The sequence below is a fragment of the Cygnus olor genome, chromosome 3, assembly GCF_009769625.2.
Source record: "Cygnus olor isolate bCygOlo1 chromosome 3, bCygOlo1.pri.v2, whole genome shotgun sequence".
In the NCBI taxonomy this organism is placed as follows: domain Eukaryota; kingdom Metazoa; phylum Chordata; class Aves; order Anseriformes; family Anatidae; genus Cygnus; species Cygnus olor.
This window is the reverse complement of record NC_049171.1, coordinates 50,884,746-50,942,437: the sequence shown is the minus strand read 5'-3', so window position 1 is coordinate 50,942,437 and position 57,692 is coordinate 50,884,746. Positions and strand designations below refer to the sequence as shown.

Below are 57,692 nucleotides of genomic sequence, written 5' to 3'. Positions count from 1 at the left end.
ACTTCACTGAAACCTTTCAGACACTGATGGATGGGGTCTTCTCACCAGCAGAGGAGAGCTGCAAAGTCTAGTAAGGGCTGCAGAGAAATCTTGCTGCTTGAATGACTACATTAGGCACCTCTCCTGCTAAATCAGCACTTGAGGTGCCTTAACTTGTCATGGTTTCCCAGCAGAGAAGGGATTTCAGAGGTACTTGTTTCACCACAGACTTGTCTGTCATATATTGCATCTTCTCACGAGCCTGTAAGGGCTGGCATAATCCAGAGTTAAATTGATCTTGTAGTTGGCAAAATGCATTGGGAGACTTCTGGATGAAAGTCATTCTCTGACACCAGCTCTAGCTACTGTACATAATTGAATTCACTTATTTATAAAAAATTATCTAGTTGGAAGTATAGATGGAATGAATTTAGGTCATTTAGAATATAATTACACAGGCTGGTGTTTGGTCAGGAGACAGTAGTTAGCAGCACCAAACTTGAGAAAAATATTTGTGATGTTCAGGTATTTCTTCTCATTGTGATACAGAAATTGCTGCTTCTCTAGTGAGTGCTTCAGGTGACTACACATCTGACATTCCCCTTATGATGCATTATAGCTGTGTTTGTATTTTTACATTGCTAGCGAAAAGATGGGTCAATCTACTTTTTATCACTGAGGGAAAAAAATGAAATTGTGAATAGGTTGTGGCTAAAGGTGGGAAAGGAGAGGTAACTGGAATATAAGCTCCTGCTGCAATGATTGAGAGATATGCCAAATGATGCATAGGTACTCCATGTATGGATGGACTTGTTCTGGAGTGGCAGGACACAGCCATTTATCTGCACATAGAATATTTTTAGAGGCTAGGATCTGGAAGACCTCAATCCAGTCTTTCACCAGAAGCTGCTTGTACGACTACAGGCAAAGCAAATACTAACATCAAGATTTAGATTTTGCACAGAAGCCAGGCATGTAAAAGTGAGGTGCTGTGTCATGGCGCTATTGCAGTTCTCAAGTCTGTTTTGTAGACCTGAACCTTAATCTCTCTGTTCTATAGTATCTGACAGAATATAAGTACCCGTCCTGCCCTCCCAAGAAGGTGCTATGGGAGCAAGTGCCACAGGACACTTAAGGTGCTCAGGTGCCTCTATAAATATGGTGTTTAAGATGAGTGGATAAAAACAATGCTTCATACAGGAAATCTGTTTAGTGTTCTGGACATTCCTTAATAACAGCTAACTATACTCTGTGCTTTCTGGTAGTTGATCCGTATACAGGATGAAAGCCTGGTCCGGCTGCCAGAAAACAGGATGGCATACATCTCATTTGACTCAGCTGACAAAACATGAGGTGTCTTGTCTAGACTGAAGATTCTGTGTATAGTCAGGGAAGTGGGCGAGCACTTCCAGAAAGCAGCTTGTACCATCCTAAAATGGGTGGCTGAGCCATAGGGGGCTGAGGACAGGCCCTCCCGAGGAGCCTGTCTCTGTTCACAGACTAGTGAGGAGGGCCTCTGGGTGGCTGGCTCAGTTAAGGCACCTCCCTGTCTGATAGCTAAGTAAGATTAGGTGAATCCCACTGTGGTCTCCCTCCAAAATGACAAAAGACCCTTGAGGAAGGTTGAGAGTTTAATCTCTCCATGTGACCCACATGATATTAGCAGTATTAAAAACCCAGGTTCATAAATATATATATATATATCCTTTAGCTTTTAGAATTGTTTGTTTAGGTGCCTGAAATAAACTGAATTCTGATAAAGCCCATTCCACTATAAATGAAAGGCTAATGTAGTTAAAATATCTTTAAATCAGTCAGACAACAAGTCATACTCCTTCTGTGTCAGCTAAATTATTAAAGTTTGATCTGTGAAACCTTACTTACCTGTAATGAGCTACCTGTGGTTAAGAGAGAAAACAACAGCAAGAAGACCTCAATGCATAGTTGTTTTAACTTGAAACTTGACACTTTTTGCCTAAGCTGAATGAAAATCAAATGAAGCAAATACAAAACCCTCTCCTGTTCCAGAGTCATGCATAGCATTGAATTGTCACTTCTGCTGTGATCTGAAACCAGGAAAGGAGTGTGTCGATGCCGAATTGACTCAGGAGAAAACCTGTTTAAGGCTTGCTCATTTGTTTCAATTTCTACGCTGTAACATTTCTTCAACTCTGGGAAACCAAGACAGGTTTCTCCAAAGCAGAAATCCTGAAATGTATGTCACAGCTTGAGTGGTCTGAAGGACTATTTCAGACAGCTAATAACTTGTACAAATCATGAAGGCTTATTGGCCATCACTGGAGTGAAGCATGTACCATACTGTGATTCCAGTTGTGAGAAACCTTGTGCACTCACGAGGTATGTCACAGTCTCAGCCACAACAGATTTTATACACTGCTACTCATCCATATATTTTGTAACCCTTTCATACCTCTATTGAAAAATTATGTCAAATTTCAAATTTAATCTTAACCTAATTAATTACTTGAATATTACAATAAAATTAAGCATGGATGAGGATATACCCCTAAGTTTTTCAGAAAGTTAGAGCTGCTGTGTGAAGCTTCTCACCTTTTCAGAGCCTTTACTTCCATATTCTCTATTATCACTTAAATCAATGAATATATTCTCCTATTGTGGGGAGTCCTTGATCCTTTGAAATGCAAGATGTGTGAAGCTTTTACCTATATTCCTAAAAGGGTGGGGGGAAAGAAAGAAAAAAAGTGATGCAGATGGATCAGTATAAACATACATGACAGTAGCTTGGAGCTGCATGCAGTAGCCTAAGTAAACAGAGTGACAGGGTGACTTTTCAAAACAAGCTTGTCATGTTTATGCTTGTTATCAGCTCTCCTGACAACCATTTTCCCATCAGCTAACTACAGACTTAATTAGGGCATTAACACAGTCCTGCCCCCATGCCTCCTGCCTTTCCCCAGCTTAGCACTGGGCCATTACCGGGGAAAAAGAAAGCAAGCCAGCAAACAGGAAAGAGAGAGAGAAAAAGGAAGGAAGGAAGGAAGGGGAGGAGAGAGAGAGTGAGAGAGAGCATGATTTTGGTTGCATTACACAGGATGGAAGGAAAACAAGCAGTGCTTTTCCACATTTTGTACCACATTTTTGCAAAATGAATAGTTCATGGGAGCAGGCAGGCCAGACCGCACCATTGAAAGAAACCAGACTCATTCTGTGATTTCCACTTGTAGATGCCTGAAAATGCAAGAAACATGAATTCCGTCACCGTCTGTTAAGATACATCCCTCACCCAGAGGGACTGTTCTATGTAAGGAAGATCCAAAGATCCTATGCACAAGACAAAACATAGTAAGTTCTAAGGTACTTTTGGCAGACTATTTTTTTTGAGGTAGAGACTAATTGCTCACCTGGGGCTTGTACAATACCTTCACTTTAATTAAAAAAACAGAGCACATTTTGCAGTATCCCGTCCCTATGAATAGTTCCCATGTATCATACCCAGACTAGAGCTCAATGTCATACAGTTACCAATAGTAACTGGAGTAACCCTGAGCATATTCATCACAATGTTATTCTTCATAATGACAGTTTTACATACAGTACTACTTTTGTAACTAGTATAACACTTGAATTTTCTGATTTTCATTATTTCAACACTGTCCTGACATATATTTCCTCTAGTATAGCTGGTAGACCATGTCTTTGGTATCAAAGAATTTTGCTTCACTAATCTTTCCCTCATTCACTACCATAAGACTATCCCAATCAAGCCCAGGTACTATTAATTGTAGTTTATTACTTCCGACCTGTCAGAATTGCCCAATCAGTACAAGCGTTGGTGAATTTAGACATTTTTTTTCCCCTCAGTTGTGTTACTGATGTGAACAGCTGATGGCTAATGATGTAGCATTCTATTGGATGCCCTGGATGAGGGAAAACCCAGATGGTGGTACCCAGACCAAAGACTAAAATATAGCACAGATGTCTCTGCAGTGTGTATGAGCAAATGCTATATCTGCCGTGTGGCTTCCAGGAAAATTAATAAAATACATTCCATCTGTATAACCAGGAGGTGTTAAACAGTAGGTATTTGAAACCCAGGAGATTTTAAATCCACACATCAAAATGACTTGTTTCTAAGGAGATGTTAGAGGAGCTCTTGGAATGGCTGTTAATATTCAGCCCAACTTTGAAAAGACCTGAGTCTTCTGGAGAAGAAACAAGTAACCCTTCAAAAAAGGAAAGAGAACACCTAGATTATCTTAATTATGATTTAATCTATACATTTGTTGGTCTAGGAGAGAATAATTGAATGGGAAGTCTGAGTCTCCATTAAGGTGGAGAATAATTAAACTAGTACCAATCAACATGTGGTATATAGAAAATAAAGCTTGTTATTACTGCTTAGGCAAGTTCACTTGACATAGATATTAGCATCAATATAATATGTTCCTGTAAAATGTTTGAGTGGTATTCCATGGCTTTATGTTTTAAAAACTAGATGAAATAAAATCAATGTGGCATGTATTGCAGGAACTAAAATTTGGAGACATATCAAATCTCAAAATATAACTGTAAACAGGGAATGGATCATCAATGAACAGATGTGTTTCTAGCAGGGTTCTGAAGAGATCATTGTTTTTCCAACAATATTTAATGTTTTTTTTTTTTCTTTTTTTTTACAAAGAACCTGGAAAGAAAAAACAATTACTGATTGAACTTACAAAAGGTACATGGATTAAGGAAAGAATGATAAATTAAAAAGAGATCTAGTCACTGTTGCATAAAAAAAAATAAGTCAACATGTGATTTGGTTGGACCAAATAGGAAAAATGGCAGCAAGAAAGCACATACATCTTATCTATAAGAAGTACTTGAAAAAGACAAGCAGAGTAATAATTTTTGGTTTTGCTGGTGTTATGATTATGACAGTTAATTAACATAGTGCCTAGGAAGAACTGTCTTTAGCGAGGACTGTATGATGCTGTAGATGAACAGAATAAAAATGCAATTTCTCCTCTCCAGAAACTACCAGTGCAATTTTGCATCCAAAACACTTTGCCGTTTTTGGATGTATGAACAGGACAGTTTCAAAATGGAGTGGGGAAGTGAGCAACCTGGGTGCTAAAGTGACAGACAGATGTGTGGGAATGCATTGGAGCTGTAGACATGACTATAGTACTGGAAATTCCTATATTCCTAAATTCCTAATTCACATGCTTATGATGTTCAACCCAGATAGAACTTCTGAGAGAGTTTATGAGTGTCTCCCTTACACTCTATAAGTATAAAGTGTTGAAAAGCTGGAAGTAAAGGACTCTTCCAATTTATTGGGCTTTGATATAAGCATCTTACTTCCTAGGGTAAATTATATCCTTATAGGGTTAAAAGAAGTGACACCAACCTGGAAATTTTTCTCTTATCAGTTGCAGATACTTTTAAAGATGTAAATGTCAAAGGTAATTCAACTGCATTGTTCTCACAGTATTTCTTAGAAGACTGTAGGTACCAGATGTTTTTATTTGTTGTCATTGGCTTTCACAATATTCTCCCAGCTGAGAAAGTCTCAGTGAAATTATATATTCTTTTAAGATGGGACACTGAGCTGAAGGAAAGCTCAAAATGCTGCTTGGTGTTTCAGCTGCATAATTTCCAGTGATTATTGTGTGTCCCTGTGTTCCTGGGCCTAGGGCAATGCTTTGAAAATGAAGGGGCTATTGCCCAATCTTTATATCTTTGAAAAGAGATAAAATTAGAGCAGTTTTTAGAGTAAGCCCTGCAGGTTCACTGAGCAGCTGCCTTCAAAGGAAATTTCTTTGTCGTGATAAACAAGAAAGCAGAAGCACCTGGGTTTGGACACATCGGTCTTCTACCTTGGAATACTAACATTTGAAATCATATGGTTGAAAACAAGACACAAGTTATCATCAATAAGAAAATATTATCTTTCTGGATGTTCTTTGTCCTAAAGTAATATTAAGTAGTTCTACTTATATAATTCAACTAGCACAGTGTAAAAGCTTCAAGGTTTTATTACTCGAAGGGTAGCTGAGGTACCTTGGACAAAGAATCTTAGTTTACAGCTCTGGAAATTCTCATTAACTGGAAGAAACGATGCTACTACCATTATTTCTATGCAATTCATTTGAAAGGCTTCACATAGGTTTATTTTGTTCAGACAAATCTAGTGTAGAGATACCATTCAGTAGAGACTGTAACAATGGAAGTTAAGTGTCAAAAATCTCATAAGAGCAATTAAATTACAGATAATGGGGACTAATCTAACATGGTACAGTATATGACCAGGTCAGGTGAGTCAGGATGAAAGTGTTTTTATTTATTGATTTGCTTTTCTGTCATTCCATTTTTTTTAATTTTTTTTTTTTTTAGAATACATTTTACTTCTGAATGCAAGGTCTTGGTTTTATCTACTGTCAATCCAACAAAGGAGGACAGGTTTAACTTTGGATAAAAATTTAAGGAAGAAAAAAATGTTCCTTTCAAAATATAATAAACCTATTTAATCCCTGGAACAGGTTTTACTACTGTCAATCAGGGTATGAAAGATCAGGTTCTACTGGGAGTAAGATCATGCAGAGTAATGGTCAATTTGTATTTATTTCAACAGTGTTGTCAGCATCTTTAGGTGTCCTTACTGGTCATGGCAAGGGTGATTGACAAGTCTGAAGTCACAGAAAAATGAGAAAAAATTACTGTTTGCTCATTAGTTGCAATACACAGATTTGAATACTGCTTTGCTCTTGACATAACCAGCTTTCTGATTAATTAATAATTCCTGTTTCTGATTTTATTTAAGGCATACTTACTGTCAAGAGTCTACAGGGAATAGTGAGAATTAGGATGAAGGACTTCTGTGAGATTTTAATACATAGATACTCACACAGAAGTGTCCATGAACATCTCCTGCTAATAGGAATAGACAATTCTAACCCAAAAGAAATGAGTCAGACATTTTACAATACAGCCTGGTACTGAAAGTCTGCAATGTCCACATCACATTTTCTTTCTCTCCTTCAAGCTGTGATCTGGGAGCTGAAGTGGTACAGCTAGGCAGTTTTAACACTAATTCCTCTGAATTACCAAATTAAATGTCTAACAGCTGATACAATGTGGAAAAATCAGCTATTTCCATCTGCAAGCAGTCTTAGAAAACATCACAGCCTTTTACTTCTCCTGATCTGGTCACTTAGAAAATCCTAAATTGAGAGCAAAAAAATATTTTTAGAAGGCATAAGGAAAGTATTTCAGCTCTTCCAACAGGAGATTGAAGCCTGTTGTTCAATGTGATCATACCAGCTTTATCAGTGTAACAGCGTGATGATGATTTGTATCGTCTGAAACATGTCTGGAGGAACTGAAAGATGTCACCTCGCCAACACTCTCTCAAAAAAAGAAGAGTGATAATGTGTCAGTAAAATTTCTGTGAATTCTTCTTGATTTCTGCTCTCTTTATAGAAAATGAGAAGTCAAAGCAAGCTGATAGCCACAGAGAATCAATGCTAAAAGCTAACCCCAGATGATATTTTTTCTCCACTTATGTAGTGTACTTTTTGGTTGGCAGTGGATTTTCATACATCACTGTCTCAATATTGCATACTGGCCTGGAATTTAGGACTGTTAGTCTGCTAACTCGCTGTGGTTTTGGGCAAACCATGGAGCTAAAATTTCAAAAGTGTCATTTAAGTCTGGGGCTGTGTTAGCTATTGTGGACACCTCTGACTTTATGATGAGGGCAGCTGCTTCAAGAGATGGTGAGGGAATCATAACAGCATCTGCTAACAAAGATTTGCAGATACTGTTCCACTGTGCAAGGCAAAGCACAGTGCTTTCTGTGGGTGGATCAGGGGAATGAAGGGGGAGGCTCTGACCCTTAAAGACTTGCTGAAAGTCTAGGATCTGTTTTGTAGAGTAGTATTCCCAGAGACTGCTGTTATATGCCATGATCCAAGCAGTGATACCCAGTCTATTCTCTTCTGGCTCACCATACCTCACTGGTCACTGCTAATGTGATTTCTCCTCAAAACATAAAGACATAAAGGAGAATGGATATGGAATTATGACTATAATGAAAGTGAAGAAATACTAACAATAACAATAATAATGGTAGTAATAGTAATGTGTCAGAGTCACGCGGTGAATGAATTTATTATAATTAAACCAGCAGAAAATGAATCATCTCTACTATGTTAGTTAAGTAACCCTATGCATCCTTCCCTTTTCTTCTGCAGTCCCATTCCCAACACCCACCTTCTCTAAGCTGGCCTCCAGCATTTGCTCCCTCCTCTCCTACGTCCTCCTGTGCTCCGTAACACCCCAGCCCAGCTAGCTCAGGCCAGCTGCTCAGCCAAATAATGCATTGCACAAGTCTCCAATAACCTACCCCTGTCTGAGCAGTCTGTGCCTGCAGGACCTGCACTACCTGCAGTTCAGTGGAGCTCCAGAGAGGCTGTCTCCAGAGGGGCTGTCTCAAATCCAGGCTGCCTTGAATGATAATGTATGTGAACCTTACAAAAGAGTAAAAGTTTGAGCCTTAAGAACAATTTTGGCCCTGTCTTCCTTCCAAATCTGGCAATTTGGCACAACTGATTATTTAATTCTCTGAAGGTAAAGTTTATGGCTGCAAGTCAACAAGCAGCAATGCCAATCTAACAGCTTGATGCTGCCACAGAAGGTCTCCCTCCTTCTCTCTCCTTTGTGCCTTCCCTCCACAGTCCCTACCCTCTCCCAGTCCTGTCCCCACTGCTTTGTCTCACCCTTTACCTCTTTCCTTGAGCCAATTCAACCAGGAGAGAATTATCAAAATTTCTCACAATTTTCTTCCAACTTAGGGAGTTGAATTGTCTAATGGAGGCATCTGAAGAACACTGCAGTCAGCAAAAGGTATGTGGCAGCACTGCATTGCCAGGACCACAAGTGGAAAACATGTGGGCAGAGGTGGGATTTATGCTTTCTGTCAGCAATGAGCTGTAAGATCCATCCACCACATCTTGCAGAAGTAGATTACATTGGGTCTGATTCTCTGCTATCATAAAATGTATGTAAGTGTTTGTACAAAAACACATGGAAAGGTGCCAACAACTTGGAGTAGCAGTGTTTTACTTTCTTTCTTCTGTCTCCCTTTACAAGTAATGGAAAATCAGACCAAACATACCAACTCTTTTTCTCTTTAAGGTAGTAACCCCTTTTGAGAATGTCAGATGGCTTTTGAAGTGATAAGTCATCTCAGAAGAGGACTAAAATGTATACAAATATATACAAAATATATAACAAATATATAAACAAATATTATTTTTTTTAAGTTAAAAAAACAACAACACAAACCACTAAACATGTCAGAAGTACAACAAATACCTCTAGTCCATCAGCTGTGGTACAGATAAACATCTCAATGAACATCTCAAAGATGTTCACTATGTACAAGTAAATCCAGATGGTTCTTCTGTATGTTTTTCACCAGTGAAGTTGGACAGAGAGTAGAATTCAGCCTTCAGCTCTGTTTTGTTTGCTTTGGCTAATCAAAACTGAAGTTTTGCTTCCTACTTTCTCCCATTTGCCAGGCTTTATTGTTGTACTATAAAATAAATTAATGAACAACTTGTATTTCAAAAAAAAAGGTCATGCTGTCCTTGCCCTACATATATTAATGAATGATAATGATGTGAAATATATCAAAACCATAAATGGACTGGCTCATGCATTTTCTAATAACTAGTATAGTGTGACTTTTGAACATTTCTACACAAAAGATTACAAAGAATATCCGTTGCACTCTCGGAGCAGCAGGGTTGTATTATAGAAATTATAGCACTTTTGATGATGCATGGAATGTATGTATTTGCAGTTCTAAAGCCTGATTTCACCCTTCTTCACCATGCATGTTCCTGTTTATCCATAGCATTTGCTTGTCTTCCATGAGGGAGACTTTTCTCAAAGTGTGTAGTCATTTGGTTGATATTGTTGGACTGAATTCAGCTGTTGGCTTACTGTCGAGGGAGAGGGCAAGGGAGATTTAGCATGAGCACTTAGTGATGTGGTACACTGTCCTGTGTTATGAGATATAATTGTAACTAAATGCCTGTACTATGGTCCTCTTAATATACACTCTTTGTTTTTCATTACTCAACACTTTTCTGCTTACTCTGAATGGTAAAATATACTGAAAAAATATTCATATAAGGACTAGACAAAGAAAAACTGTGTGAGGGTAGTAGTTGTGGTTGATGGTAGACAAAATTAAGAGCCAATATAAATTATTCATTGAAAATTCTCCTGTGTGTTATCCAAAATGCTCTCTACATTCTTTTTTGGACACCATCTTGTTTTCAGTAACTCCCCTGTTGAAGTTTTCTGCCTTATTTTGCTTCAAACAGTTTTGTGTAACTGTAAGTATATCTTCATGTGTAGGGAGAGCAGAGTATCTTGCTTAAGCTCTTCAGCGTCATTAGAGGAAGTTTTTACTCTGAGCTTGAACCACAGTTCCCTGATAAATAGAAATGAGTCTGAAAATGCCTTCTGAAAATAGTTTGTGATGTATTTGCAGGGGGCTGCTGGGAAGGTAAGACCTCTAATTTTAAGCTTTGATGCCTCAATCTGAAATGGAGTAAAAACACCAGGATTGTATTTACTCTCCCAACATTTGAGGATAGAAATGAACTGGAAATGGAAGATTTCAGAATTATGTTCTGTGTACAGCTTATTGCTACTGTGAATGCTTTAAGAGTGTTTCTGAGCTCTGTTCTGTTAACATAAAGTCTATAGAATTAAGTGCATGCATGAAGTGTATTGGAAGAAAAAAAAATCAATATTCTTAATATGCACCTAGTTTTGACCAAACTCTTTTGTCAAATTTCAGATATTTTTGCAATGGTCTTTGACCAGACAGTGTGTGAAGGAATGAAATGATTACTCTCTCTGCATTTCCTTGCTGTATTTTACTTTTCCACTTTTTTATTTGTATTTACTAATTGAAATAAAAAAAAAAAAAAGAAAAAAGAAAAAAAAGGCTGGATTTTACGGTGTCTTTTGTCAAGAAATAGGAAAGTTCTTTGTACATATCACACACAACCGAATTAGCTAAAACCATAGCTAAACTTTTAGCTAAAACAGGCTACAGCAGCTATATGAGGTGATACATGAATACTATTAACCAATTTAAATTTAGTAGTAAATAGTTCTTTTGAAACTGAGGGAATATTTTGTGAGGTAGTTTGTAATTACCTGAACTGGAAACTGGCCAGGACACCATGGTTAATATTACATGTGTCATGAAAAACTCTGAGATCTGTTTTTTTCTTAAGTGATTTTCCTTCTTCTTAAGATTCAAATTCATTTTTGGTTAAATTTTTAAATTGTATTCCAAATGCTACTTAACCAGAAACCTGCTTCTTTGAACAATAATCTGGTGACACTTATGTTCTCCCAGGACATGCACCCTGAAATGCTGCTTATTTCTATCATAGACCAATGCCCTGGCAGCCTTTGTGAAGTGCCTTTCAGTTTAGGGAAGGGCTAAAAATTTGCATAATGTGGAAAAAAATACAGGAACTGTTATCTTTGAAACCATAATTTTGTAATTCTCTTGCTCAGGGTTTTTCACTCTACCTAGTACACATGGGCTCAAATTCAAACCAAAGAGAGATTTATTTATTTATTTATTTATTTATTTTCTCCTCAGGAAAATTAAAAGGTGTGACGTATGAAAACTATGTTCCCACTCCTCTCCAGGCTTCTACCTTTCTTTACTTCCTATTCTTACCTTTGGCTTCACCACCTCTGGAAACTGTAAAATAAATTGGAGTGAACTGACAATTGTAAAATGAAGCCAACACTGCCCTTGAAAGTAGGCCGTAAGGCAGAGTGCATGAAAACTCTGGTTATGAGGTCTTCTTTATCACCAGCCCATGCAACTATGTTGAGGGAAGATTTCTTTTCATCGCAAAAGGTCAATTTTCTTCTAAGGAAATCTTGTCCGTCCTCACCAGGCTGGCAGAAAGCCATGCCTAGCCAAACCACAGACACTCATGTTCCTGTAACAAGGAGGAGGGTAGTCCCATGCCACTGCTTTCTGGAGCCATAGCGTCTTTGGGCAAGCAAGTCCCTTCCATGGGTGTGCTCTGGCTGGCACAGGGGTCTCTACAGGTGATACTTTGACTGAGCTGACTGTTGAATTGTCCATTCTCCTGGAAGACTCAGCCCTGCTGAAGCTGGAAAGAAAAGGAAAGAGGAGACCCCTGGGCCAGTTTTTTGTCTTTTATGTGATAATCGCACTAAGCTTGCTGGAAAAGAATGACACAATGAATTTTTGACTTATGAAGAAGTTATTCAGGATTACCACAGAAAGTGTGATGCACAGCACATAATATTTTGTCCACTACTATTTAAATTTGCACCCGTTTTTTACAAAGACTTTCTCACCTGTCTGCCAAAGGTGAAGGTATTAAATATGTTCTTACAAATGGATTCATATACACTTTATTATCTGCATTTTCCTTTTATTTATGCTGTTTTCCACATAAGTACTTATACAATAGGGTAGGGTAGATTAGAGTTTATTTTAAGTAAATCAAATATTGTACACTATATAAGTTTATAGGGTGTTTTCACAAGAAATTGCAGACTTGCCATGAGTAGCATATGAGAGCACCAGGGATTTTGTGTAGCGCTACTTATTTTACCAGGGATATAATGACAGCAAAGGTCAAAATGATACTTGGCACTTTCACAAAAATGTCCTGTGATTTTTTTTTTAATTATTTTTTATTTTTTGAATTTTCCACCTCTTGCATTCTGTGCATTCTTCTGGGTATTTGGGTCTGAAAGCTGATGGTCTTTGTCACTCTTACTGTTTAATACTTGGTCCCCTCGCAAAAGCTTTCATGCTCGGGCTATTAGATCAACTGAAGCTGGTTCTAAGAATGCTCTGTCCACCCTACAATGAACAGTTTGTTCCCATTCAAACCACTAGAAATAAATATTCGAGGACATGGGAAGGTTTTGCACTGGACAAAGCTTTAATTAACTGTTGCATACATATGGACAAGCTCAGGGGGAAAAGTACAGTCAGCCAAGAGCTGTATATGAAGAGAAAAGAAACAGATTTGGGCTAAATGATATTGCTTGCCTTTCTGTAATATGGAAGATAAAGAAAGCTACATTCAAGAAGAGTATGCTAATAATTTTAGGCATCTTTTCTACTGTTGACAAGGTTCTGTGTTCATATTGATGGTGAACTGTCTGCCAGCATTTTGTGCTACTTAATTATCAAAAACAGGTCAGAACAATTCTCCGATGAAAGAAACTAAAATGTAGAATATAATTATGTATTTTTTACTGTAAAGAAAAAAGAGGTTAACTACCACTAGAAAATAAAACAGGCCAGACACTTTACTTCAGTTCCGAAGCCAAATTGGGTTGACATATCTCACATTCCCATAGCTAATCTCTCCCAGCTACCCAAAACAGGGTGACTGTATTTTAACTGTCTATTGGGAATGGTCCCTGCCTTTATTATCGCCCACTTCTCTCCAAAAAATAAATAAAGAAAGAAAGAAAAGAAAAAAAATGTGATCTGGAAGTGCTGTAGTTGTTTCAGATCAAAACTGTGCCCTGGGATTTTACTAGTGATTTAAAATCCCATGTAGCAGTATTTGGTCTGGGCCCCAAGCCATGCTTGGTTAACTAGTAGAGATGTAATCTAAGGCTTTTTGGGTCCTTAGTCATATATGGTCAAGTGTAACCACTATACATGCAGCCAGAATTGCCCTGACCTGCAGAAGAGGCTGAAAACAATCAGAAAAATGCTGCTTTGGTAGCCATTAATTGTACAGTTTGTGTAATAGCTTGATGAAAGGGAAACTGAATAGGATGGTCTTGTGCAATGACATTGAACCTGAACAATTTCCCTGCTATTAGTCCATAACTTCAAATGCCTAGTTGATTGATCCAAATTATGAATGATTACCAGGGGTTTTACCTGAGATATTCGAACAATTTTACCTCTCACAGACGTTGGCACTGCTTTGATACATGAAAGGTGACAGATGATTCTACCTCTTCAGAGATAGAGAAGGAAAACAGGGTAGTTACCATCAACTTTTAAGAGAAATAAGATTTTTATAAATAGCACTTATACAAAGCATCAGTCAGACTGTGTGACATACTTTGGCTTGTTTATTACTGAAATAAAGGTGAAGCCTATAAATGCAAAGACCTTCTTTGAACTTTCTTCCCTATTTAAACATCGCATCATAGTAGATACTGTAGATGGAAGGTTATGCAAACTTCAATATGCTTTAGTAAAGATACTTTACTGAAGGACTTGCATCTATCTCCATGTATGTATTTTTTTCCCCTCTTCGATCATGTGATCTGCATGTTCCGCAGATACATTGACGACTGAAGAATTACAGACTCTCTCTCTCTCAAAAATCTGCAGAAAGGAAGATTCTTCATGAAATGTAGGAAATCCAGAGCTCTTCCAGAGCTACTCATTTAAATGAGTTTACTTTCTGACCAGTGAGTAAGGTAGACCCCACTGAAGTCAGTGAGAGATACAGGAGAAAGGAAACCCCTGCTGTGTATTATTATGTAAAGAATTAAGTATTTACATATTGCAGTAAACAAACACCTATTTAATCTCTATCACAATTAAAATATATTACAAATAAACCTATCAATCACTGAGGTTATCACAACCATATGTGGCTTTAGAATAGGGAATTTTCATATGTATTTAGATTTTGAAATGCAAAGACAGGCCATGTAAGAGACTTTATTCTTAAAGTTTAATCTTTTATAGATAAGATTAACTCAAAAGCACAGGGATATTTCAAGTGATATTACAAAGATGTAATGTAAAGGATGAAGTCTAGTTAGCAGAGCTCTCATGAGACTATATTGTGATAATAAAGAGCACAGGTGATAACTTTTGTATCTTTTCAAAACATTTAAAGTTCTGTTCAAGAGCAGTAAGATAAAAACAAATAAAACTGGAAAAACAAAAGCTGGAAGAATTAAAACCAGCATGTGTGACAAGGATTTAAAGATAAGCACTTACTGTGATTTTGTAGTCACAAAACTAAGGATAATGATTTTATATGGCTGAAATCCTGCAATTCTTCTTCAGGGATGTCTCCCTCTGACTTTGGCAATTTTTTTAAGCTTGATCTACGAAGGCCTGATCCAGCCCCATGCAGAAATGTAATAGAACATTTAATTAATTCCCAAAGAAAGACTGTTGCAAGTGGTGTGTTTTATGAAGGATAGTATAATGTTTTATGTACAGTATAACATAAAATATTAAATTTTATAAATGTAATAGTAAAATTAGAGAAAAAATAGATAGCTAATGTCACAAAAAAGGCAGTTTGTTATTCCTGCTGTCCTATAAAACATGAAGGAGAGACAAATTTTGTTTCTAAGCAATCTGGAAATTCAAATAGTAAAACTTTATTCTGGTAGAATCTCTTTCATATGATGACTTCAAAGCCATTAGATGTATATATTTTTTTCCTCCTGAGAGATTTGTCTGCATTTGTGGAAATTCCTTCACATCAAAAGAGTGCAAATGTCCAGTGCTGCAGCCCAGTATTTTACCCTGCCAGAAGGCCTCATCATTTTTAACACCCAGCAGTTGTTTCCTGTTAAGGCTCTAACCACTTTATCAAATAGTACATACAACAGGCCTTATCTGTAGGTCAAAGTGGTTGGTATTGAGGGTTGTATGTCCATACTATGCATGTTTTGGAGGAGTTTATTTTGGACTAACCCTCATCTGCTTCTGTGGACTGGAAACTCATTCTAGTTGCAGTATGTTACTTGATCTCCTGAAGCACGACTTTTGGTTTGGTTATGTTGGAGAGGAATCCATTTGTTGTGCTCTAAGACCACTCCATAGTATAAACTGAGGACAGCAAGTGGGGATAACTGCTGCAAATACATGTCTAAAGTGTGATACTGGTTCCTGAAGCAATAATGCTGTTATATGAAGTTCTCTTGCCAGCCTCATGACTTTTGAGTAGATTTTCATTGGCCAGAAGAAAAACTTTGTCTGGGTGAGCTGGAAGAGCTGCCTTCCTATGGATGTTCGTAGAAATGGTTGCAGCTCACTCTGTTCTCCTGGAACAGAAAAACCTCATGATCTTTTCTTTGTCTTCTGGAAGATCTTTTTTCAAACAATGTGCCAATTATGGATATGAAGAGCAATAATAGCTATCTTCTGAAGAAATACTCTAAGAAATGTGTGGATAAAACCAGGGGACTGGAGCAAATTTGCCAGGTTAGCCAAGCAGTAATGATGCAATTTACTTTTATAAGACAAATGAAAAGGCAAGGCAAGACAAGAAAAGACATTGTTTTGTGAGTACAAAGGTTAAAAAGCCAGATTTCCTGTAGATTTCTGTCTTCTGGTTAGAGATTTTGGCATCTAAAGAGGAGTAGGCTCTAGCTGAAGTTTCTCCCATGATAGGGTCATTTACAAGAACACTTGTGGGACCTTTCTGATGTGTCTTCATACTTCTTCTCAGCCAGAGTATCTGTGAAATACATCCTTATGCAAACACAGAGTCTGACTGAACAACCCTTTTTTTTCATGGTAACTTTTAATAACACCTATCCTACACTGTGAAAATCTTTTTTCAAAAGGATACAAAAACTGGGGTAATTTTTATTACAGTACTACTAAGCATCCATATTAAGTATATACATATATTTAAATAAACACGTTTCACTTGTCCAAGAAAATGCTAATATTCACAATGATTTTTATCCAAGGGAAAAATAAAGGCACTTCTGTGAATGTACTTCCATACCTTCATTTTTTAGAAAAACTGGTGGTAGGCTAATATGATTAAATTAGCTTCTGCTGGATTACTAAAGACAGATACACTGTGAAGAATTTTGATTGTTCATAAAATGAAATTCCAGAAAAAACAAATGTGTGTGAAAGGAAGTGGCTCTGTAATGGAGGTTTTGTGGAATTTGACTGGGAGGGCTGTAGGTGGGAGTAGATTGAAATATTATCTCTTCCTGGCTATGAAGAGGCTATATAAGAAGCTATACCAAACTAGTGGAAGATCTAAGAAGTCACATTCTCCAGGAAGCATAGTTCCTCCTTCATGTTTACACTGCAGATGAAGGGCATCTCACACACATGCGCATGCACATGTACATGCATGCACACAGACACGTAGTATGTTTCTCTGACTTCATGCAAGAAAGACTGGCTGTTGCAATGAGCTGAGGTGTAGCGACAAGTGTGGGACATAGCTCTTTCCCCCAGCTCCTTTTGCAACCTGTCCCCCTCTCCCAGGTGATAGGGGGTGGCAGTCACACAGGGTGTACAAGTTGCTGACGCTCATCAGCTCTTGCTGCCCATCTCCACACGGACATGGCCACGATGCAACTAGAATGATCCCCGACTCTGTCCAGGATTTTTCCTCATTTTGCTTTGAACTTTAAACAGGCATAGCCATTGCTTTCTGTTATCTCCTTTGGTCACAGAAGCGTTTAAGCTCTGCTGAGGTATGAATTTTTTTTTTCTTCTCCGGCTGACACATGAAAACATGATTTTCATAAATTCCTAGTACAGCTAAGTGTTGAAAGGTCTTTCTTTCATTTACTCCCACTAATACTTGATGTTAAAGAACAATAGCTCCAATAATAGCAGAATTTGACAATGGTAATCACGTACTCATCGTTTTCATCTTATCTGTCATTGCTATAAGGCATTGATTCTTATCCATGGTGCAACTTTATTGATTGCTAACATTATGAGGATGCAAGCCAAGCGAACTTTGTAGCTAAGCACACTTTTTCTTCAGAAACATGTTTTTTTGAGAAAATATATTATTCCATTTGTTTTTGTTCTCCACAATCAGACTTTTTTCACTTTTTGATTTCCAAAGGTTTTCCTTTCTTCATTAAAAAAGCTTGAAGAATTTCCTCTAATTAGTTTCTAATGGCAAACAACATCTTGACCTCATTTGTCAGAAAACACAGAGCTGAACTGTATCATTTAACAAGGGAATACCATACATGTATGATTAATGTATGGCATTTTCCATGACCCTATTTGACTCCCTTTGTGAATATTTAATATATTTAGCATTGTGTTTTCAATCTCAGATGACATGAAAGTGAAGAGCTCCTAGCGTACAGTGCTTCATCTTATCAAATAAGCAATAATAAATGAAAATCAGTTTCAAGATATTTTTACATTAATTACAAAAATAAAATACAATCAAAGACTGTAGAAAAGATATATATTCAATTACTCTATGTCCTTCACTCCTGAGCATTTACCTTAAATCTAAACAGAAATGTGTTGAGACAAAGGAAAGGTGGGAATGCAGAGAGATGTGCATATAAAAAAACTAGCAGGGCATCCTAACTTCATCCTGGAAAGCAAAGGCACACTAAGAGAATGCTTTGAGGAGAACATATGCACACACCAAAATTCCCTTGGCTGGCAGACTGGGATGCCCTATTACATCAACAGTAATAAATGAGTTGACCTGAACAAACCCATGTCATTTGGGGCCTCTAATCTATTACTAATTTTTCTGCATCTCTAGGATAGGGTCAGCTTCTCCAGAATATAAAAACTTCTCTTGATGGAACAACTTGGTTACCGTAAAATATAAATACATACCCCTTTGTCTTCTACAGCATACACCATTCTGCAGAAGAGTGATATCATTTCATAGTCTTCACCTTTGTGCTCCCCAGCCTTGGAACAAAGCCATGCATGCTAGTCAGACAAAACTCTCATTGAAAGCACTGGAATTTTGCCGGAGTCTAACATTAAGAACCAGCTCTTGTTTTGTCTCAAGTACAAAAGGACAAGGAGGATTCCCACTGTTTTTTATTTAACATGAGGCCACATTATAATGCTCAGACCTATCCATATCCTTCTCTGAGCGGCAGGGAGACTATGCAGTCTCTGTATCCTTTTCGAGGTTCAGTCCTGCCTCCATTGAGCCTGTGCTTTCCAAATGGCTTACGCACCTTCAGGAGGAATAAATAATAATAGGACTGGTGTACGCTTTTTTATTAGCACATAGGTGCCCACATTGTAAGATTGGATTTTCTCTGAAATTTTCTTATTCAAGTACTGGCAAGGCTTTGCTCCCTTCATTCACTTAGTGGATCAAAGCTTCATACACTGGTTTATTTCATCTTAACTCACCATGGCTTAAATATGCGCACTCAATAAATTCAGGTGTAGCTGAAGATTATGCCACTGTGTCAGTGTAATTTGATGCTAATCAGTAATTTGTTGCTGCATTGGTATAATTTGTTGCCTTGTGGTCATATAAACCGACTCAAAGTTAGAGATACACGATATGTGTACACAGTATTTAATAAAAATTATATATATTATTACTTTTTTTTTTTTTTTTTCAGTGAGCTATAGCAGGAACAAGCACAATGATAAATAAATAAAATACTGGCTTTGTAGCAGTCAGTGACAAAATTCTCAATCATTGTAGTATGGTCAGAATTTTTCCATACATGTAAATTTCCTAAAATGTGTTTGTGACAATATGCCTTTTTGTCCACAGATATACCTGCAAGTGTGTTGTTGTTGTTTTTGTTTTAATCTTTTCTCATTCTTATCAGATACTATTTATTTTAAGGCTAAGTATCTTCCCCAAATGTAGATTTATTGAAATGAATAACAATAGAAACATATGGATCAGAAAAAGTAATCAGATAAAAAAAGTGTAATGGTTTGAGAAGGCCACTTAATAGATACAGATTTTATTAACGGTCATTTTATCAATGCAATGTGCCCATGGCATAATACATCCTTAACAGCACAGAAGAAAAACTAACTGCATGTGCACGAGGTGAAATATGAAAGTGCTCTCGCAGAGTCATTTTCAACAGCAGTTTGTTACATTTCCACACTTGATTTTTTAATATGAATGGTGTTCTGTATTTTGAGGTGTGAAATGTGAACTACAGATGCACTGAGAGACTGAATGATCCGTGAGCGAGCTTTGTGCAACTGGATCCTTGTGGCCTTCAGCTGGATTCAGGGGACAGGGCCTCTGGAAAGCAATGTGGAAGACTGGGATTAGGTTACCTGACAGGAAAGCTTTAAAATGTATTTTTGGGGGCCACGAAGATCCTATAAGCGCTTGTTCTGGGCACTCATAATAAATCCCTTTTTAGGAAATATGATGTGTCAGTCTCTGACTAAATAAAATCAGTTTTATGTGGAGAAAGAGCCACTGCAGGCCTTCAAAGTGATAGTGGCACCTACATTTTTAAGCCAGCCTTCAAAAACTGAAAACTTTTAAAACCTTTCACTCTATCTACACTCAGCAATCAGAGCTATTACTTATTCTATTATTTACTTTTAGTGTTACAGTGTGGCTTACAGATGTTTATATGCAGTGATGCTGCTGCCTCAGAGCTTGCTACTGGAATGGATTTTGCATAATATGCTGACTTGTACAATATAAATTGAGAGTAAAGCTGATGCTCCCATATAGACCCAGCATCTAACAGAAAGATCATGTTAATAGAAATGAGAGGCACAGTGAATTCATATTTTGTAAAACTCCTTAGATCACCTTGAGTTTTAATGGTTGTAAATCAGCTTTATGTTACAATGCACAAGGAACAACTCCCCAGACATCCTCTTCTGAAATAATCTCTTTTCACATCAGGACAATGTTAGTTGGTATTTTTATTATAGATGTGAATAGGAATGTACCTGGTCTTTATTACTGTACTGCTAGGTCAAAATTCAGCTTAGGCCAACTCTTCCTGGGTGATTAATGGACACTACAACGACAGATATACTTGAATGGTGTCTCTGACACAGCACAGTGACAATGGTATGCTGTTAAAGACACATTGCTCCGGAGTATTAAATGACTAACACTTGACACAATATTTATTCACTTGTTGTTTATCATTCCTGAAATGTTTCAGGGAATATCTTGGCATTCAAGCATCTTACAAGAGATTAGTATTTTTAAGAGATTTCTCACTGAAAGTGGTTCATTTCTGCTTGTGCCTTTTATTCCGTCTCTCTGGAGGTCATTACATGGGTTCCATAAAACCTCCTTGCATACATAAAGAGCTTTATGTTGTCTTTCTGCTCCTATGATCCCATCAGCTCCAATGGGAGGGGTCTTAAGTGCAGACTGTTGATAATCACTATTGAGCTCAGTGGCACGCTATCACTCCACTCTGCAGCATCAGTATGATGTTGTCTTCATAACACCAATACTAAAGCAACTGAGAATATATTGAGGGTAATAGAGATTTTGCCTATTGCTTTGAAAGAGTGCCAAAGGGACTAATAAAAAAGTTATGGATGTGTCTCATGCTGCCAGTCTCTCTAATGTGGCCTTGCTCATACTCCTGTTTACAATTTTTCTATACACAAATAAGAACAGCAGTACAGTCTAGTCTTTTTTTTTTTTTTTTTCCCTTACCTTTCTTTAAAGATACTGTGTGTGAGGGCTGCAGTGCAAGGACAGCTTGCTGTGAGGTGGGAGTTGAAAGGCTTTTTTCTGACTTGCACCCAAACAGCCTCTCTTAGATAGCCAGTAACCATTTAGGCTGATGTGATCACAGGACATAGCTGTTTGCTGCTAGCTATAAAACTAGCTTCCTAGTTTTCTATTATTTTTCTATTACGGTGCCCCAGCCTTTATGTCATCCTTTTTTTCCTACCCACAGCAACTGATTCCTTACTATATTATTTCTGCCTTGTCTTGACTGAATTTCTGATTATTTCAAGTAATAAGTAATAACCTATCTCAAGCGATCAAGACTTCTCCAAACACTCATGTCCATAGTACAATAGTGCCCACTACAGAAAGCTTGTTCTGGAATGGGCAGGAAGATGGAAGTGCAAAATAGCAAAATGGAACAAGATTATTCTTCCTATAAAACTTCCCAGAGATTAGTTTCCCTGGGCTTCTTAGCATGTTGTGGCACTTCCTACAACTTTGAATACTGTGTTCTTTGATTATGTTATCATGAAATTTCATTGTTTGATACAACTAATTTAAGAAGATACTAAAGAGATGTTTGGAAGAGTGCAAAATGAGAGCCAGTTCCAATAGACATATCTCACCATATAAATAGATTCAAGAGAATAATGGCATCAGCTGTGCTGAGATTCCTTAGTGGGTTAAACAAGCACGACTGTGATGGATTATAGCCTGGGTATGGTAACACTATGTAGAATAACCACTTGGAATAGGATTTAGGAAATCTTCCACGAGTATATATAATATCTTGATTGCCCTGAAGTTTAGGCATAATATGAGAGTAAAACTTTCTTATCGGAGTTGTCTTGTATGCTAACGTGCTGATGACTGCAGAACTTTCAAATACAAGAGTGACAAGGGCTATATAGCTAAGGTCTTTGGATAGTTCAAAGCCATTTCGACCTTACTAGAACATTACAGTCTTGTGAGCTGCAGTGATGGCTAATGGATCTTCACATGCCATTACTGGATATTTGGAAAATATATATATATATGGATAGAGAGGGAGAATTTTATGGAGAATGCTTGATTTTTCCTACCAAATTTTCAGAAAACTTTTTATTTAAGTGTATGGGTTCTTACCCTTCCTTAGTTACACTTTGAGTTGCAGGTAAAAACAAAGACAGAATCTCCAGGAGAAACTTCATTATTGTTTTATTTTATTTGTATAAATTACACAAAAATTAACTGTTCATGTTTTTGAGCCTCAGTGTGATTTTGAAGGTTAAAATCAAACCTGAAGTCATGTGATTTTATCTCTGGATTTAATGTAAGCATGCTCAAACCTCTTCTGTAAAAATCATTGTTCTGGTACAATATCACATACATAATTTAACATTGTAACATGATGCAATACCAGCTTCATGTTGTCATATTTTGGATCAAATATATAAACAGTATTATGTAAATGTAATAGAAACACTGAATACTAGAGATAATGAGAATATCTCAGGGCATATTTTATGGTAGCAGGATTGTTGTTGTCCTGTTTTAACACTAGCAGTTAACCAAATGTTGCAATTCTTCAGGGTGTTTCTCTTAAAAAAAGAAGGGTAAAGCTGGTGGTGGAACTAGACCTCACTGGTGGGGTTAGGTTTACACGGAATGCACAAATATCTGCTCCTCCACCTTCAGGACAATAAAGCCTGTTGTTTCTTGGCACATGCTCTCACAGTCCTGTAAGACCACATTCAGGTGGTGCCTTCAGGCCATTCCCACAGCCCAGTCCCTCTCTGTCTCCTGGGTTGGCTTTTGTACTCTTTTTCCCTTTCTTTCACAGACAGTTGAACCTAGATAAAAGTATTTGCAGTAAAAGGTCTGCTCTCATGTTGTCTTCCTTTTGGGCAGTGGTCCATTACTGTTCTGGGGGGAACAAGTGGCTTTTTTTCACTATCTTTTTCCCTAAAGTAATTTCAGTAGATTCTCACGTTTACTCCTAAAAATTATGGCAGGTTTACCCACTGTCATCAACGTGTTTTAAGTCAGGACAGAACAGTATTAATCTTTCTTTCTTAAGGGACTGACCTAACAGTTCTTAGACAGATGAGTAACTCTTCCAAAATACCAGTCTGACTCATAACTTTCTGCCCACATAGCCCCCTTCTAGTTTCATTTGGTTTACTGCCATTTTTTACTTCCTGTTCTAAACTATCAGATATTGTTTCTGCAAACTGTAAACAGTGGCAGAGTTTCCACCTAAGAAACTTCTGTGGTGGGTGGTGCGTAGGGACAGTTCAAGCAAAGCAGGCTTTACTCTGGCAAAGGTAAAATAGATTACGGGGGGTTGAAATTAACATCAAAATCCTGCAGGGCCTTCCCCCCCCCCCCCCCCCCCCCCCCCGGAAGCATTAAATAGGACTGTCCCCCAACATGGTCATCCCAATTAAGAAGTATATTTCCCCATTATTTTTACAATACAGTCAAGGCAGATATTCCATCCCTTTCCCCACTTGATTACAGCAGCTCTTTCTCTCTCTTTGTGCCTCATTGCTCTGAGAATGCTCACCTCCCCAGACCACTGTCACAGGCCACTAGTCTGTGACAAAGCTCAATCTCAATCTCCCACAAAACTGAAAGAGGGAAAGTCACAAAAGAGCCTTTTTTTTTTCCTTAGAGCCTTTTTTTTTTTCCTTCTCCTTTTGGGCTTTGCTGTTTTCCTCACCGAGGCTGTAATGGGGACTGTGCACAGCACAGGAATAAGTGAGATGAGAACAGGAGGAAGGAGCCAGCAGCAAAGCCTCAACTCAAGATGCCATGGCTGAGCATGTCACATCAGAGATGCTCCTGCTGCTTCTGCCTTTGCCATTCCTATCCCATTTGCCTTTCCTGTATTGCTGCCACTTCTTACCCTGTCTGCACTGTTTTTTCTTTAATCCACATACTTTCTGAAAAGTGCTGAGGAATTTGTTACAATAAAAGGCATTTTGCTTCTAGCATTTTCTCTGTCTTCACAGTGTCTGTTCTAAATTATTTAGGTATTTTCATATGGTGTTCTTCATTTACATCTTCTCTTTGGCAGTATGTATTGCCTACACTTTGCTTCTTCTTTCTCTCTGGATTGAAATTTAAGTAATATTTGGATGTTTGTAATTTGAGGAGAGGAAAGAAAAATGCAGAGGTATCTTAGAGCATTTTGTTTTTCTGCCTTCACACATAAGAGATAGATCCTTAATAAACAACCATGTAAGTAAGACACATTAACCCAACTATATCAGGACTTTTCAATGAAATAGCAGTTATCTTTGGCATTTTTTTTCCAGTTTTTGGAAATATAATAATCATCAGGAATTATGTTTACAGGAATAATTAACTAAATATTAGAGAATTTTATCCAGATATTTTCAGTGGACTAACAGCTCAAAGGTTCAGTAATGCTGATGTCGTAGTTTAAAGGCAGCTAAAGCTAATTCATTACCACTAATTACAAAGCCTGAACTTCATAGGACACTGTGACAGAGTAGAAAATCCACCTGGGTATCTGAGGCTGGGGCTGTAGCCTACACTCACCTTCAGGTTCCTTAGGGGTATTGCTTAGTGATTGATACTTTCACTTGTCATGCTTAAATCTGTGGACCTGTTAATACAGAATTTAGCTGCGGTGAAGACATAATCTAGACCAAGTAAGGTCTGTGACAGATGCCAAGAATCAGAGACTTCCAAGTATTCTCACCTCCTTTCCTTCCTCCTATGAAATAGTTACTGACTGTCTTCACTGGCAGAGGGAGATAGGGTTGAATAGTTAAGGTTTGATACAGCTGTGGATGAGAATGCTTCAAATTTCAGATGTTTCTATAGTTTTTCTCTGTAAGTTGATTTGCTGTACTTGCTGAGAACTGCCTCTCCCTCATGCTGCTTGACTGGTGATGCTTATCTCCTCTCTGTATCTCACTGGCATCTCCTGCTGAGCTTCACTGTGGAACTTTACGTGGCAGACATTCATAGAGATCATCTTCCAACAGGGTGAAGATGGTCACAAGCTTCCAATGGCATTTGCACATTTATCCTCCTTTTTAAAATGTTGTAATGTTACAGCACTCAACGAGGAAGAAGAAAACTGAGATAAACTTCCTTATCTTGTTGATGGTCAGCGGCAGAGTTGTACCAGCATAAATTCAAATGATAAGATGGCATTTTTTTGTCAGTTGCGTACTACTGTTTGCCTCTGCTTTCTCTTGTCTTCATGACTAATCATCTTGAGACTTCTGGGCTAGGATACCTCGGTGCATCTAAAGGGTCCATTGCTGACAATATTCAAAGTGACATCACCTTCGTTTGTAGCCATTTCCTTCTAATCAGAAAGATAAAGATACCTTCTTACTTTGTTCAAGGAGAGAGAGGCAGGGGAAACAGTCTGTTTCCTTCCTGAAGACAGAATGGGAGAGAGAGAGACTAATTTACTTCCAATTGGTGCGTTTGTCTGGGAAAAGCCCTTGTTGATCTTCTACCTTTCCCTGTCAAGGACCTTCTCCAATAACTGTTTCATTCAACATTAAGAACAGCTACACACAGACATAGAGTATATCTATTTTATTTTGTCTCTTGAATCAAAGTTTGATTTTTATGTTATTAATCTGATTATTGCCAATCCAATTTCCTTATAAGGCAGCACAGTTTAAAATTCTAAATGAGATATTTATATTTATCTTTCACGCTTTTATGTTTAGGAGCTTAAATGCGATTAGTTGTCTAGATGTTCTTTCTGTACATATACTTCTAGGCTATAGTTTTATGCAGGAAAATATGATCATAATGCATTTATAACCTTAACTTAAGCAAAGCAGTATGTTTTTTTGGATAAGTTCTGTTATTACTTAGCTTTACATGGTGGGGAACATGACTTGTCTAAGTTCTTTTTCTTTTTTTCTTCATTGTTTTATGGAGTTAGTTGAAGTCAGTCCTGGAGTAACTCCATGAAATATAATGAAATTAACTTCGGCATTGGTTTGGCGCAGTGTGTTTCTATTTTAAAGTGATAAATTGTCCATAAGAAGCATAATCTTTTATTTTGCATGTGGTTAATTTCACAAGAATGGCAACAATCATTTCTGAGGCTCAGCATCCTTGAAAGTATCTTTGTGGGTCATGCTGAGAATGAAAAATATTATGGATACATAGCATCAAAGGCACTAACATAAAGCTATAGTTTAAAAAGTCAGCATTCCTGTGGTATTAAAAGGAATTCATCTGAGGAAAATGGCAGAAATCATTCCTCTGAGAGGAGCAACACTGAACAAATGTACCCATGTTAAAATGTCTAAATGTTTTACTGTTGTCTATAATTGAATTAGGTTCCAAGTGAATGAAGGGAAAATAAGACTGTTTGAAAAAGAACAATCAATTGTACTAGTCAATGAGGGATCAAAGAGGGAATGTGAAAAACAAATGAACCCATGGCTCTAATTCACCTGAAAATAAGGGGACACTGGTCATATTCAAATAATGCCATCAAAGAAGACTTTTTTTCAGAAGAGCATCCAGGGTATTTTCACATGTACTAATGTATCTTTGACAGGAAACTATCATCATTTCTTGTGAGTGCAATGACCAAATCAATAGTTTATTAAAAAGACGTAAATAACCTAATTTCACACTGGTGCCTTATGTGGTTTCCTGACCATGCCAGGGAGCTCTTTACAGAAATCAGGACATACAATGACATTCCTAAAGGCTAGCTTCAGAGCAGAATTAAAATGCTTTAGTAAGTGCTTTTATTTACTGACTGAACCATGAATTATGGCTCTGTTTTCAACACTCTTTCAACTGAGCAAATAAGGAGCAGAGTTGTTAAGCTCCTCTCTCTCCCATTTAACTATTGCAACATAAGCCCTAGGACTTAGACTCTGTGATAAACTCATTGGGCATCCTGAACTTACCTTGCTCCTGTGGTAGCTTTGTTCCACTTTGTAAAATTCTTCAAAAACCATGCAAAGACCACCAAGGCTAATGGTAATAACTGTCTAGTCCAATGGTTAGTCCATTTCCTATGGAGATGCAAAGCCTGGGTTTCTGTTCTTGGTCCAAAATGTACTTACTGAAAATAGAAATCCAATAGAAGTTGCAAAAGTAAAATAGAAGGAAATTTAATGAATAAAAAACAGATATTATAACTATCTTATACAGTTGCTTCTGAGTGGATGCTTTTTTTTTTTTTTTTTCCTGAAAAACATTTCATTAGCTTAGTCTAAAAGGCTGAATGAAACATTTCTTACAGAAACAAACAATATTTTTGTTTGTTTGTTTGGATTAATTCCAAACATTATTTTGGTTTTGATTTATTTTTTCTAAAGCCATTGACTTTAAAGTCTGTTCTTCACAAGTTCCTATTACAGAAAAAATCATTCGATCATAGACTAATTTAGGCCAAAAGTGACCTCTGGAGGCCATCTAGACTGATCTCCTGCTTGAAGCAGGACTAACTTCAAAGTTATGTCAGTGTGTTGGGGCCTTATAGCAGGGACTTACCTAGTTAAGCTTTTAAAATCACCAAGAAGAGAGATTCTCCTTAATTGTTCTTAGAAAAGATTATTAGCTCCTAATATCTTTATTCAAACATTTTGGTCCAATATGTGATATCAAGTTGTAGTGATGAGACAGTCTAGCTCAGATGGTAGCCATCAAGGATAATTTTACCTTGAAAATGCTTGGGTCTCTATACATTATGTCCTCTGCCTTGTGCTTCAGGATGGCAACATAGACTATCAGCTCTGGGTCATCCTCTTAAGGAAGTTCCCTCTCTAAGCCTAAAGAACTTCCTTAGGTTTTGAGTTGCCCTCTGATCTTCCACATTTGCAGACTGTTCTTCAAAACAAGCTTGCAGAAAACTTCCTGTTCCATTATTTTGAAGTGTTTTGATTATATTTCTCCTCATACAGGAGTGCTTGTATGACTTTACTGCATGGGTTCATTTTATGCTTATTGTATAAATTAAGATTTGTTTTGATTTTGAGCCAGGCAAGTCACCATTTATTTTTGCATCACAAAATATTTGTATGTGTTTCCAGAAATTGCATTGTAATCAGCTTCACTGTTTATTTTGAAATTCATTCTTCATTCATTTCTTTGTGACACCAAGAATACAAAACAAAACAAAACTACTACAACAACAACAACAACAACAACAACAAACATCAAACAACTTATGGGCTTCTTCTGTGAACATTTACCAAGTGAATTGAGTAAGACAGTGGTTTGCCTCTGCCTCATAGTCACAACTTTATTTTTCAATTTCTGTTCTCGAACAGATTCTGATTTTGATCTTTTAGGAATTTCTGCAGAAAATCACATGAATTCTGCAAAAATGTTACTTTCTTTGCAAGACATGGTATCCCGTAGCCTGATACCCTTGTGTTGCAACTGCCTCCACATTGATAGTGTCAGCTATTGCAGTCCCTACAGTTTACTTACCTTTATATTCAAACTTTCTGACTTCATATCCATTTGTAACAGACATATCTCAGTCCTTGTATTTGCAGAAACTTTGGTTTCCAGTTCCGTTTCATTAGCACTGAAAACATGGAATAATTTTTTTTGAAAATCAGGTCAATTTCTTACAGTGACATTCCTTTAACATTACATTTCCTAAAATAATTTCATTTCTAATTAAACTCTTTTTTAACCTTCACATTCACACTACCTAGTTCAATTGGTTAGTTTTGTAAAGTAATGGTCAACAATGTCAACTGCCTACTCTGCTTTAAAAGGAAATGTGTCTTTCCTTTCTGATTTGCTATTTCTTCTCTTTCCTGGTACCATACACTGTAGATGTGAAGTCTCTTCAAAATTTGCCTTTATTTTTCCTGGCCAAGGAAATATATCTTCAATATTCTTGCAGTTCCTGTTTTGAACAATTGGGTAATGCTCCACATGATTTTCCACCATCTCTTGAATCAGTGAATAGGTCGAACTGTAGGAATAATTTTTCTTGATATTCTTAGTGTCCTAATTCGGAGCCCCACACTAGAGATACCAGAACCTTTAATCCTGTATTTGATTTCTCATAGATTTTGTGTAAACTGTTTTAGTTTATCTCACATACCATTTACATTTTTTGGCTTCCTGTAATACTTTATAAAGATATTAATTTTATTGCTTCTTATTCTGGGTCTTTCTCTTCTACTCTGTTCCAGTTCTCAAGTCTAATTGAGAATAACATACTTTTGTTGGTTTTGCACGTCTATATGTTGGTCATTCTCAACATATGTCTTGATTTGACCATGGAGAAAATCTAGTAGCTCACTGTCAACACAAAAGAGAGCATGTCCTTGTGTTCTTTGGACTCTTAGTGACAGCTCTGTTTCTTAACTTTATGTTTAACAGATTCAGCTGATTAAATAAGCTGAAAATTATTTTTTCCTGAGTTAGTTTTCTGTGAATTTATTGATTTGAATTGTCTTGCTGAAATATCAGATGAGTACTGGATCTAGAGAAAAGGACATGATAGCAGGTGGGAGATGGTGGCAAGTGAAAGAGTCTTTCTCTGCAACGATAGGGAATTTTTGATCAGACAACCTCATGGAACTGCAAATTCCACAGATAAATCTTCTCTGAGGATTGACTGTGCTTTTGTCTTAGATTTTTTTTTTTCCCTTTCTAACTCATTGTGTCACTCTGTAATTATAATCTGTGAAATTATAATCTGTGAGACGAAATGATTTAATTTTGTCCTTCCTCGCTCTCATTCTGATAGCTTTTTTTCACCCATAGTTATCTTTCAAAATTCCTTCTCAAAGATTAATCTTATATCCCTTCCACCATGACATACAAAAACTTTCTTTTTAAGTCTTTTGCTTTTTGTTTGTTTGTTTGTTTGTTTGGTTTTGTTTTTGTTTTTGTTTATCATGTTCCTCAACAGAAGATAGACTTCAATTCTGGAGGCAACTGGTCTTTGAGGTATGTTTGCTCTGGGTCATTTTCCACAATATTGATCTCATTACCCATTACATAACTTTTATAGTCTCTTCTTCAGCTATTCTTATCTCCTCTCTGATAGTCTTCTTTATATGAGCATCCTTTGCAATTTTAATGATAAGTTTTAAAGTTTCAAGCCTGTTAATCTGCTAAAACAGTCTTTATTTTGTCTGTCTTTGATATCTTATGTTATAACTGACTCAAGTCTCTTTTATGTGGTTCTTGCATGTTGCAACTCACTTTTTCAGTTTCTTACTTGCTCTTACAAAACAGTGGCCTAAGTCACAATTGGCTTCCACGAGACTTTCAACAGTCTGAAAACTCCTGTCTCTTGAATCAATAAATATACTGAGTTGATCATAACACTTAAATTTTTTTTCATTGACTTTGTTTAGCAATTTTAGATCTCAAGTGAGTTTATTGACTCCAGTTTCTGATCAATAAAATGTGCTTCCAGGAAAATCTGGAAGTGTTACAGTCATCTCTACCACTCTCTGCCATGTTCCTCCCCCATAAGACTCTCAGGGATACTTTTCCCTACAGTTGTTCTCATTAGAGGTTCATTTTTCTTAGGTACCATGCAAGGCAGATATGATGAGAAGTGTTATGCCAAGGAGACAGTTCTGTGTTTCTTGGCTATGTTTCTTCTGACCTGACATGTGCCAGTAAGGTTACCAAATCTAATATTCCCTCATCATATGACAGGCGTCAGTATTGACTTGAAACAAATGGTTACTAGCTGAATGTAGTTCTTGGCAACTTTTGATCTAGTAAGTGAAAAAACGTTCATTTTTTCTTTTGTCATTCATTGTAGTAACACGGAAGATGAACTCTTTTTTTTTTCTTTCTTTCTTTTTCTTTTTTTTTTTTTCCCCCTCTTTTCCCTTTTTCTCCTTTGGCATCCATTAAGGTTTTATGGAAGTCATTACAATTTAGTATTAATTAATATCCACTTATAGCAAAGTGTTGACAATAACTTTCCAGAATTGTGAATATGATTGTGAATTGTGAATATGACATTTAGCAGCATCATTTAACAGAGCAAGAGGAGCTTTCCAAACTACAGTTGAAACTAAATTAACTGTGATATAAATGTTTATAACTTTAGTCACTTACTGAGTGGCTAAGGAAGCTTTTGTTACGGCTGGAGATTTCCACATGAATGACATGAGATACTTCCTCTCCAGTTACCTTGCCAGACATTATGTTTTGCCTAAAGTATTTCTGTTTTAAAGGCTCATTATTTTAGTTTTTACAGTTGGAACTAAAATTCTGTGTACCAGGGCCAGTGTGCTCTAGCAGTTTCTCTGTTTATTTAAAATATTTTATCAACTGGCTACTGCTTTAATTCATAGCCCACTCTGAAGGAGTCCAAAGCAAAACGTTTGGGGAGACTGGAGATGATACTCATCCAGCACTGGTCCTTGTGGTCATTTACTAAGTCAAAAATGTTGCTGTAACTGCTGTAGTACCCTTAATTTACTTACCAAATGGCTGAATCCTCATCGTGTATTTATTTTTTAGTATACTCACAGAGAACCTTCTGGCCTGTTTGCTGAAGAATCTCTTGAAATAGTATTTGCCTGAGCTATGAAGATCCTCCAAGGAGTTCATTTTGTAGAAAAGAGATTTAATCCTTTTTATTGACTGAGGGACTGGTCTTTTCCTAACACATTCCAGGGAGGGGAGCATGCTTCAGACATTTGTCTTTTTCCACCCGCATCAGTATTTGAAGTGGTATGAGGCAATAATTGTTCTGGTAAGGCATTGCCTGATGTCTGTAAACAAGAGAAGAGTCCACAGTTACACTAAGTGATTCAGTGGGAAACTGCCAACACTTTTTTGATGAAATCCATAAGGTCATTGGTAAGGCAATGTATAACGTAGTGTACAGATGAACAGTCATAAGCTTCAGGCTGGAAGGTAGATCACATGTATTCTTGCATCTTTCAGTACAGGTGTTAGCTAAGAAAGTAATTAAATTAATCTTGTTATTTCATTCTAGGCAACAAAAAGTGGATGACTGCTATATTTACAAAATGACAAGGAGGTGAACTCTAAAATTTCTACTTCGATTTAAGAAGAGCACATGCATGATATGGCTGTGTTTATGATGATGTCCTGTAACAAGCAAGATTTGTCTTTTCATCATCACCAGGGCACCGCAACCTTCCCTTCCCTTCCCTTCCCTTCCCTTCCCTTCCCTTCCCTTCCCTTCCCTTCCCTTCCCTTCCCTTCCCTTCCCTTCCCTTCCCTTCCCTTCCCTTCCCTTCCCTTCCCTTCCCTTCCCTTCCCTTCCCTTCCCTTCCCTTCCCTTCCCTTCCCTTCCCTTCCCTTCCCTTCCCTTCCCTTCCCTTCCCTTCCCTTCCCTTCCCTTCCCTTCCCTTCCCTTCCCTTCCCCTCCATTCCCTTCATCTGTTTCCCATTAGAAAAAAAGTTTCCAATATATAAGGTTAGAAAAAAATCAGCCATAAGAGAGACATTTATCAGGTAGCCTATTCTGCAGCCCTTCTCCAGTCAACCAACACCCACTCCACTCTGCTTGGAGAAGGGAGCATGACAGAAGTGTGTCAGATACTTCAGTTCTTCCAATGCATTGCAGAGTCAATTAGCTCTTTTCCATGAATTGCCTGTTTGTCCAGGGGTAAGAAAATGACCCCTTATCAGGAACTCATGGCTCTTTAACAGTGGAATGTGCAGATCGACTGCAACTTGGGATTTATCTGGCAATTTTACTTCCATGGAATGTTTCTTTTCTGCCCATAAAGCTGTCCCTCCCTCCCCACGCCCTGGAATCCCTCCACTTGGTAAATGGCTATGGAGTCCCCTGAGTTTGTGATTTACTGCCTTTTTTGGAAACAGGAAGGCTAAAGCTATTTGCAAGTATAAAATTGTATTCATGTCAGAGTTAGGAAATGATTTTTTTTTCCTTCTCAGTTACTTTTTTTGTTGTTTTATTTTCCTCTGTTTTATGCACAGATTTTTGTAGGCATGCTATTATAGACAAAATGCCTTCAGAACATATTTGATCAAAATCAAATTGCAAATTCTATGGTATGTAATGTTCGTATCAAATGAAAATCACAACCCTCTAGCTCCCTTTCCATCCAGGTAAACCTCCGAGCCTGCCTGATCTCCATGCCTGTCATTTTCTAGACTTGGCTATTGGGGTATCAGTGGCATGAAAAGAATTTTATCAACACAATAGCAGATCTTTATATCTCTGGGGATATCTTTTAATGAGTCTGTTCTGGTGATTGTTAGGCATAAACCTCATATGCAGAATGCTTCACCAGTGATGAATTTGACTCTCCTCCTTTAAACATAGTGGCATTTGTTTGCTTTACAGAGACAATGCCTGGTAGACAAATATTTCCATCATTTGGTTATATCAGATGTGTTATCAGAACTATTCAAGTATCATTGAATAATCATGGAAAAGAATGCTGAAGGATTTAAGACAAGTTGCTGTGGAAATAAGAAAAAAGATGAAGCATGTGTGATAGAATAAGTAAAAGCCTTTATAATGTATAAAATATTTTTAATCACTAGGAGAAGTGAAGTTCTGAGTTATTATCAAGAGTAGAAGCCATTCTTGAACCTGTCCTCACATCTTTTTCTCTTTCCCTTTTTCTTTTTGTTACATCCCTCTCAAAGAAATGTATGAATGTATTGCATTGGTTGTGTGTAATGCACATTACCTACCTCCTGCATTTGCAAGTAATTTCTCTGTGCTGCTGTTCAATAGTATGGGCAGTTGCCCAGTGTGCTTGCATAATCCTAGCAGTTCTTTATGAGCAAATGAGAAATTTCACTTCAGTTGGAAACTGACATTGGAAATGTGGTCCTTGCCTATTTCATCTTTTCTGATCAGTATCTGTAAAGGCATGCACACATGCAGTGATTATGGCTTATCTAAGACCTCATCATTGCATGCTGTTCCTTAGTTTGTGCTGGTTTGTTCTGCCCATGTCCTTAGTGGTGTTCTCACAAGGGGTGTCAGACAGTTTGTTCTGGCCACCAGCTTCTTGTCAGACACAGTTCAAGATGTTGTCCATCAGCTGCATAAGATTTTATCCTTGTATGATAATTGAAATGCCTCCTCCATTAAAATATGGATTGTTAAATGTTTTCTAGAAAAGCATAATTGATTTTAATTGTTTAGTTCATTGAATAAGCTGCAAAGCCTATTCTGTCTTTGGATTCTGACCTTGTCATTGATTAGTCTTGTCCTAGTTTTTTTTTTAGCTATTCCTATCACGTTTCCAAGCTCATCAACATGTTAAAAAGGGGTTTGGAGGGCAGGAATTTCCTTGTCATACCTGATTTATGCAGAGGGTCACTGCTTCTGAGGTTCTGAGCTACTGTTGTCCCTCCACCTTCCTTTGTCCTCACGCTTGTTGGAAATGGGTAAAAAGTCTTGACATGACTTGAGATGTGAAACAAAGATATTAAAAACAAGATTACCAGATGTGCTTGGTCCAGTGTAGTTGTCTCAAGTGGAAATGTCTACTATCCTGTGGTTATCACGGGGAGAAATCACATCCATCCTGTAATGTCCCAAAGCCACATCCAAAAGCTGAATATTTCATCATTTCATTAATGCTTTCTATCTATTGCCTATGCCAGATTTTTACAAAAGACAGAAAGAAATAAGGTATGACAATGACATGTTTGGCATTTGGTGTGTCATACCTACAACTTGTACAAGATAAGAACTATTTAGTATGTGTGCCATGAGGCTGAGGCTTCTGGGGAGCTGCAGCCCCCTGTGTGTTTGTTGTGGAGTCGATTGCTGCATGCGCAGTAAATCTGGTGTTCCCTGGGAACTCCTGGCTTGCCCTGTATGCACTGAAGGCTGATGCATCTGTGTGCAGGGGCTGTATCCTGAATCTCTGCTGCATAGCCAGCAATCCCAGACAAGTACAGCAAATTCTGCCTAGACAGAATTTCTCAACATAAAAAGGAAAAAGACAGGAAAACCATGTGACATGGTAGCCCTTGTACTCAAAAGAGCTACCCACCTCATCGTGTCTCTACTGTTATGGGTCATTGTGCATCCCCCTGAGGGGGAAGGCTGTGTCTGTACTTGAGCCTGCATAACCTCGTGTAGTGCTATCAGCATCAGCAGGGTATGTTGCTTTACTTCTGCTCCTGATTTGGCCCCGTTCCCTGGCTTTTTATTAACTGATTGCTTTTTTTTTTTTTTTTTTTTAAACAGTCACAGAATAGTAAATGATAATAATAGATTACTGCATGGATGGGTGTATCAGCATATGTTTGGGGGGGGAGGGATGTGAGAGACTGAACTGTGGGACGACCTCCCTGACATTCTCCAAAGCCTTTTTTTCTTTTCCCAGGCTTTTTGGGAGGGCGCTTGTCAGGGGGTGGGGGGATGTTCATTAGGTATGCCGGGGAAAAGATTTCTTATGTTGGCTTGCAGATCCTTATAGCCTTCATGGAGTGGGATGCATGGTTCCCATAAATATGTGATAATAATCATTTGGAGTGTGAATGTTAATTTGTGTAATGGGTTCCCAAAATATGGGCCATGTGCCTGCTGAGTATGTTTTATTTTAAAATAAATGTGCATACATAATACACACACAGACACATGCTGCCTGCATATTCATCCATAATTAAAAAATCTAAATTTATAATTTGTTTTTGAAGAAGACAAAGCAGCAGCTCCCACAGTACACTGGTAACTGTTGAGCGGGAGCCCAGCCATCACGATGGTTTTGTGAACCCTGCCGGAGATCACAGTCCCACACGGACAGCTGCAGCTACAAAGCACCCCAGTGACCTAGATTAATCTGTAGATTACTGTCTGCTTTGGCCTGTGCCTCCCAGAGCTGCACCAGGAGTCTGATTTTGTTGCACAAGCTAACTTGCTTACTGCTCTGACCCATTTTACCATAGCAACCTGGTTTGCTGTACTAGAGGCTAGAAAAAGCATGCAGGCAACTTTTTAAGGATTCCAAGATTAAGTTCACTCTCTGCTCTTTTTTTCTTCTCCCCCCACCCCCCACCCTATGCCCTGAATGTGCTTAGCAGACATGACGAAGATGAACTGACAGTTTCCAACAGCACTGGAAGCCAGGAAAAGATTTAGGCAAGGTACTACTTACACACTTCTTTTGTTCATCATGATGTGTGTTTTTGACTTATTATTCCTTTCCTGGTAAAATTAGCTAGATGCTTCCCTTGCCCCAAATGTCTCATTGCTGATTTCATCTCATCTGTCCCCATCCACTGTCCTCAATAACCTGACCATTAACCATTCATGAGTATATTTCATTATGTCCTCTTGTTTTTGATTTTCTGATAATGCACGCATAAATACAATTACATGTTGAGGAATCAAACTGTTCTCACTGTAGTTTGCTAGCTGTTGTCTCTATATTTGTATGTTTACATGTGTGTGTATGTTAGAAACAGCAGAAAGCAGTTCTTTTTGTACATTAATTTAGTCTTTGTAGACATTCTGAGTGGGAAGAAAAGTAAAAGATAATCCAAAACACTAAGGATTATCATAGTGAAATATTAGAAAATAAAATGTTGATAATTTTTCAAGACTTTGTATTTTTTGTTTGTTTGCTTAATGTTGTTGAAGGAACCCTTCATGTTTGTTAAACTTGGAGATGTACACATAATCATATGCAAAACCAAAGAAAGTTACAGGAAAGTCACAAAGACATTTTACAAAAGAAATTAGCTCTTCTTTCCATGTTTCATATATTTCTGAGATATTCTTAAAACACCTGAGTACTTTTGCTAGTCAGCCAATGGAAATTTTCTCAGCACCTCCCAAGCCCAACTGTGACTGTTCCTGCACTCATGGGTGCTGGGAGAGGCACAGTCAGGCTTCAAGACTGGCAGGGATCAAAGGTGCCTTTTATTTTGCAAAATATTTTGGGAATGTTTTGCAACTCACAGAGAGAGTCCCAGATATTTACAAGTCACCACACTTTTGAATTTGCTGGTGGCAGTGCTGCTCTGGGTGAGTGGTTTGTTTTAGGCTCATTTTTGATTTAGACAGCTCCTGGTTGTGTTGGTTCATTTATTTTTAGCTTCTAGAACCAGTAAGCAGGTTCTTATTTTGCTAATCAGTGCTGGTATTGTATAAGGCTTAAGCTGCATATCTCTTCCAGCTGGCTAGTAAAACAAGGTACAGAAGTGGTATCAAAAAATAGTGCCTAAATGGTTCTGATATAATTGAAAAGTGCATCTCTCTACATTCCTCTTTCAAAAGGACTGTCCTTATCTGCAGGAACATAGATGTTTGAGCTGTTTGAGTTGAGTGCCCTTTCAAACATTTCAGCTCTCCTACAAGGAGGTTTCTTATTCAGCCGATGACCAACAGCTTGAACTGTGTCTGAAGCTGGTGGTCAGAGCAAGCCGTCTGACACCTCTTGTGAAAACAACCACTAAGTATATGGACAGAAGAACAAATCAGCACAAATTAAGGAACAGTGTGCATCTGCAAGGTCATAGATACACCATGAACACTTCTTGTGTGCCTGCCTTTAATACAAACTGAATGGGAATCCATCCATCAGTCCTGTGAATGCAGCTCTCCTTGCCAATGTGTTGCAAAGTCATATCTGGGCTTACCTCAGGGTAAAGTGTTGTCCTATATCTTCAGAATGCAATGAGACCTTGAATCCTGTGTAAATGCTTTTTCTAAGATGTTTCAAAATGTAATTGCAAGCAGATCATACATGAGCAATCCACTCTGGAGAGCGGAGAGAGGCAAAGATGAAAGCGACCGTGGTCTATTAAATTCATGAAGTTGCATACTTCATGAAAGATTAAAAATAAATAAATAAATCATAGAGTCATAGAATCATAGAATCATAGAATATCCCTAGTTGGAAGGGCCCCACAAAGATCATCAAGTCCAGCTCCTGGCTCCACACAGGTCTACCCAAAAATTCAGACCATATGACTAAGTGCACAGTCCAAATGCTTCTTCAACTCTGACAGGCTTGGTGCAGTGACTGTGTTTCTGGGGAGCCTGTTCCAGTGCGTGACAACCCTCTTGGTGAAGAGTGTTTTCCTGATATCCAGCCTGAACCCCCCCTGTTGCAGCTTGACACCATTTCCTCGGGTCCTATCACTGGTCACTAAAGAGAATAGATTGGTGCCTGCCCCTCCACTGCCCCTCGTGAGGAAATCATTGCTATCATTTAACCCTCAAAAATGACCCAAGCACCTCAGATCATACATTTTTTGACAATTCCCCCCTAAAGAAAGTTAAAATTTATTTTGAAAGAAACCATGGCAACTACTACTTCCTCAACTCAGACAACTACTACTTCTTCAACTCAACATCTGGGTATTTGCCATAATTTCTATTCACTTGGACTGAAAGTTTCTGCTAGTCCTTATCTAGAGGATGTAGATCTGGCTTTTGGCTCAGGTAAGTCTGACATTTGCCAGGGCTAGCAGACTGCTTTTGGTGGGCAGCAGTCCTATCATAGAATCATAGAATAATAGAAAAATTAAGGTTGGAAAAGACCTTCACGATCATCTGATCCAATGATCACCCTACTACTAATGTCACCCACTAAACCATGTCCTTAAGCACCATGTCCAACCTTTCCTTGAACACCCCCAGGGATGATGACTCAACCACTTCCCTGGACAACCTGTTCCAATGCCTGACCACTCTTTCTGAGAAGAAATGTCTCCTAATTGTTTTAATTGTTGAAGAGTAGTGCTCTTTGTTCAATTCTTTGTTTTAATTGTTGAAGAGTAGGGGCATGATGTTTCCATTTTTCCACTCACCAGGGACATCGCCCGAATGCCAGGACTTTTCAACTATGATGGAGAGAGGCTTGGCAACTGCATCAGCTGTGCGCCAGAGGTACCTCAAGCACTGGTGTCAGTTGTGCCGCAGGCACTACCCCTCTGCCCATGACACTTCTTCTAGTTAGGTGCATTCCTTCTCGGTGCTTCCTTGGACTGCATTGCTGTCCTCTCACACCGAGGAGGCCTGCTGCTTGCCTTACTGCTTCTGGACTTCTTCCTGCCGCATAAGCTGGCTGTCAGAGTGCCTAGAAGCTCAGAGAATGGTGGGCCAGGTGCAGGGGGGCCTGTTTTATAGGGTCCAAACCAAAGGCGGGGCAGTGGTGGCCACTGTGACCTCAGCAAGCCTCTGTGATGGAGTGGCCCATGCGTGGCCAAAGGCGGCTGCGTTGGGAGTGGCCTGGAAGATGCCCTCACATGGTAGAAAGAGGAGGGCTGGGGGGGCTGAGGGGGCCCCTTTGTCAGACCTTGCTGTGCATAGTCCTGCCAGGAGAATATAGTACTCAGTTTTGAGGAAAGCAAATCTGTCTCTTCATTAGTAGAACAAACCTGCAAGGGGAAAGCCCCATGCAAACCTAACCTTAACTAAGCACGTGTGAAGTCAGATTGTGACAGGGTTTCAGCAGAAATGGAAAAGAGATTCATAGCTGACAGTCACCACTACATTCATGGTATTGTAATACTAAGTTTTCCTTTCTGCTCTGGGCCAACCTAACCTACATGGTAAACAGAGTCAACAAGAAGGTAAGCTATAATGCATAAGGCATGAAAATTGCAAAGACAGATTGATCCTTTCTCAAAGATTTCAGAGACCAAAAAGCCCTCCATTTATACTGATTAATTCTGTTTTATAAAGATTGGGCCAGAGTGTAATTTTATCTGGGCTTCCTAAAGTATTTCAAAAGCCATGACGTGTAAAGAGAGATTATTTTTCACATTTCCACTGCCATATGTTGTTCAGTTATTTCATGGACTGTGTGGGATTCATTAACCAGTCTTGTGGATGGAGTCACTGTAGTGAACTGATCATTTCTTTATTGCTGCCTGGGGCCATGATGTTCTTAATCATAGTCACTATTAGATTTTTTCCAAGATGAAGAACCACCAAAGGTGTAGTCCAACAAATGTGTGTTTTGAAGAAAGAAAGAGTATATAACCCAAGCGTTATTTCATTGGTCGATGGCACCAAAGGCTTCGTCACTGTGCAGGACCTTGAAAACTACATAAAAATTAGGTCTTTACAGACATAACTGTTATCTTTTCTATAATTTCTCAAGTAACAGAGTTCATGCTCTATATGACAATGTAACATACTCTTGAAGGATATTTTAGATCATTTAATTGAAAAGACTTCAGATACTAAGAGTTACAGATTGTGTACATGTAGGTGTAGGAATTGTTTCTCACAAATAATTTTCTCTTACCATGGACTGTAGCAGTGTCCACCCTGAAAGCTATTAGAGTCAGTCTATGACTGGGAATCCTGCCATGACATATTGATACTCTGAAGCTAAAGAATATGAAACCACAGCTGTAGGAAATTGAAGTTGGTATCGTTTGCAGAGGTACAGCAGAAAGATTACAAAAAGAATGAAAATCAAAGACAATACCTTTTTTTATTTTCTCTGAAAACTGAACTGAGCCTCTTTTTCTGACTATCTATTGAAGGGTTAAATTATAAGCTGTAGATGCTAATTTTTGGATGCTAATTTTAATCTTCTCAAACACTATAGACAATGGCTGCAATCTAAATTCCCTAGGACACACCACCTTTGATTTGATGGTCTTTTAACTAAGCTTCCCCATTCCTGTTCATCTCTAGAAGTAAATGGGTTTAACCTACTATTTTGCGTTTCTTTACTTATTATCCCAAGCACACTGCCAAAGTACCTAGAGGCTCTAGGTAATGCCAAGAACATAAAAATGAAGTTTTCCATTTCTTTGTCATATGTTGGTGAAGAATAGATAGTTCTTTTGGCTTTTTCTAAACACATAATTACAATTTGGTAAACATTAACCAGATACAAAGTGCAGATGGTTTAGTTAATTAGAAAAATGAAGAAAAGATTACAGAACTGTGGAAAAAGATGGCAACAAGTAATGGAGAATATGGCAAGCAGAAATAATGAAGCTGGCGCAAGAGGACTAGAAAGAGAAAGGTGGGAGGGGATGGAAACACAGGCCTCAAGAGCATGAGGAGGAGGATCCTCAGCTGGGAAAAATGAAGCCAGGGTTGGAAAACACCACTAGTGTCCAGTGCCTATGAAGATGTGCAGCTGCTTCTGCTTTGGCTGAATCTTTTATGCAGCTGTTGGCTCTGCCTAGGAATGTCTTCTGCCTCTGAGGCCATATGATACACATCTGTATTGGAAAGAGATAGAGCGCTAGCAGGACTTTATTCCCATATCAAATTGTGTTGTCACACGGGATGAAGAGAAACATATATATATGAATAATAATTTAAAATAAGTATGTTTATGTTTCAGTTTAATTAATTAAAGATTCCCTGCTTATTTTTGTTCATGTCCACTGTCTCCAGCTTCATCTGAATCTTCTCACATTTCCCAAAAGTCCTTCCACAGTAGGTATGACTATAATCAGACAGGTACATTTAAAAACACACAGTGAGAATAGTTTCCTTGTCTAATATTCATCCTCCAAAGGCCCAGGAGAAATCAAAATAAATAAATAAATAAATAAAAAAAATCAAGGTCATTTGCAAAACCAGTGCTTCTGGACAGGTGCTATAAGATTATTCATTTTAGTGCACCAGGAATTAGTGCTTGGGACCTGGCTGATGCTTCCAGCAGGAGAGAAAGCAGTGGAAAAAGGAGTGAAGATGGGACAGAGCCTTGAAGCACTGTATTTTCTTTTGCTGCTGCTCCTGAGAGGGTGTGAGAGATGGTGATTTTCCCCACTGTCCCTGCTTGCAGTTTCTCTGCTCTTCCTCATCTCTGTAGTACTGATGATAATAAGAGTGATTCTGCTTTTGCTTAGAAGAGTCTGTGGAGACACTCCAGAAATGTTTGGATTAAATTTCAATAAAACATTCTTGTTTTAAAGTCTCTCTGTTCTTTGTGTCATAGGTGCAGCATCAGCACCTGGCCTGATGCATCCCACTGGATAAGAGAAAGATGGACTGGCTTTTTAAAGGCAAGGATGGGGTGTGTAGGAGACAGCTGAAGAGGAAAGAAGAATGGAAGCACCAAACCAACCTTTGTGGAGTGGAAAGAAAAAGAAGCAAAGATTTTTTTTTATTTTTTTTCTGGGGTCAAGGTGGAGTTGATGGAGGAAATGCAAATGAATTTAACCATTCATGCATCTCTTCTCATTAATTAATCCCTTATGGGATGCATACTTTTCCAGACACAACAGTACTATCTGTCTGTACTGCTGTACTGAATACCTGTGAAAAATGAGACATGACATCCCATTAGAGAGAAGATTCCCATTCTCCCAGAGTTGTACCATATTATTCATAGAATTGTAAGCTACCAACATAATCCGCTTTACACTTTACCTTTTGTGTTACAGGAAGTTATCTCTGGGCAGACAAATGCTTCTGATTTTATAGGTGAAGGATATGATGCTATTTAAAGCTTTCCAGAGCTTGTGCATGTGCATTTAACATTGTATGTTAAATTTTATACAGAAACAACAAAGCTGTAGAAATTTTTCACATTCAATAGTTCTGTACATCTAGCATAAAAAGTAGTCTGGTCAAATAAGACTAATATTGGAGGCTTTAGACCCCTGTAAATCAGATGGAGCTGTGTTAACTAAACAGTCAAGAAAAATTCAGTCTGATAGCTACAGCCCTGTCCAATACTTTCTAGCAGGAGAAATACTTAGAGGAAAAGCAAGGTATTAAAAAGTGGCAGAAATACATAAACAAAGCTATGCAAATTGTTTTCATCTGCCTGTGGTAGAAGATGCCAATGCTTTAAGATAATATTACTTAACTGCCATGGGCATTTTTCCCCATCAGTCCACCTTCAGACTATCTAAACTCAAGTATATAAAGCTGTGGTGCTTGAAAGTAATGAAGTTTTTCATTAATAAGTAGATATTCAGTCTTCATTAAGGCTTATGACGACATTAGCAAGCATACATTCTTGTTGGAACAGATGTGTAGAATGAACAGAATGGACAGAATGCCAAGTACCAGTGTCTGCACCATACATTTTTGCAGTGGGGATTACTTTGAATTAGCTATTTTCTGGTCCTATGGATCAATTTAAATTATGGTATAGAAAGCAAGAGGAATTCCTGAAGAACACCTTTTGTCTTAGTTTCATCCATAAGCAAATCTAGTTTAGATGTTCTGAGACTGCTCAGTGGAAACCAAGACATTCATTGTAAGTAATGATGCACAAGCAGAGTCTTTTTGAAAAACACTGGCATGCTTTTTTAGATGCATCCTGTTTTACTGAGCATTAGAAAATCTGTTTTGTGTGAACAAGAGTCCAAGAAGTTCAGTTTTTTAAATTATTCCTAAAGCTCAAGTAAGAAAGCTCCATCCCACTGTAGGTGTAATGAAGCTGTCATGCATACAGAACATGTAAGACAAGCTCCAAATAACAGTATTGTTGGCTACATGTTCTTGGATTATCAATGCTTAATTTGTAGCTTGAAGTGACTAGGCATACCTTCCAGAGCTGAAGACGTGCCATGCTCTGCATAATCTGGTCTCATTTACAGTGCTCTAGTATGTTCTTCATGGTAATTATTCTGAGGTTAGAGGTCTGGTCTCTAGAGATGACTGAAGTTTAGTTATGTTTGGTTACCAGTGAGTCACCTTCTGAAATTCATCTCAGCACAAAAAGCAGTATAAAGGTATTATTTTATTTTTCCATTTCATTAAAAGAAATCATAAAATAATTTAGGTTTGAATGGATCTCAGAAGGTCATCTGGACTAGCACCTGTTCAAAGCAGGGATAACTTCAAGTCTGCTTCATAATCATAAAGCTTCATCCAGTAGTTTAAGGAAATCTTTTCCCACTTCCTTTCTTTTGACTGAGTGGATGCCTACCATCACATCCCTCACCTCTGATCATAACTTATAAGCTCTCATTCTGTCCCTCAGCTAATCCACAGTGAATCTCCATACAGGGAAGCTGCTCCTTTGTGTAGAATGAACCCTTCCTTATTTCACCTGTTTCTCCTTCCTGAGAACATGTGTAGTCATGGGACCACTACAATCACGTGAGCTATTCCACCATGTCTCTGTGATCCCATTGAGGTAATGGCTCTGCTGAGGTAAGGGCCATTTATTTTCATCCTTGGAGCCACATGCCCACTCTTGGCATACTTGAGAGCCTCAACAGTCTCTCTACCACATCTCACACTTTGCTTTCTACAAGTAATGAACTTTCCAAGACAGCAAGTCTGCTTGGCAAATGAATGCCGGTATCCCCTGCAGAAAGGTGTCTCTGACTATTGCTATTCACTTGTGGCTCTTCATGGCACACTGATTTTAATACATACATTAGCCAGCACCAACAGCTCTACCTGCAGAACTTGTCCCTTTTCACCTGCCATCGGGGCATATGCCTCCTCTGCAACTGTGCACCTGCAGTTGGAGAAAGAGCTTTCTTCCTCTTATTGAGTCCATAAGCTTCCAAAATTCATTGAGTCCCACATCTCCACTGCCTCTAAGCTGACTGTCCCCTCTTCTGTGAAATGAAGAATGTATCATCTTACCCCTACAATGTTTTAGCAAAGAACCTGTTGTTCTCCCGTTCATCCTGCCTTGTACTGCATAATCTGGTCACCTCCATTCTTAGATCTTTCATCAGACAGCTAGACAATTTGACCACAAAACATCTTCCACTGATGAGGCAACTTTCTAGGACAGCCTGTAAAAGCAGCCTAAAGCATCCTATTAAAGGCCATATGACATTAGAACTATTGATGCTAAGGAAATGCAAATTATAAGCAAAATGTGATATTTAAAAATATCATTGTCTCTCTGAGAGGATCATTTATTTAAATTGTTTTGTATTTTATACAGACCTTTATGCAGTTCAAGCCTAGATGTAGAAATAATTTCTGTTTATTTGAATAAGGATTTTAAAGACAAGAAAAAGAGTCAAATGCAGGAACAGTCTTTGAGATAATCAGCCTCAGTGTAAAATGTTGACTTTTCAGATAATTTCTCTGTTTGTGGCTCCTGGCTTTCGCAGGGTTGTTTTAATTTTCTTGTCAAACACATCTTGTCTTCATGTCTCCAGCTGTATACTACTGTAAGCACAATCGAAGGTACTTGGATACTTGGAGGTTGCAAGGAGTCTCTGACTTTGAGTGCTGGCTCTGCAAGCACTCAACATGCCAAGTTTTTTTTTTTTTTTTTTCCTTTCTGTCATGCTCTGAAAGTAGCAAGCAGGCAAGATATTGTCAGTGGAGAAGGAAAAAACCCGTACCTATCCTACCAGCCAATGATCACCACAAACTACAAAATTATCATATATACTTAACTGGAACATAATGTAGTTTTTCTCTCTATTTTTAGCCAGAAAATAAAAGCCTTTTATTTATTTGTTTATTTATTTATTTTAAAGTGGGGCTTTATTAAATTTTAGGAAAGAAGATTATGTATTGTGAATGCCTCTCTGAAGTTTTTTCCAGGGAGGATGAATATATATTGAATATGAAAAGTATACATTTTATCAAATAGCTGTTTACCAGAGTCACTCTGTCAAAAAAGAGAGACTTCTCTTAATAATTTTTTCCTTATGTTTCATCACATTTTTGTGTGAAGAAAGAAGGAAAGAGAGTGCAAAAATTTTATTACACTATCTCTGAGGAAGAGAGCATGTCACATCCATTCTGTTTACACATGACACTATTGTATATGCTCAAAACAACTGGTAGGGCCATGGGGAACCATTACTTGTTTCTTATGAAAAATATTGACCTTCCTGAAGTTAGTATACTTCACCGGATTTTAAATTCTCTCATTTACATGATGCAGTGGGGTAACTGTATTATGTTCCTTAAATATTGTTCACATCATGGCTGGTCTTCAAAAGCAAAGCCCTGAGAATCAAAAACTTATTTTCTTTACGTCCTTTAACACTGAATTATACAGGGAAACTTCACGAGTTACTCTTGTAGCTCCACTAAGTGAAGTGTGATTTCTCCTGCATAAGACAGCATCTGCATAAATGGGGTTTGGCTTCAGTGTTAAAGTGACCGTATGATTTTTTATTTTTTTTTTCCCGGGGGTCTCAGCTTTACTAATTATCACTGCCTCTATTTACACAAAAGCAGTTCTGTAAGAATGAGAATTTTTATTTTATTTTATTTTATTTTATTTATTTATTTATTTGAAGCTAGATTCTTCTTATGTATGGAAATCTTAAAGTCAAACACATACTAAAACAGTCTACATAACAAATTAGACAAAAAAAAAAAAAAACAACACACACACACAACAACATACGGATATACGACAATTAAAACTACTTTGGTGGATAAATAGCCTGTGATCATTTTGGCTGTCAGGAGGAGGATGCAGTTAGGAGTTTATGTAGTTAAGAGAGAAATAAGAATCAATTCATCTTTACAGAGAAAGACAGGAGGAGAGTTAAAGACAACCTCTGCCTCAGAAGCAGTTTCACTTCCAGAGTTTTTTTCTTTTACATGAAAAATTGAAAACTGTTCATGGCTTTAGCAACAGGCTTTTGGGGGTTTTGTGTGAGGCTTTTCATATGATAATTGGTAGATTCTATGGCAACCGTTGAAAACGAAGGCCTGAAAACAAAAGCTGCAGCAGAAGAGGATCAGTACATATTCACTGTGTCTGCAGGAATAACGGCAGAGACTCTCTCTTCAGAAAGGTATCTGATGGCAGCCTGTCAAAGGCAGGGGCTTGTTTTAACTCAGGCAGAGTTAACTCAGGCTGTAATTGATGCTGGATTTTATGACTCTGATTTTCGCTCTAGGATTTTTTTATTTTTATTTATTTTTTCCCCACAAAACCACATCTAGAGCAGATGTGCAGGTAATGAGTGGTTAATACTGGTCTGATCATACTTGGGAGTGAACAACTGAAGTGGGAGACTGAAAAGAACAAGTTTAGAGCCAAATGCTGCGACTTTCCTCAAGACTAGTTGCAGTCTTAAAAGAGACTTCACATGTAAATAGTGCAAGCAGGATTTGACCTATAAGGGGCTGATGTCATGTGAAATCAATGCTTAATTACAGATTAAAGGTATGTATCCGCTGATCTAAAACAAGAGTGTGTCATCTGAGCAAATGGAGATATGAAATATCAAGCCCAGTTGTTTGCAGAACGGCAAATTACTGTTTTGGAGATTGTATGTTTCCCACAAAGATAGATGGAATTAGCAAATCATGTAGTGTCATGTAACATGATGTTGCCAGCCATGAAATACTCTGTAGGACAGACTAGCAAAAGCATTGCTATTATTGACTGTGGGAAGAATACATGTTTGAATCAATCTTGGCCTTGCAAGAAAACAAACAAACAAACAAACAAAACCAACAGAAATCTATGAAGTGAAAAGTGATACAAAGTACAAAATAAACTGAAGAGGAAATAAAAAGATACCTCTTCATATCTGCTTTGTGATGTCACTATTTCTGTACTATTTAGTCTAGAAACCATTAAAATGCAGTGACACATAAAACTGGCAATTGTGGGTGGTCTTGCTATTCTTGTTTTGAAAGTTTTGATTTTCCCATGCCCATATCACAACCTTTCAAAAAATTAGTTTACATAAACCTAAAAAAAAAATCATACCAGAGGAAAAAAAAATCCGCTAATGAACATGGTGATACTTTCTCTGTTTGAAGTAATACTGGGACTTTATTACCACAGGTTGCCAAAAGAATGCTGTGTTACAAGAACAGCACTACAAAAACAAACAAACAAAAACCAACAAAAGTATAAACAACAACCCCCACCCACCAACTTCATCACTTTTTTATTATTAATAACAGTAATAAGATGCAGAATGGTATGCCAGTTGTTGAAAAGTATTGGTCTAGATAATTTTCCTAAGTCACTTGTTTTACAGAGCACAGGTTAACCATTGTATTTATAAATAAATGAGGAAAACCTCAATGAATGAGTACCCGGCTCCTAAATCAAAACCAGGGGAGGATTAAGTTCAGATTCATTGACAATTGCTTTTGAAAACTTAAGGTCCACTAACGCAGAATCCAGGTGAAAAGAGAAAAAAAGAATTGAAAAAGAAGGTTGAAATTATCAAGAACAGTGCTGTATATAACAAGGTTCCATTATCAAAGAAGGATGATTCACAGTGCAGGTTTATTTCTCAAATTAACTAGTTTATTTTAATATTTCTTCTCTTCATACTAGTATGATCATAAGCTTTCACATCAGTCACATGAAAGCTGTGAACATACACTCTTCTTCTCCTGTATGTGTGATTGTGTCTTTGATGTTCTGGATACAAGTTCTTTCCAGTCTGTTAGCCCTTTGTGGAAAGGTGATCACAGAATTCTATAAAATAACAGGGCCCAAGGTTCCCATGGCTCAGGCTTCTACATATTCCTCAAAAACTAGAGCTCACCCTCTCCTGTATCCTTTCCATTCAAGATCTCTTGAATGGTCTGTAATGGAGTTGAAGTAAACAGGTCCATTTCGTAAAGGTCCCAGAATAAATTTTATTTTATTTTATTTTATTTTATTTTATTTTATTTTATTTTATTTTATTTTATATTTTATTTTATTTTATTTTATTTTAATTTAATTTAATTTAATTTTTTTAACACAAAGAATATGTAGATGCATTTAAACCACAAAAACTTCCCATACTTTCCTGGGTCACTTTCCTGATCACTCTCTAGCTTTCCTCAAACTAAAGGAAACTTTAGCTGTCCAATCATCCTCTTCCTGCATTGGGTTTCTTTACACTGAATTATCTCCCTCTTCCTGACCCCTCTCTTCTACTCCCTCTGAAACCTCTTATTAATGACTGTGGAGAAGCTTTTCTTCCCTTCAAACTCACCTTTTCACATCTTTTATAAAGTTATTCCTGACTAGCTTCATCATAGGAGTCAAACTCTGTCCTTCTTCCTCTAGGATCTTTTACTTAATTACATCTTCCTAACTTCAGACTTAATAATAAAGCAAGCAAACAAACAAAAATGATAGCCTGTACTTTATTTGCAGAGATTCTCCACTGAATGGATGGACATCAGAGAGTCTCAGTCCACTCATGTTAATGCTCACATAGGTGTAAACATTTCCTCTGTCAATTCTAGTGAAGATTATTTCAGTAGAGAGGTGAGGAATGGGGTTACAAAATGGGCCTTGGGAAGTATCACTGTATCTTGGTGCTAAAAAAAATCCCATGTCAAACTGAATTCCCAAGCTGTACATAGTCAGAAATCATTACTTAAGGTAAATTATGTTCTGGCCTATCCTTTTTATGGCAAAAGATAATCAGCAAAGGAACTCTGTTTGAAGCCTGGCACAGCAGAAAGATGAGCTAAACAGTGTACTGTACTGTATAGCTAAGCTAACATGTTCATAGCTGACTTTTTTAGTTACCCTGTTTATCTTCTCTACTCATTTAATTTCTCCTCTTTTTAGCTGTTCCATTCCCTCTTTTATTCTGGTTTGGATACCAAGGTGAGAGGTGTTGCTGAAAGACTAATTTGGTCCTTTTCACAGTATAGTTGTTGTATTTGTGATGACTGAAGGGGCTTCTGAGTTCGGCAGTCATAGAATACCACAATGGTTGAAGTTAGAAGAGACCACTGGAGGTCATCTGGTCCAACCTCCCCTGCTTAAGCAGGGACACCTAGGGCACTCAGTTAGACCAAATTTCTGAAGACTTTACAGAATTCAGCATAAAATAATTTCACCAAAAGGAAGCTGGAGGTAAAAAAAGCTTTGAGACTGATCAGTTATATAAATATATATATATATATATATATATATATATATATAAAATTTCCTTCAAAAAAGTCATGGTTTGAACTTCAGATTGTGGAAATTCCACTTTTTCTCTCTTCCTTTTCTCATGTTGTTTAGTGGATTTCCCCAAATACACTTCTGAAATACAAAAGCAGAAGTGATGAGTGGGGATTTGTGATGAATTCTGACATAAATACGAAGGAAAATAGTTTGCCATTTATTTACAAAGAAAGATGAGCTATTGTCTGTTCCTCTGTGTGTAGTTCCCTGTGGTGGTTTTCAGCCTGCTGGGCAGCTGAACTCCACTACAACTGCTTTCTCGCTCCCCTCCTCAAAGGAAGCGTGGGAGAACATACCAGGTAAAAGGACACAAGGGCTGAAGTAAAGACAAGGAGATCACTCACTGATTACTGTCACGGGAAAACCAGATTCAATGTAGGGAGATAAATATAATTTATTGCCTATTAGCAACAGGCTAGAGCAGTGAGAAACTAAAAAACAAAATACCCCCCATCCACCTTATTCAATGTCCTCCCGCCAAGAGGTGCAGGGGAATGGGGAATGGGGGCTGCGGTCTGTCTCTAACGCTTCATCTCCGCCACTCCTTCACGGTCACTCTCTGCCCCTGCTCCACGAGAGGTCCCTCCCACGGGATGCCATCCTTCCTGAACTGATTCTGGGGGGACAGCCCACAGGCAGCAGCTCTTCCAGAACTGCTCCAACAGGGGTCTATACCACAGGGTCCATCCATCAGGAGTGAACTGCTCCAGCACGGGTCCCCCATGGGCAGCAGCTCCCCCCAGACCCCCTGCTCCTGTGTGGGCTCCTCTCCACGGGCTGCAGCTCCGGCCCAGGGCCTGCTCCTGTGGGGGCTCTCCATGGGCCGCAGCCTCCTCCAGGCCACATCCACCTGCTCCACCGGGGGCTCCTCCACGGGCTGCAGCATGGAGATCTGCTCCGTGTGGGACCCAGGGGCTGCAGGGGGACAGCCTGCTCCACCAGGGGCCTCTCCACAGGTGCAGGGGAACTGCTGCTGTGTGCCTGGAGCACCTCCTGCCCTCCTGCTGCACTGACCTGGGGGTCTGCAGGGCTGCTTCTCTCATTTTCTCATTCCTCTCTCCCAGCTAATGTTGTGCATCATTTTTTACTTTCTTAAATATACTTTCACAGAGGTACAACCAATGTCACTCGCTGGCTCAGATCTGGCCAGCAGTGGGGGTCCCTTTTGGAGCCAGCTGGAGCAGGCTCTTATCTGACATTGGGCAGCTTCTGTAATCTCCTCAAAGAGACCACCCCTGCAGACCTTCTCCTACCAAAACCTCACCCTGTAAACCCAATATATTTCCCTACAGGTTTGAACTTAAACTGCTAATTTACAGATTTCGTAGAAGGCTGTTGTTCCTCTGTCAGTAACAGCAGATATGAGCACTGTCATGTCACCAAAGATTTTTTCATCCCAGACTTGTTCTTTATTCCATGGGAGTAGATTACATTTCTGTTGAGTTAAACAGACCTTATGAAACAATGTGGACTTGATATAATTTTCATGTAAGTGTGATGCATATGTTAAAATAGCTCATGCCAAATCTGGTCATTAGTAACTGGATATGAATATAAAGATCTTAGGTATCTACTATCATTGGGGATGCTCAAGGGTATTATGTTCTTCTTTGCTTCTATTTCTTTGTCCCAAAGCATACGGCTTTCTTGTAGGATATGTGCCACTTCTGGTAACTCATCTTTGAAATAACATAGCATGTCTCAGACAGAACTAGATGACTATTATTTTTTTATACCTTCTATTGAAATAGATCAAAGAATGTTAGAGAACTTTCCTGGATACTGAAACCCCATCCTCTGTACTACTAAAAACTTGTCACAGGCACGGTATGGCTCACACCTGCTACCATCCCCTAAAGAAAACTTGGGCTAGATTTGGCATTTAGAAATAGCTGAAAACAATTTCAATAAGCATTTGGATGTTGCCGATATATTTTGGTGGGTAAGTATGTTTCACACTATGGATGCACGCTCCATATTTGCTATTTCATCTCAGTGCCAGGGAATGGTCCTTTGCTCTTTTAATCTACTAGTATAGACATTTCCAAAGCCTACTACTGTAAAGCCAATCAGAAATACTTTGGACAAGTTTGAGCCAGCTGACACTGGACAGTGATTTGTATCATGTGGTTATGGTGCTTTTGATGTGGTATGACGACTTCCAAAGCCAAAATGACTCTGTGATTGAAGGATATCCAAACTTAGTCAAGAGCATATTTTTCCACCCAGAGTGGACATGTTTTTAGCATTACAAAACAGCAGCCACATCCGAGGTGGGCAAATTGTGCTGATTCAGCTAAGCTGACATAGGTATAGATTTAGTGGAACTGGTACCACTGCAGTATGCAAACACTTTCATTTTGGTTGTAACATATGCCATTTTCACTTAATGGAGGTGAAATTCTTATTGCCTTCACTTGGCTATTTTTTTTTTTTTCAAGTTATTTCCTAGTGAGCATTGTTATGCATTTATATCATGCATATGAATTCTTCTCTACAGGTTTACTAAGGACTGAAACTAGGCAAAGTGACTCGTGGTTTCCTTGTTCTTTTTTAAAGGTAGCTTGCATACACATCTTTAATTCACGCCGTAGATATCTTGTACTTCTCTTAGGGTCTAGATGAGCAGAATGTTTTTTTCAGTCAAGTTTCTGTCTACTTATTGGAGTATTAAAAATGAGAAACCTTCAAATGTTGCTAAATCACAAAATCTATACTCAGCACAAGAAATCTGACCGCACCAAAAATGCAGCTGTTCATTTATGTTTTTATATTCTCCATGTAAGACTCAAGTAATGGCAACAACATTGAAGAGAAAAATTTCAGTTTGGAGAATGTTGTTCTGTGGAAAATTTTCTGCTTGTCTTCTGCAATGGGCTGGAAGCATGATGCAAGGAGGAATAGTGAGAAGACCCCTTTAAAAGTTGAGCAAGGTGTCAAATCTATTCCCTATGTTCTCTCATGTGATCAGCAAATGTACAAAAAAATAGCTTCTATCAGACTCTGCCTCTTTTACTCATGTTAAATACTGTGTCATTCTGTCCTACTGCTAGAGCAGAGATTTTCTGTCAGTGAACAGAATACCCTGCAGCAAGGGAATGATCAGAACTGGGCATTTCTACTCCTGGAAGGAAATAATTGGTAGCACAAAAAAATATATAAAATAATAAAATAAAATTGATTTTACTTTTTAGAAGGGTCATTGATTATATTAAAACATGTTAAAGATTATGGCAAAAGGCCAAAAAATGCTGCATTTATAAGCATTGATCTTACAGAGTCCTTTTCCTAGTCTGGTAGAGTTGAACTTTTTTAACTCTGATCCATCTTACTCAAAATGGTTGTCTGTTAGCTCTATAATGGTCCTCTGTTGAGTGCTTGGCCACAGTCCACACCGGTGTATAAAAAATGATGTTACGACACAGTTGCTAGGAAGAATTGTTCCTGAAAATGGAAGATGCCCTACTTAGTTTCATCTTAAAAGGAATTTTGCTGGGTTGAGGAGAAGATACAACATGTATGGAGGGCAGAGGGAAAGAAAAAGCTATCTTGCAGGCAAATAAAAAGTCTGAGAAGCATTCACATTTAGCAAAAAGTGATAACAATAATAATGCCGAGAAAAAGGAGAAGTAAAACTATCCTAGTGTTATGTTAACTTATGTTAGTATCTGTTTACTTTGTGAGAAAGACTGCCATGAGGCATTCTATCATAAGGGGGAGGCTAAGATGTTAACCATCCTAGAAAATAGGATCAGATCCTCTTTAAGACAACAGCATCCCTGTATGGAAGAAAAAGTTCACTTTCCTCACATCACAAATTGAGAGGCCACCTGTTGATTGTTATGGTGTTATGGTATGGATTGTTATGGATTGTAATGGTATGTTGATGGTGTTTGTTATGGTAAGTATTATTAAATGAATGTTGCCATGATACAAAAGTATAATTTTCTTATGTAACAGTGCATATACTACATTACAAACAACCCAAAAATCAATGAAAAAAATCCTTAAAACAAAAAACCTGTTGAACTGAATGTGGCATAATAAAACATCTTGAGTTTTGCTTTAAAAACATCCATACTGTACCCCTGGACAAGGTAAAAGGTAGAGTGAGAGAGATACTTGTGGGTGCTCTGGTTTGATTGCTAAAGGTTGAAAACACCTTGACTTTGAGCCCTTCTCTGTGAGTTATCTGAGAGCCCACATGTCACTGTACCTTGGATACCAGGGCAAAGAGGCACAAGGTCACAAAATGTATTGTAACCTTTTTACAGGCAACATGGCTGGAAATACTATCCTGTTCCAATTTTTAGTGAAAGCTTTCTAGCCCAAATGTGTCTATTGACCTAGAAAAGTTAGTTTGAAAGTCTTAAAAAAAACCTTGTTAGATAATTGTGTCTTCTGGCTAATAGAAATAAAAGCACGTTCACTTTCTCCCCTTTGGTCTGTATGTTTCTATTTTATTTATTAAATGTACCATATCTGTAGGCATCTTGTGTGGGTATTCAGAATCCCCATCAGTAAAAGTAACTGTTTTGGGAGAATTTATTGCTTGGGTGAATTCACCTAGTTCTTTTCCCAACAGTCAAATGGCGATAGGGTTGAAAGTCTTTGTGCTGATGTCCATTCAGTGTGTATGTGTCTAACCTTCATTGACATAAGATTCTGTGGAACGGGAGCCTACAAGAAAGGTTGGGTGGGGGGGGTGGGGGGTGGGGGGAAGGTAAGGAAAAAAAATATAAAGAAGGCTAACTAAAAACAATGCTGTGTCCAAAGGTACTGCCTCATATCTGTGTTTTCACAGGACTGGTTGTTCTCTTCATATGGTACTTCATATAATAAAAAAATTGATGTGAGCATGTGCCTAGCTTTAGGAACGTAAATATTCCTTTCCGGATAGGAATTTTCAACCACTCAAGGTTAAGCATGCGTTTAAATGCTCTACTGGATGAGGACCGTCCTGTTATCTTAAAAGTACCTTTCTGTACTGACTTAATTCTAGAGGCCTTATTCCAGAACAGGAATGTAGAAATTTGCTCATATAGTCAATTGACAATGACTTTCTGATAGTGAAACTCTGATGTATTGATTGAAAATTTTGGCCATTCTCCCACAAACTTCACTGCTTCAGTTTTTCTCTTCATGTTCCTAGGTCTGAGTGAAAAAGCAAAGTGTAGTGTAAAATCACACTGCTCCGTGTTTTTGCTGTTGTTTCTGTTTGTTTGTTTTGTTTTGTTTTAGTTTTTAGCCCAGGTCTCTGTACCATTGAATTCAAGTTAATTCTCTAATGGAAGGAAATAGAAACAATATTTGTAAATATTTGCAAGGCCTGAGCACATTTCAACTGTTTTTCACAGGTTTGCAATCAGTAAGTAAAGACAATTGTCAAATCATCTTTGTGCACCTTCATGAAAAAAATCGAATTATATTAACATCAGTATTATGCAGCATTCAAGAAAAAATATGCAGATCTTTTTCTTCCCTTGCACACTGTCACTACTGCAGAGGTATTACAAGAAACTGCATCGCTGTTGGAGATGATACCAGTTAAGTATCGGATAGAGCCCAGTCTGAGCCTCAAGTCCCTGCATGATTTCACAGGGCTGATGGTTAAAAAATTCTTTGCCAGTAAATGTAGTATGGCTGTTGCTAAGACTAAAATGGGATTCTATGAAATTAGCTCTGACTCCTCACAACAATATTAGAACACTGACATTGTTCTCAGAGCATGTGAGATAAAACTCATTTTCTTTGAATGTTCATGCAAGTAGAGTGTTTGGGAAAAGGCACGAACATAAAAAAGCCAGTTAATTTTTAAATTCAAAGGAATATATGCAGACCCCCCCCCTTTTTTTTTTTCTCCCAGCATTTTCACTGCCCTGAATAACACTGTTCTAATGACAAAGTTTTGCATTTTTATACTCTTGTAACTGATCTCTCCAGTACACATGTTGCAACAGAGAAAGTTCCCTGTGGATTATTTCCTACCTGTTATATCTATTTCTGGAACCTGAAAAAAAAAAAAAAAAAAAAAGAAAAAAAAAAGAAAAAAAAAGAAAAAAAAAGTCATTATTCGTCTCTTTTAGGAACAGAAGCACATAAGCTTTGAATTTTGTCACTACCTTTTAATGAACTGTCCTTTGGAGAAAGAGGTCTTGGAAGAGAGCCATTATAAAATACAGTAAAAATACAATTCCAGCTTGTTCTACAGATTGGAATGGGGGACTCTGTTAGAAGAAACCTGTTAGATTTTACTCATCATCTGTGTTGACATATATTGACATCTTTTCACAGTCCCTGAAACTGCCATGCAGCCAATACAGGAGCAATTTGAAATGTGAGGTGATCCATTACTCTGATTGCAACTAGGTGGGGACACTAGGCAAGCAGCTCTGTGGAGACTGGCAACTGAGTCATAGAACCAAGTCTAGAAATTATCATACAAAATAAAAATAAAAATACAGCAAATAAAAATGAAAAGAAATACATAAACTCCAAAGGAAGTGAACTATGAGAAAATGTTCATAGCTAATACAGCCTCTGTGAAGTCAGAAGATTTTTTCCTTAATTGATTTTGATGTGATTTGGACTGTACAGCAGAGGGTAAACACATAAAACTCTGAATGAAGAGTTATTTAATAAACAGTGCCAGAACTATTTACAGTAGTGTACTCTGGGATACTGGAAAACAGAAGGGGACTGGGAACCAGACTGCTGGACTTACAAGGAAATCTTCAGCTGTAAAGTGATTGCAGAGTTGTATTGAAAGTTGGCCTGGATGGAGCAGGAGGCTCTTGGGAGCCTGTATACAAGCTAAATATAGAAAGGTATTACTAAAAGTGGGAAAGTACTGTTTTTCTACCTCTCCATGATGAATAGCATTTGATACTATGTCCTTAAGTGCTCTGCCCAGCTGAGGTTAAAGTGACTCCATCATAGGGTCTTTCCACTCCTCAGGAAAATTATTTCCTAGTAAGAGAGAACTGACTGCTGTGTGTCTTAATGTTACCCAGAGTCTGCCCTAAAATAGAAACTAATAGTGAATGGAGGATGTAAACACAGCACAAACCCTATTTTGCCCCAAAGGCCCTGGGCAACCTTGATCTAGTGGGTGGCAACCCTGGCCATGGCAGGGTGTTGGAATTAGGTGATCTTTAAGGTCCCTTCCAACCTGAGCCATTCTATGATTCCATGATTCTATGATCTTTGTCCTGTTTAGCTCCCATGAATGGGACAGTAGATATTTAGGAGACACCTTGCAACCTTTTCCAAAGCATCTTGTCTTACCTTGTGGTATTTTATTTTATTTTTCTGTGGTGACTGGTTTACCAGAGCATCAGGGACAGCTTTAATCTATTAATTAGAACTCACTAATCATAATAAAGACCATTTGAGTTAAATTTGATGTATTTTGAAATTATTTATATCAGTGACTTCTCAGCCATTTTATATTGTTAATGATGATATGTAGCAAAACAACTTCTGTTTTCCAGAAAGATTT

The 57,692-nt window shown here is 38.0% G+C and overlaps 1 long non-coding RNA gene across 1 annotated transcript; it reads right to left on the bottom strand.

The window, feature by feature from the left end:
- Nucleotides 1-25,679: 25,679 nt before the first annotated feature.
- LOC121068067 lies at nucleotides 25,680-32,210 on the bottom strand. Its single transcript, XR_005818589.1, has 4 exons — nucleotides 31,889-32,210; nucleotides 28,899-28,998; nucleotides 27,368-27,525; nucleotides 25,680-25,856 (listed from the first exon to the last, which is right to left on the bottom strand). It is a non-coding gene; the product is annotated as an uncharacterized LOC121068067 (long non-coding RNA).
- Nucleotides 32,211-57,692: the final 25,482 nt, after the last annotated feature.